Below are 72,089 nucleotides of genomic sequence, written 5' to 3'. Positions count from 1 at the left end.
CCTGGCAACGCCCAAATGTCCTCCTGCCGTGCAAATACTGGCAGCAGCAGCAGCAGCAGCAGCAGCAGTAAGTGCATGCCCACAGCCACCCCTTGTTCCTTCACAACTTGTATCAGCTTTAATCCAGTCCAGTGCTGCCTGCTGAGCAGCACTGACCAACACTGCCTGGGCCCAGGCTTTTATCTCTGAGGCCCCATTATGATGTCATAAAGCTGGCTCTGGCTCCTCAGGGCTGTACTATGACACGTGCAAAGTTCCGTCTGAACTTTATATAAGACGGTGCTGCTCAGTCAGTCAGTCAGTGTTGCCTGAGAGGGCAACACTGCAACAGGCGGCCCCCAGGCTGTCTTTTTTTTGCACATTTATTTGCCTCCAGGAGGCCACAAGAGGGAGACAAGGGACTGCAAAATGGAAAATAGGCATCCACCAACTTTACAGACAACTTCTCCTTGCTCCTACAACCTCCATCCTTGCACAGTTAGTTATTCTTCCAGGTAACATAGTAACAAATCCAAATTGCTGCTCTCTTTGTAGGCAAGCAAGGGTTTGTTGCAACTGCAATTCTTACTTCTTTGAAATGTAGGGACGACAGTACATTCCATCACATCCATCTAGTGTACACATGTAGGTACATTGTGGCGGGCGGGCGGGCGGCTGGCTGCTTTAATGGCTGTTTGCTGTTCCCCTACTCCACTCCACTCCACTCCACTATTTGACTGTGGTGCTGCATCAATCAGTGGCTGGCTTGATGGCTGGCTCAGGTGCAGCTCTTTAACTTACCTAGGAGGGAGGGCGGAGAGAAGACAAGGAAGGTGAATGAGCTGTTCCAATGTGAAATGCCGGAAACACAGAAACACAGACGACACAAAACAAGAGGTGGCAATCTATAAATTAATTGCATTTAATAAATTAGCTCATTATCACACATGACTGTAAAAATGCATTGTCCAACAGGTGTTGAAATAATGGGATTAAAGGAGATGTGCAATGTGCAAGACAAAAACAATGGCAAACACAAAAAACACTTTTGGAATCTGATTTTAGTAAACACATAAGGAAAGGGTGCACCGGTCCTGGAAATACTGCAATACCAGGTCAATGTGTGGAGTGGACAGAGCAAGCTCTATTTCCATCTCCCTGTTCTAAAAATCCATTTAATATATGGTCCCCAGATAGGGGACATATCAGATATTAAACTGATAAGAACAGATTTTTTTTTTTTTTCAGTTGGCTACCCCCTCGCGGGGGTGTCAATGATTTATTTATAAAAATTTCAATTTTACAATAAAACACATTTTAGTTACATAGATAAATACAAAGAATTTTTACATTGTAACAATAGTAAAATCAAATTTTCATAAAATGTATGTAGAGGGACATGGGGCAAATCTTTATTTATTTGGAGTTCCAGTCAGTCACAAACCATTTATTTAGAAGGGTGGCATTCCTTTTTTTGTCTAGTAAAAAATAAATATACATCTCACTAAAACAAAGACCTAAAACATCATCAACCGATAAAACGTCGTGCTTAAAAAGGAGGATGTTCCTGGCCTTCCATAGAGCTTCTTTGGCGCAATTCATCGTCTTCCATGCAATTATCTTCTGACTCGCGGTTGGGCATCCAAAAAGTCCATATAAAATATCTTCATAGTTTAAGTCCTTTAGGTCCGCCATCTTCACCAAAAGAGGGAATATTTTTTTCCAAAATTGTTTTGCAAAGTCACATGTCCAAAAAATATGTCTTATAGTTTCCTCGGCCTGGCAGCCTTCCCTCGGGCAGACGGCAGACCTCGCGAATCCTCTTCTGTACTGGAATGCCCGGCATGGAAGACATTGATGAACGCAGCTCCAGGCCAGGTCCATCTGTGCATTAAAAAGATAAAACACATTAATCATTTTGAAAATAAAAGCACATCGTTGCGTATTAAAATTCTCTACATTGCTGACCGTCTCGCTCTCTCTCAGGTCTTTAATTATTTTTTTGCCGTTTTTAAGCTCGTTCACGGTCTTCCCTTTTAAATTGAAGAGAGCCACTATTTTTTCTAAAATTACGTAATTCGCTGGTAATTTAAAAGCGTATGGTGAGGATAAAATTATGTTGAACCAACCAAACCTCCGCATAAAAAACCCAGTATTAAAACGTAAAAAGTAAGACCAATAGTGCTCTTTAAAAAGGGAATTAAAACAGAAACTAAAGAACTTAATTAAAAGAAACCTATTAAAATCAGGGAAATCTTTGCCACCCTTTGGTTTGGACTTTATTACCGTTTCTCGTTTCAATTTCTCCATCCTGGAACTCCAAAAGAAGGTAAAACATGCTTTTGTTATTTTTCGTAATAAAACTGTTGGGGGAGGGAACACCATTCTCGTGTATAAAAGAAGGGGTAAAATGACCATTTTTATGATTAAAATTTTTCCCTCCATAGTGAGTTTCCTCATATTCCACATACAAATTTTATTGTTTACCTTCTGCGCCACCATGTCCCAACTTATAAAACCATTGTCGTGCTCACTGAAGGAGATACCTAAAACTTTAATAGTATCTGACACAGGAACGGGTACGTCTCTAAAAACCATGCTTCCTATGCTTAAAATATTACTTTTGCTGAAGTTTATTCTAAAACCGGAAGCACAGCAATAAAACTCAATTTGTTTTAGGGCTTTCTGAAGCGAGAGGGTGTCCCTACAAAGTATCGCCACATCATCCATGTACCCCACTGCTTTAGCCTCTATGCCGCCACCCCCCGGCAGGGGGACTCCACGTATCTGTTTGTCCCGGCGTATTGCGCATAGCAGAGGCTCTAGTGCACATATGAAAAGCAGTGGGGACAAGGGACACCCCTGCTTCACCCCAGAGTTTAAAAGAACGTCCTGTGTCTTAAAACCATTTACTAAAATTTTGCTTGTGCAATCTTTATAAAAGGCTTTAATAGATAATAAAAAACCTTCAGGTATACCCATCCGCTCTAAAACCTTAAAAAGATAAAAGTGCGATACTCGGTCGAAAGCTTTTTGAAAATCTATGGATAAAATGGCTAATTTACCTTTTCTAGATTTTGTGTCTTCAATCGCATCTTTTATTAAATTAATATTATCCCAGATGCTGCGGCCTGGCACCCCACACACCTGGTTAGAGTGTATGATATGGGGTACTATGGCTTTTAAACGGTTTGCGCATAGTTTTGCCATTATTTTGTAGTCACTATTCAGAAGGGTTATTGGTCTCCAATTCTCTAAAACTGCGATGTCACCTTTCTTGTATAGCAAGGAGACCTCACCCTTCCGCCAGGACTTAGGCAGCATCTTGGAATGAAAGACTTCGGTAAAAAGGTTTAAGAGATCATCTTTTAAAATGTCATAAAATTTGACATAAAACTCGCTGGGTATACCGTCCGGGCCAGGAACTTTACCTGCTTTAAAACTCTTCACTGTTTCTAAAATCTCCTGCTCCGACAGTTCCTGCAATAAAAAATTCTGGGAGACAGGGTCTAAAACAGTGGTAATCTCCTTCAGCGAGTCACGCATAAAATCACGATCCACAGTTTTCACATTAAAAAGGTCAGTATAAAACTCATGAACTTTACTTAAAAGACCCTGTACATCCGACACCCCATCAATATTTTTAAGAATAGCTTTTTTATTGTTCATTTTCTTAAAAAAGTACCTGGAGCAGGTCTCGTTCTCTTCCACGTGCTGTACTTTAGAACGAAATATAATTTCTTTACCTTTCTGCTCCAGGCACTGAGCTATCTCTTTTTTTAAGTTGGCGATGTCGTCTTGTACCTCTATCTCGTGTTCTCTCATCTTGTACAGGGTCTGTAGGCGGGTGTTGAGAATTTTAAAAAAAGCTTGCTTCTCTCTGGCTTTCGCCACGCTTTTTTTAATAAAAAATTCTTTTATTTTCCTTTTCATTTTCTCCCACCATGCGGTGATGGGAGCCCGTGTGTCTCTCACCCGCCTACTCTCTTTGTAAAATTCAATAAAATCTGTAAAAACCTGTGGATCATCTAAAAGGGAAACATTTAACTTCCAGGACTTTTTACTAATAATGTTATTAAAATCACGCTTTACATAAAATGATAAAAGCTTGTGATCGGAAAAAACATTGGTTAAAACTTCACATTTAAAAGGCAGTAGATTCTCATTACAAAATATAAAATCTATCCTGGAGCTACAGGTGGCGTTGCTCCAGGTAACGCCGGCTTCCTCTGGACTGCTCCTGTTACATTCTTTATAAACGTCTTTTAATTTAAAATCACCCACCATATCTTTGAGCAGTCCAGAGGTCTTGTCAAAGTTTCTGCTTGTAGCGCTGGTAAGCCGGCGTTCCCCCCTCAGGATACAATTAAAATCACCTGCGAGGATAAAAGGCTCAGTCGTGTTAATAAAAAGAGGTAAAATCGCTAACATTTCTGCTCTTTCATTTTTATCTGGTGAGCCGTAAAAATTTAAAAACTGCCATTTCACACCGTCAATAAAAGCCTTAACCAATAAAATACGTCCTGGAAGAATCTCTTGGATAAAATCGATTAAAACGTTTCCCTTAAAAAGAATGGCGACCCCTGCTGATCTGGACTCGTTAGATCCAGACCAGACTGATGGACCATACTTCCAATCCTCTTGGTATTTATGGTACTTCATCGTATGGGGAATGCCGCACTCCTGCAGGAAAAAAACAGAGGCTGCCAGGCCAGCTAAAAAGCTGAAGAGAGCAACCCTTCTAACTTTGGACTTGGCGCCCCTCACGTTGAGGGAGATTCCCTTTACTTCTGACATTGTGGAGATTAAAATAGCGTCTTGATTTTAAAATAATAAATATTCGTGGAACTTAAAATCAGACATTTCCTCCACCAGCATTACCAGAACTCTCGTTTGCGCTCATATCCCCACCCTCGTCCGAATCGCCTGCAAAGAGGGACGAAAAGGGAGAGGAACTACCTTCACTGAGAGCCGTGCCAGCAACTCTTATCTCGTACAAGGGGAGCCCACTCTCGCTTAGCGTCACCTGGGTCTCCACTGGGTGACCACGTAGGTCCATTTCGGGTGGGTCCCCCAAGGGCCCCGCCTCTCCCCCCAGGCTCTGTTGACGCCGTCTTAGAGGGGGAAGTTGCGCACACGGCGGGGTGTCCGGTATCTGGGAGGGAACAGTGCCCACCCTCCTCACCAGGTCAGGCGAGGAGGTGGTCCTAGGAGGAGCCTCACTTTTCTTCACGTATGTGTCCATCTGCTCCTCCCCTGATTCCCTCCTACCAGCACGCTCCTGTTTTCCCTTTTTTCGGGGACCCACCGCTACCCAGTTCTCCTGCTCGGAGTCAGACTCCTGAGACCCAGGTACAGGAGCAGGCCCGGCACCCACTGGACAACCAGCCCTCTGGGATGACACAGTATCATTGGTGGCCTGCTCCTTTTCCGCCTTTCGCTTAGCTTGCCTTTTGTCATTGGCGCTGGGCTCCTTCCTTTCCTCAGAGGTGCTGGCTGCGAGGCACCTGCTTTGGCTCCATTACTCCGCACCACTGAAGCCCAGGTGCCTCGCTGCTCCTTCGCGGCCCCGGCATGCTCCTCTCCCCGGGGGTGGGACTGGTCTGCTGGTGGAGCACGTGGGGGCGCCTCGGGTTGCTCATTTTCTTCGCCTCGGTACCTATGGGGACAAGAATAGTACAAATGACCAGTTTTTTGGCAAAAATTACATTTTTTCTCTTGTGAGCACTCTCTCATATTGTGCTCTTTGCTTCCACAGTTTCTACAGGTGACATCGCAGTTAAAACTGGTATGTCCATAAGTACCGCAGGCCCTGCAGAAGTTTGGCATCCCTGAAAAATAGAGGTCGCCATTCACATTTCCAATTTTAAAACGAGCCGGTGGTAATCTCGTTTCCTGGGTGGAGGGGTCCTTTATCAATGTTACTAAGAACTTCCACTTGACGGTCCACACTCCACACTCGTTCATAACTCTCCCCAACAGTTTGACATTCTTGAAGTAGGCAGCTAAGAATGCTGCTACTTCCATATCCTTCACATATGGGGAGTACATTTTAATCACCACGAGTTTCGTAATTTCGAAGGCATGTTCTACTACCTGGACTCCCGCTACCACGAGTTCACCTTTTCTCCTCTCAGCTCGGTCCATGGCATCACGGAGGATTCCTTCTCCCATAAAGGTGACATCGAAAATTCCTCGTTTCGGGTAGTCCTGGATTGCCAAAATCTCGTTCTTGTGGACCGCCAGTAGTTCTTCCAAGATCTTGTGGACCAAGAATTTTACGCCACGTGGACCGCCTCCACCCTCTGCCACGATAAATCGGGCAGAGTTCCTTAGCCGGGCATACACCGGCACCGCATCTGGCTCGCCTGCCATTTCCGTGGCCAGGCCGAACCGCACAGCAAAAAGCTGCGCCCTATGGGGTCCTGAGACGTACCAAAGGGCTGGGGGGGGATCGCAACTCGTTGCTCAGGACTAAGCCTCTCTCCCAAATAGCAGCACGGGGGTGAAGTCCAGGCGAACCTGGACGATCCCCCGAGGCCGAGAGAGAGGGTACCTGAGCACCTTCTGACTAAAAACCTCCTGTATAAATACACTTGGTCTTAGCCAAAAGGCCGAGAAGCGATAACCCCAATGTGCCGCGCGTTGCCTGAGCCTGCCCAATACTGCTGTTCACCCCTTGCAACGATTCAGCCTACTCCTAGGCAATTCCATGGGGCCCTGCCGGCTCACACACTCACACAAGCACAGCTAGGCGGGAGGTGAATAAAGGCCGGAGAGGAAGCTACACAGGATTTGCTTTTTGCTTCTTTTGCTTGCACCACAATGCAGTGCTGAAAGAGGAGGAATCTACATAAAAACGCCTTCCTGGCAACGCCCAAATGTCCTCCTGCCGTGCAAATACTGGCAGCAGCAGCAGCAGCAGTAAGTGCATGCCCACAGCCACCCCTTGTTCCTTCACAACTTGTATCAGCTTTAATCCAGTCCAGTGCTGCCTGCTGAGCAGCAATGACCAACACTGCCTGGGCCCAGGCTTTTATCTCTGAGGCCCCATTATGATGTCATAAAGCTGGCTCTGGCTCCTCAGGGCTGTACTATGACACGTGCAAAGTTCCGTCTGAACTTTATATAAGACGGTGCTGCTCAGTCAGTCAGTCAGTGTTGCCTGAGAGGGCAACACTGCAACAGGCGGCCCCCAGGCTGTCTTTTTTTTGCACATTTATTTTCCTTCAGGAGGCCACAAGAGGGAGACAAGGGACTGCAAAATGGAAAATAGGCATCCACCAACTTTACAGACAACTTCTCCTTGCTCCTACAACCTCCATCCTTGCACAGTTTGTTATTCTTCCAGGTAACATAGTAACAAATCCAAATTGCTGCTCTCTTTGTAGGCAAGCAAGGGTTTGTTGCAACTGCAATTCTTACTTCTTTGAAATGTAGGGACGACAGTACATTCCATCACATCCATCTAGTGTACACAGGTAGGTACATTGTGGCGGGCGGCTGGCTGCTTTAATGGCTGTTTGCTGTTCCCCTACTCCACTCCACTCCACTATTTGACTGTGGTGCTGCATCAATCAGTGGCTGGCTTGATGGCTGGCTCAGGTGCAGCTCTTTAACTTACCTAGGAGGGAGGGCGGAGAGAAGACAAGGAAGGTGAATGAGCTGTTCCAATGTGAAATGGCGGAAACACAGAAACACAGATGACACTGTTATGGTATAAATATACATATATAATGTATTTGGGACCATAAGGAGTGAAATGTTATAAAGGAGAACATGTGTTACAATATAATGGGTATTTTAGAAAGGTTAAGAGGAGAAATAGTTTGCAGATGCTCTGCCGTCCCTTGAAAATTGCAAACAGATGGTGGTCAATCACTTGACCACCCCCCTAAGCATAAAGGAAACATAAGGGAATACCTGGTGCTCCACCAATGAGCTATATGGGAAAGGAAGATGTAAGGCTTGAACATACCGATGACTCATATGTTATGGAATGTTCTTTGTTCGTCTGATGCTATAAGTATGAACGTTTGTAGTTCAATAAATTAGAAGTATTTTACCTTGAGAAACGTCTCAGTGTATCTGTTACTTCTCCGAGCAGCTCGTCCTACCTATCGATTTGAACCTGCATGGAGATCAAGGCGTAAAGTGACCCCATTGCGATCACAGAAATTGGCGCCCGGAACAGGGACTTGACCAGAAGGACGGCACCCCACCCAGGGTATCTCCCGGGACTAGAGTGGTGACCTCCCGGACGAAGGAACGTGCAGACCACTGCTGCAGCAAGGTAAGAAGACTTAATTCTTACAAATTCTGCTCTGCACCTTCCTGTCTGGTAGGTCACCTTCCCGGTAGTACTCCTGAGGAATAGAGGGGCCACATGAGGGTATTTTTAGTCTAAAAATCTGGTCAAGTCTAAAATAAATCCTACCCTCAGGATAAAGTGCCTGATCTCTATGGCAGTATTTGTATGAATGTTGTAGAAACCCAGTTTTGTGTCACAAATGCATTTTAGAATAAGGAAATTGTTTTTGGAAAAAAATTCCGATAATCCGTCAAATTACCAGAAACATGTGTACATGCTTCAGGTGACTACGGGGATTATGATAGGCTAAATTTTAGCCCGGAAATCGAAAATTTTGTGCAGTCCGATAATCCGGCAAAATACCGAGAACGTGTGTACACGATTGGAGTACTTGCGGGGATTATCATGCGCTGATTTTCAGCTCAAAATTCCAGAATTTTCTGGAGTCCGATAAACCGGCATGTCAAATGAACAGCTTGATTTTACGTTTGCCTTGTTATTTGGATTAGGAATATTTGTCATATTACTCTTATGGTGCGGAGGGCACGTACTCGAGTGGTGTCTCAGACGAAGAAAGTAAGCTCGTTATAAAAGGACTGTAAAAGGAAGATTCTCTGGCCAGAGTAGAAAGTAAGTACCGAAACTAGAAACTGTCTAAAATAGATGAGAATAGAATTCATCTGTCAGTAGCTAAAATCTGTAACAAAATACGGGTGTGCCTAAGGCCACCACTTACAGTCACAAGATGGGAAACTTGGTTACCCTCTTTAAAGAGTAGAAGAAGGTTAAAAAGAAGTTTCGAGGGGATAAGTAACTGTCTCAAATAGGTGAGAAAGGAATTCACCTATCAGGAAAATTACCCCCTACATAACTTAGGGTCTGCCCATAGGCGACCACTTATAACTAGGCAACAATGGGGAACTTGGTGTCCCTATTACGAGATGAGCACCCACAAGGACTGACAGCCAAACAGGTAGTGGCGGAAAGAGAGGGAAAGGATGTGACAAAAGGAACGAATCAGTTAATGAAGGCATGTGGAATGGGAAAAGCGGGAAGATTAGATCCGGAAAAATGGAATGAATGTTGTGACACAAAACGTGGATGGTTGAAAGATAAAAAGTTACAGGGGAAAGCAGAAGCATGGAGAAAAGTGTCAGAAGAAGTAGTACGAGGAGGTTTCAGGGAAACAGAATGTAAAGATAAGTTTTACTACACTTGTTATAATGAAGGTGGTAAACAAGGAAAGGAAAAAGCAAGTAGCCCACCGGGGTATGGGGTAGTCAAGACGCAGGGACCAGGGGGATGAAAGAGTAGAAACTAGAGCGTATAGAGAGAAAAGGGAAAAAGAGGAGGCAGAAGAGAAAGAGGAAAGGGAAAGACATCAGCGTAATATGGATCAGGCAGAAGCAGCAAGGAAGCTTCCCGAGTCAAAAGATACGACGCAAGCATTAGAAAACATGGGAAAAAGGTTACAAGTGTTGACAGACCTGTTTGCGACTGAAGCTGACAAGAATTTTAATAAAGATAAGGAACATAAATATAAGCCATGGAACCCTAGGGATGCGTTGACTTTAGTTCAGAAAGCCCCCGACCCGGAGACAGAGCCTGTCCCTTTTTGGAGATATATAGAACAAATTCAGAAAATGTATTCAGCAACATGGGAAGACTTAGTGCAGCTCATACATACCAAAATGGGAATCTATAGCTCTACAGTCATGGATGATTTGGATCCCCCGGTAGGAGGGAATTGGGCTCAGACAGAGCCATCGGGGCAGAACATAGTGGATCAATTGAAAGAATGGGCAGTGAAAAAGCAGGCAGAGCTAGGACTTAACCTGACAGACCTTACACAAGATGGAAATGAAACAGTGGAGAAATTTTACGCTAGACTCCAGACAAGCTGGAAAAATATGGGATACAGAAGAGACAACCAACTAGATACTAGACTACTGACAAACTGGTTTGTAGACGGGCTAAAACGACACATAAAAGACGCATTGTTAGTAGCTAGACCCGAGTACCGAAGTTTGGCCCCAGGAGACCTGTTAAAAATAGCACAAGGTATAGAGCAGGGTCAAAAAGCACAAGGACAAAGAAAGAAACAAGTTGTTGGTGCTGGAGTATACCAGCCTCAGTAACAGGAACAGGCACAAAGGCCATTACAGAAAGATATAACTTGCTATAATTGTCAGAAGCAAGGACACATAGCCAGGAACTGTAGAGGTCCAAAACGCCCACGACAGTTCCCGCAAGTGGAAGGCGCGCAGCCTACGGCACCTCCGCAGACACAACAAATGCAAACATATCAGGCATAGGACAATGGCAATCCCGAGGAAGGGGTAGTAACACAGATACAAGTAGTTTCCTTAGGTCCCGCTCCTACGGTCCCGTTAAAGATAAACGGAGGTCCCTCCATACCCTTCCTTATAGATACGGGAGCAGCCATGACTGTCATCAAAACCCAATTACTTCCTTCCGAGATGTTGTCCCCAGATTATCAAGAATGTGTGGGTGTGGGAGGAGTTGTGGTGAAAAATCAAATAAGTAAACCTGTCACACTCCAATTTGGACCACACAGCTCGCTCATTACTAGGTTGGTCACTTGTGATACTACTCCCGCTTGCTTGCTTGGTGCTGACCTGTTACAAAAATTACAGGCCACCATCGAGTATTTGCCGGATGGGACGGTAAAACTATGTGGCCAGCTGAATGAGGAGGAGTTGTGTTTGGTAGCGGCTTGTGACACCAATGCATGGAGTACCTCTACGCAAGCATACGTCCAAGCATATACTCCCACAGAGCAAGAACAATGTTTGAAATATGTACCACACAAGTTGTGGTCAAAAAGTCCTACAGATGTAGGCATACTGCCAGTACCCCCGGTAGAGGTCAAACTGAAACCCAATCATCCACTACCTCAAAAGAAACAATACCCCCTCAGCCAAGCCCAATCAGATGCTATAACCAGTAGCATCAGGGACTTCCTACAAGCAGGAGTACTAAGGGAAATAGTGTCCCCATGTAACACTCCCTTATACCCTGTTAAAAAGAAATCAGAAAAAGGCCAACCTGCAAAATATAGGATGGTCCAAGACCTGAGGGCAGTAAATGCGGCAACAGTTTTTAACACACCGATAGTGCCAAATCCCCATGTATTATTGGCTCAGATCCCAGCAGCATCTTCGCATTTCACGGTGGTGGATCTGGCAAATGCCTTCTTCTCAGTCCCATTGCACCCAGATAGTCAGTATCTTTTTGCTTTCACACATGAGGGAAAACAGTATGCATGGACTGTTTTGCCCCAGGGAGCACATAACTCTCCAAGTACCTATACGGCCGCAATGCAGTCGGTATTTGCAGAATGGGTGCCTCCCGAGGAAATAGTATTATTACAGTATGTTGATGATCTACTCCTTTGCTGTCCCTCCCAACAAGAGTGCGCAGAGGCTTCTGTGTCACTCCTCACGTTCCTAACTAACCATGGCTGTAAAGCATCAAAAGACAAGTTGCAGTTTTGTTGCACACAAGTGGTATTTTTGGGACATTGTGTGGCTCAAGGCACACGTCACTTACTCCTGATAGGGTTCAAGCCATTACTCTATTGCCATTGCCCACGTCATTAAACACCCTCAGGACATTCCTGGGTCTTGTATCCTATTGCAGGCCCTGGATCAGATCAGCATCGATCCTCATGCAGCCCCTGTCTGATTGCCTAAAAAGTCAGCCATTCGGACTCACCCCAGAAGCTGAAGAGAATTTTCATATCCTTAAATTAGTAGTACAAACAGCTCCAGCCCTTGGTACTCCAGACTATGACAAACCCTTCAGGTTGTACTGTACTGAACAAAATGGACATGCCACTGCAGTTCTCACACAAAGTCATGGACCACAGCAGCGCCCGGTAGCATATTATTCAGCTAGACTAGACCCTGTGGCCCGAGGTTCCCCATCATGTGTGAGAGCTATCATTGCTGTAAATTCAATGTTAAACAAGGCCTCAGATTTGGTTCTGGCATTTCCAGTCCAAGTTTTTGCACCACATGATATTACTGCTATTCTTACTCAAGTACAGCCGAAGCACTTGTCAACAGCAAGACATTTGAGATTAACCTGTGCACTTCTTCTTCCTGAGCAGGTTACTTTACACCGCTGTACTACATTGAACCCAGCTACCTTACTGCCTTTGGAGCAAGGGGGAGAAGACGTAGGTAAAGTATGGTCACAATTTTTGCCTGAAACTGATGAACATGATTGTATGGCCCTTATGGCCCAGGAAACAGTGGGGTTTGCACATGTAAAAGATACCCCACTCCAAAACCCAGACCTAATACTCTTTGTGGATGGTTCAAAGTATTTTGTAGAAGGATCTTTTCTTACAGGATATGCAGTAACCACCGAAGATGTAGTCCTCGAAGCAGCCTCCTTACCAGCGTCCCGCTCAGCACAAGAAGCGGAGCTTAAGGCCCTGGCAGCAGCATGCCAACATGCAGAAGGAAAGACAGCAAATATATACACTGACTCTCGATATGCTTTTGGCATTGCACATGACTATGGCCCTATATGGAAGGCTAGACAGTTTTTGACCTCTGCAGGTACACCTGTAAAGAATGCAGACTTTGTAAAATACTTGATGGAGACCCTGATGTTACCCACAGAAGTAGCAGTAGTAAAAATTAAAGCTCACACTAAGGTGAGTTCACCAGAGACAAAAGGAAATGCTTTGGCAGACCAAGCCGCAAAAGCAGCAGCCTTAAAGCCAGTAGGTCCAGTAACAGTTATGATGTACCAACATCCTGAAGACTCTGTGGTCAACATCAGCCCCACAATACTACAAAATCTGCAAAACCAAATATCCAAAGAAGAAATAACTAGATGGCAGAATCAGGGAGCTACCCTGAGAGCGGATGGACTATGGCAACAACAAAATAAGCTGTGTCTGCCACAAACAATGTTCCCTATGATGGCACAGGTAACGCATGGACAGACACACCAGTCAAAAACAGCAATGATGGACTTGGTTAACAAAACCTGGTATGCTCCAGGGTTTAGCACTGTAGCGAGTAAGTTTGTACAAGGGTGTATGGTATGTGCCACCAATAACGTGGGGAGAACAGTGAAAGTGCCACAAAAACACACCCCAAAGCCAATTTACCCATTCCAGAGACTACAGATAGACTATATTCAATTACCAAAAGTCGGTACCTATGAGTATGTACTTGTTTGTATTGATCTCTTTTCAGGATGGCCAGAAGCATTTCCAGTAACCAAAGCTACAGCCGTAGCCACAGCAAAGAAACTGATCAACGAGGTGGTGTGCAGATATGGAGTTCCAGAGGTGATCGAGAGCGACAGAGGAACTCATTTTACGGGTGAAATCATGAACCATGTGTTGTCAGCTCTAGGCATAAGTCAAGCCCTACATACACCATACCATCCACAGAGCAGTGGGAAGGTTGAGAGACTAAATGGGACTCTCAAATTGAAAATCCAAAAAGCAATGGTAGAAACCGGGAAACTATGGACCGAGTGTCTACCATTAGCCTTGTTCTCAGTAAGATACACTCCAACAAAAAGAACAGGTCTCAGCCCATATGAGATCTTATTTGGATCGGCTCCCAGATTAGGATGTTATTTTCCACAGGTGCTCCAAATGCAGTATGGTAGACTAACAGATTATGTATCAACGCTGAACAAACAATTGACCAAGGTGCATGCACAAGTCTTTGCTTCCATTCCAGATCCTGATTCAGTTGAAGGGACGCATAAGTTAGAACCGGGAGATTGGGTGGTCGTTAAGAGACACGTGAGGAAAAGTCTAGACCCAAGATTTGACGGACCGTTTCAAGTCCTACTCACAACAAGCACCTCAGTGAAGCTCGAAGGAAAGGCAAGCTGGATTCACGCCAGTCATTGTAAAAAGGTTCTTCAGCCAGAAGAATGAAGATCTTTGCGGTTGTTGCGGCGGTTGTTGCGTGTGCTCTTATACAAAAAGGCAGAACTGCTGCTCCTGTACACGTAATCAGTACAGAATCACTGGAACAGTTCAGGACAGGGTGGGCGAATGCCACAGTGGATAGAAAGCAGGGTAACTACACATGTAAGGCCAATGCCCCGTGTTATACTACAAATGTGACTACAACCGAAGGGACTTGGAAAAAAGGACCACATGGAGGGACTGTGTACCTTCACATAGACAAAATAGCCAACATTAGCATACAAGAAGAGACGCCGGGGCTGTTGCTTTGTTGTTATGAACCAGATTTACAGTATCTACAGAAATATACAACCAGTAAAAATAGAAACAAAATGATAAATAAGACTTATGAAAGATGCAACAAGGAGAGGCTCAACTCTACGATTGCAATAAAAGAAACTGATGGGATGATATTATGTATGAATAATAGCGAAATAAGAAATAGAATATATTTTGTATTCTTGATAACAATTTTAAGAGATAGTTTTAAGCCACATATAACAGTACAAAGTCTGGAAAGAATCCCACACACTTGTAAGAGCGCTGTAACCCAACAGCAGAAAAAGAATGTACACTTCAATATTTCCTTCCCTTAATCCCCCAGCTGTCATAGACAAAAAAGAGACTGGTATGACACGCTATTAGGAGGGGTAGGAACGGGATTAGGAGTATTGAATGGTATACAGTTAGAAACAGTTATGAACAAATTAAACTCAGTGGGAGATGACACATCTACTGCATTAAGGATAGGTGCGTCATGGTTACCTACTACCTTTGACTTACAGCAAAAAGGGTTAGCTATAGATGAACTGTTTCTAAATGTTTTTAATGAAAGTATGCTAACCGAATATAGAACATTACAGAATGGATCAACTTTTGTAAATTGGACAGTATGTACGCTTAAAACGATGTGGCAACAAGAACAGATGAATAATTTTAAGAATAAATTGTTTAGTAGTCATGTTAGGCAATGGACAGACATTCTGCCCATATTAAAGAGAAATGATACGTGGTTATTGTTACAGCCTGAGTATACTGAGTGTACACCTAAATGGTGTGCAGGAAGACTAATAGCATTTAATGTGAAAAATCCTACTCTATTATGCAAATTTATTGTTATGCCAATGGTAATGATTGATCCGGTGACATTATTAGGACAATATTGGATGCCGGAAATGAAAGGAACACACATAGATTCTCAAAATAAGACAAGGAATATAGATTTGTGCCAATTAACAGAGCAAGGATATGTATGTAATCAACAGTCAGGGATATATGAACCCTGTCTAATGCAGCACCAGGATAATGTATGCGCACTCACTATAATCCCAGAAGCTAACCTACAGGTTTATATTGAATACTAAATACACGAGAAGAAGGAGTCGGAACTATTCAAGTATAAAGCACAAAATATCACAAAATACAAATTTTATTGAGACATACAAAAATACATAATTAAAAACAGACTACAAACCCAATAACTGTATATCTCCAAAATAGGAGACAGTATGGAGCCACAAAAAACTACTTAAATTAGTACAATTTGTATATGTCACATTTAGTCACATTTAGTCGGGAAGGTATCCCATAAGAAGTTACCAAAAAAAGATAGATATAATATAATTACAAAGCAAATCCCTAGAACCATATAATAGCAGAACACTTATGTCCAAACATAATTACAGCAAATTCCCAGTATACTATGTCTCTATGGACAATAATCGGGAGTACAGAGATAGTGATTTGATTATAGTGGCAAGTAATTTAGACACACTCAGTGTCAGTATCGTAACTAATTCAGAACAGGGACCAACAGTAAAGATGACCTATTTCAGGTAAATGTCAAAAGTATACAGATAATCTGGTAACAACGTGACAAAAAATATTAGTCCTAGTGAAACAAGACCAGCAAGTACTAACCCATGTGGCTCCTCAGATTGTAACAGCTCCCAAGTGTGAAGAGAAACCCCGACGCGCGTTTCGCGTAGATTGCTTTTTCAAGGGGTGTTCTGAGTTGTACAAATTAAGCCTCTTACATACGATAGGTCGAGAAGTCAGCTGATTTTTCAGGCCAATGGGAACCTGAGCTCTAGCTCCCATCGCGCGTGCCGAGATGAGTCACCACACAATCACAACTCCGAGCCGCCGGGACCCGAACACGCATGCGCGGCTCCGGAAACCGCGCACGCGCAGACAGGCACAGCCGGTCACAAGAGCAAGGACTGCGGGCGACACACTCGACACGCACAGATGAGGACCAGAGCAGGTAGTAGGGAAAAATGGGCAATCTCCAAGGTTATATAGAGAGAGATGTTGTAAAGATCTATTAGCTTTCCCCCTTTCTTCCGAATATAGGCTGATTTCAAAGAGAAAAAACAAAACAAAGGTGTCATCCACCATATATATACAAGAGCTCTTATAGTGAAAGAATTCTCCTCCTGAATATAGAAAAGAACCCCGCACATATAAATGTAGAGTAATTTAACAACAAACAAGACAAATACAAAAATATACCAGATTGTGAATCATAATAAACAGACTATATATCTGATGATAAAAAGTGACACAAAATAATAATAAGATGCTGAATAATACAACAATGAATAAGATGCAGAAAAACAATAAAGTGAACAAAAATGCTAATAATGTTAGATGTTCAGGGAGAATGCCAACAAGGAAAAAACCCTTTTTCCAAGTGTGCACTCCACCCGGACATCCAAAAACAACAATGTGATTTACCATAATGAATATAAAATAATTATGAACAATTAATGTGGACTTCAACAAATACAAGAATAATAAATAGACTATCACAAAAGTAAATTTCAGAATCCATAATATAATTTAAGCATAGACTCTTAAGTGTTAATACAATAGTGAAAAAAAGAAGCAGCATGTGAATGTGTTCCAATGAAATCCCATCATATTCCAACATATCAGGAAGTGAAAGAATTCTCTCCAAACGGATCCAGCCCATAATGTTCCATCCCATCGGCCACGAATAACTCAGAAAGAGCTCAGGTATGGAGGAATAAAGTAGCTAACTAAACAGAACAAAAACATAAATTAATAGATATACAGAATAAAAAGTTTAAAAATCAATGGCAGACAACAAATTTTCTAAAGGAAAGAGGCAAAGCTTAGTGTTTCGTTCAATCCAACAGGGGCCATAGTACCAAGGGTGATAATCCACTTACATTCCCTCTGAGCCAGCAATTTTTTAGAATCCCCACCTCTAATACCACAGAACACTCTATCAATGCCCCATGCCTTAAAAGATTTTGGGTCACAGGCATGGTGCATCTTGAAGTGTCTGGGAATGGTCTTCAGGAGTGTGATATCCTCAATATCCTTGGCAGCCATTATGTCACGCACATGTTCTCTTATCCTGATCCTCAGTTGTCTTGAGGTCAGGCCAACATATACTTTCTGGCAGCCACAGGTTGCGTAATAAATTACGTTCACTGTGCTGCAAGAGATGTAGTGTCGTATATCAAAAACCCTATTTTCTATCATTGACGAAAAATGTGTTGTCCGAGACATATTCGCACATGATAGGCAGTTACCACAAGGGTAACAGCCCAATCTGGGACTGCTTGATGAAAACGGATTTTGCTGTGTTGGTATATAATGGCTCTTAACTAACATGTCCTTAATATTCATGCTCCTTCGAGCTGTCATCTGAGGTCTTAAAGATAAATTCCCCGCGAAAGCGGGTTCCAAATGCAGGATTGGCCAATGTTTGTCCAGAATAGATCTTACCATATGCCATTGGTTGTTATATGTGGTAATGTACCGAGTATTATTTTGATCACTTTTTTTTGGATTTGGCCCCACAGGATGCAGGATTGAATTCCGACTCGTCAGTTGTGCCCGTCTATATCCCCTTTTGATGCTTCTCTGGCTGTACCCCCTATCCAGAAATCTCTCACGTAAGTCGCTAGACTGCCTCTCAAAATTCACATTTGATGAACAAATGCGTTTCATTCTTAGAAACTGACCAGTAGGGACGGCGTCAATCGTCGACTGGCTGTGGGCAGAAGTCGCATGAAGCAAGGCGTTCACAGAAGTCTTCTTCCTGAAGACATCAGTCTGTAGATGACCAGTCTCATCCGCCTCTATCAAAATATCCAAAAACTCCACTCTGCGCTTATCAAACACATAGGTGAGCTTAATATTTAAATCGTTCTTGTTAAGATCCTGCATAAATTGTATCAGCTCTACTTCTGTCCCCTGCCAGATAAACAAGACGTCATCAATGTATCTCATCCAGCACTGCACATGGTCGACGGCGAGAGCGCCGCCACCACAGAAAACCTGCCTCTCCCAGAGACCGAGAAACAGGTTAGCGTATGACGGCGCACACGCCGCCCCCATGGCAGTGCCTTGCTTTTGCAGGTAGAACACATCCTTAAAAACAAAAAAGTTATGTGTAAGGATGTATTCCAAAAGTTCCACAACCAGTCGACACATGAGGCCGTCCCAACTGCTCATCCCCAAGAAGAAACGCACAGCTTGCAGACCATCAACATGTCGTATGCTGGTGTACAGTGACTCGATGTCAGCTGTCACCAGAATCATGTCAGCATCAAGACTGACACCATCAATCCTTTTAAGGACATCCGTAGTGTCCTTAACGTAGGACGGTAGACATTCTACCGATGATTTTAAATAGTGATCGATGAACCTGCAGATGGGATCGCAGAGTCCACCTATCCCAGACACTATCGGACGTCCCGGGGGGTCTGTCATATTTTTGTGAACCTTGGGGAGAAAGTATAATGTTGGTATTCTTGGATACTGGGTCATTAGACCAGACAAAACATTTTTTGGGATTATGCCTTTGTCATGGGCCAAAGTTAGAATTTTGAATAATTCAGCTGAAAAACTGATAACAGGGTTATGAGTTAATTTTTGATAGGTCTTTTTGTCTCTTAACTGCCTAAAGGCTTCCTTTTCGTACTTCTCGGTAGGCCAGATCACGATGTTCCCACCCTTGTCCGCCGCTTTATATACTACATCTTCGTAACTTTTCAATTCATTTAATGCATCACGTTGTTTTTTAGTTAAATTATCATTTTTCCTATTTGACGAAATGGTTTTAAAATCATTTATTACCATCTTGGTGAAAATTTCCACCTGCGGACAAATGGACAAGGGTGGGAACCTCTGTGATCTGGGTATGACCGATTTTGGAAACCTACCTTGGTCTGTGCAAATTTGTTCCTGTAAAAGGTCCTCAAGGGCTTTTAAAGCTTCTCTTTCCAACACGCTATTTAGTCCCATATCTACTCCAGATCTACTATGTAATTTTTTCAAAATTAATTTTCTTGAGAACAGGTATAGGTCCTTCATAGCTGTAAAAAAGTTGAAAGGATTACTGGGGGAGAAAGTTAGTCCCTTCCCAAGCACCTCATATTGTACCTCTGAGAGGGAATGTTCAGATAAATTAATCACCTCTAATACATTCTTGGGTTTCTTCCCCTGTTGAAATGACGGAACATCCTTTCGTCTCGCCACCTGTCTCTCTCTGTTTCTCCGCGGGTAGGTTATCTCTTGATGATTAATCAATTCATCATTTCGCTTAGGTCTGGTAGGATTATCACTAGAACTTACAGACGAAAAAGATGCAGATCTAGATCTTGCAATAGATCTGGACCTCAAGTTTCGCCACCTATACATTCTGCCCTCTTTTGAGTCATTTTTGTCTCTTTGGAATTTTGAAGATTTTACAGAGAGAATCTCCTGTTCCCATTTAGAGAAATCTCTATCTAATTCGTCATTCAATTTTTCCAACTCACCACCAGAGAGATCACCTTTCAGAATAATCTGCACCTCCTCGATTTCTTTTTCCAACTCACCCAGCGTTACTTGGTTGGCTTGGGACAGAAGGTTCATAAAACCCCTAGAGCAGTCGGTTGCATAACCCTCCCATTTGGTTTTAAAGGATTCATCCCCAATCGGAAAGGAGGGAAAAACTTGTACCCTCAGGCCCCTTGGTATTAGACCCATGGAAAGGTACCTTTCCAGAAAAGCCCTATTCCACCAGGTCTTAGTTCTTTTTTTGTGTAAATCCTTGAGCCTATTTATAGATTCCCTTACATCTCTGCCATTCGTATTTAAAATTAGGTTTGAGTCCTCCTTAAAAACCTCATTTAACTGTGAGATCCAGGACTGGTCTCGTGTCCTGAAGTCCATTTTTGGCCCAGAGCCTGCCGCTGTGAAAGATACACAGAAATATAATATTATACACAAATGTCTCATGGGACTATAATGTCATATGGGTTGAGCTACCAGCAAGTGCAGCAATTCCCAGCTCCCCAATAGTAAAAATAGAAACTCCAAACATCATATACTAAATACACGAGAAGAAGGAGTCGGAACTATTCAAGTATAAAGCACAAAATATCACAAAATACAAATTTTATTGAGACATACAAAAATACATAATTAAAAACAGACTACAAACCCAATAACTGTATATCTCCAAAATAGGAGACAGTATGGAGCCACAAAAAACTACTTAAATTAGTACAATTTGTATATGTCACATTTAGTCACATTTAGTCGGGAAGGTATCCCATAAGAAGTTACCAAAAAAAGATAGATATAATATAATTACAAAGCAAATCCCTAGAACCATATAATAGCAGAACACTTATGTCCAAACATAATTACAGCAAATTCCCAGTATACTATGTCTCTATGGACAATAATCGGGAGTACAGAGATAGTGATTTGATTATAGTGGCAAGTAATTTAGACACACTCAGTGTCAGTATCGTAACTAATTCAGAACAGGGACCAACAGTAAAGATGACCTATTTCAGGTAAATGTCAAAAGTATACAGATAATCTGGTAACAACGTGACAAAAAATATTAGTCCTAGTGAAACAAGACCAGCAAGTACTAACCCATGTGGCTCCTCAGATTGTAACAGCTCCCAAGTGTGAAGAGAAACCCCGACGCGCGTTTCGCGTAGATTGCTTTTTCAAGGGGTGTTCTGAGTTGTACAAATTAAGCCTCTTACATACGATAGGTCGAGAAGTCAGCTGATTTTTCAGGCCAATGGGAACCTGAGCTCTAGCTCCCATCGCGCGTGCCGAGATGAGTCACCACACAATCACAACTCCGAGCCGCCGGGACCCGAACACGCATGCGCGGCTCCGGAAACCGCGCACGCGCAGACAGGCACAGCCGGTCACAAGAGCAAGGACTGCGGGCGACACACTCGACACGCACAGATGAGGACCAGAGCAGGTAGTAGGGAAAAATGGGCAATCTCCAAGGTTATATAGAGAGAGATGTTGTAAAGATCTATTAGCTTTCCCCCTTTCTTCCGAATATAGGCTGATTTCAAAGAGAAAAAACAAAACAAAGGTGTCATCCACCATATATATACAAGAGCTCTTATAGTGAAAGAATTCTCCTCCTGAATATAGAAAAGAACCCCGCACATATAAATGTAGAGTAATTTAACAACAAACAAGACAAATACAAAAATATACCAGATTGTGAATCATAATAAACAGACTATATATCTGATGATAAAAAGTGACACAAAATAATAATAAGATGCTGAATAATACAACAATGAATAAGATGCAGAAAAACAATAAAGTGAACAAAAATGCTAATAATGTTAGATGTTCAGGGAGAATGCCAACAAGGAAAAAACCCTTTTTCCAAGTGTGCACTCCACCCGGACATCCAAAAACAACAATGTGATTTACCATAATGAATATAAAATAATTATGAACAATTAATGTGGACTTCAACAAATACAAGAATAATAAATAGACTATCACAAAAGTAAATTTCAGAATCCATAATATAATTTAAGCATAGACTCTTAAGTGTTAATACAATAGTGAAAAAAAGAAGCAGCATGTGAATGTGTTCCAATGAAATCCCATCATATTCCAACATATCAGGAAGTGAAAGAATTCTCTCCAAACGGATCCAGCCCATAATGTTCCATCCCATCGGCCACGAATAACTCAGAAAGAGCTCAGGTATGGAGGAATAAAGTAGCTAACTAAACAGAACAAAAACATAAATTAATAGATATACAGAATAAAAAGTTTAAAAATCAATGGCAGACAACAAATTTTCTAAAGGAAAGAGGCAAAGCTTAGTGTTTCGTTCAATCCAACAGGGGCCATAGTACCAAGGGTGATAATCCACTTACATTCCCTCTGAGCCAGCAATTTTTTAGAATCCCCACCTCTAATACCACAGAACACTCTATCAATGCCCCATGCCTTAAAAGATTTTGGGTCACAGGCATGGTGCATCTTGAAGTGTCTGGGAATGGTCTTCAGGAGTGTGATATCCTCAATATCCTTGGCAGCCATTATGTCACGCACATGTTCTCTTATCCTGATCCTCAGTTGTCTTGAGGTCAGGCCAACATATACTTTCTGGCAGCCACAGGTTGCGTAATAAATTACGTTCACTGTGCTGCAAGAGATGTAGTGTCGTATATCAAAAACCCTATTTTCTATCATTGACGAAAAATGTGTTGTCCGAGACATATTCGCACATGATAGGCAGTTACCACAAGGGTAACAGCCCAATCTGGGACTGCTTGATGAAAACGGATTTTGCTGTGTTGGTATATAATGGCTCTTAACTAACATGTCCTTAATATTCATGCTCCTTCGAGCTGTCATCTGAGGTCTTAAAGATAAATTCCCCGCGAAAGCGGGTTCCAAATGCAGGATTGGCCAATGTTTGTCCAGAATAGATCTTACCATATGCCATTGGTTGTTATATGTGGTAATGTACCGAGTATTATTTTGATCACTTTTTTTTGGATTTGGCCCCACAGGATGCAGGATTGAATTCCGACTCGTCAGTTGTGCCCGTCTATATCCCCTTTTGATGCTTCTCTGGCTGTACCCCCTATCCAGAAATCTCTCACGTAAGTCGCTAGACTGCCTCTCAAAATTCACATTTGATGAACAAATGCGTTTCATTCTTAGAAACTGACCAGTAGGGACGGCGTCAATCGTCGACTGGCTGTGGGCAGAAGTCGCATGAAGCAAGGCGTTCACAGAAGTCTTCTTCCTGAAGACATCAGTCTGTAGATGACCAGTCTCATCCGCCTCTATCAAAATATCCAAAAACTCCACTCTGCGCTTATCAAACACATAGGTGAGCTTAATATTTAAATCGTTCTTGTTAAGATCCTGCATAAATTGTATCAGCTCTACTTCTGTCCCCTGCCAGATAAACAAGACGTCATCAATGTATCTCATCCAGCACTGCACATGGTCGACGGCGAGAGCGCCGCCACCACAGAAAACCTGCCTCTCCCAGAGACCGAGAAACAGGTTAGCGTATGACGGCGCACACGCCGCCCCCATGGCAGTGCCTTGCTTTTGCAGGTAGAACACATCCTTAAAAACAAAAAAGTTATGTGTAAGGATGTATTCCAAAAGTTCCACAACCAGTCGACACATGAGGCCGTCCCAACTGCTCATCCCCAAGAAGAAACGCACAGCTTGCAGACCATCAACATGTCGTATGCTGGTGTACAGTGACTCGATGTCAGCTGTCACCAGAATCATGTCAGCATCAAGACTGACACCATCAATCCTTTTAAGGACATCCGTAGTGTCCTTAACGTAGGACGGTAGACATTCTACCGATGATTTTAAATAGTGATCGATGAACCTGCAGATGGGATCGCAGAGTCCACCTATCCCAGACACTATCGGACGTCCCGGGGGGTCTGTCATATTTTTGTGAACCTTGGGGAGAAAGTATAATGTTGGTATTCTTGGATACTGGGTCATTAGACCAGACAAAACATTTTTTGGGATTATGCCTTTGTCATGGGCCAAAGTTAGAATTTTGAATAATTCAGCTGAAAAACTGATAACAGGGTTATGAGTTAATTTTTGATAGGTCTTTTTGTCTCTTAACTGCCTAAAGGCTTCCTTTTCGTACTTCTCGGTAGGCCAGATCACGATGTTCCCACCCTTGTCCGCCGCTTTATATACTACATCTTCGTAACTTTTCAATTCATTTAATGCATCACGTTGTTTTTTAGTTAAATTATCATTTTTCCTATTTGACGAAATGGTTTTAAAATCATTTATTACCATCTTGGTGAAAATTTCCACCTGCGGACAAATGGACAAGGGTGGGAACCTCTGTGATCTGGGTATGACCGATTTTGGAAACCTACCTTGGTCTGTGCAAATTTGTTCCTGTAAAAGGTCCTCAAGGGCTTTTAAAGCTTCTCTTTCCAACACGCTATTTAGTCCCATATCTACTCCAGATCTACTATGTAATTTTTTCAAAATTAATTTTCTTGAGAACAGGTATAGGTCCTTCATAGCTGTAAAAAAGTTGAAAGGATTACTGGGGGAGAAAGTTAGTCCCTTCCCAAGCACCTCATATTGTACCTCTGAGAGGGAATGTTCAGATAAATTAATCACCTCTAATACATTCTTGGGTTTCTTCCCCTGTTGAAATGACGGAACATCCTTTCGTCTCGCCACCTGTCTCTCTCTGTTTCTCCGCGGGTAGGTTATCTCTTGATGATTAATCAATTCATCATTTCGCTTAGGTCTGGTAGGATTATCACTAGAACTTACAGACGAAAAAGATGCAGATCTAGATCTTGCAATAGATCTGGACCTCAAGTTTCGCCACCTATACATTCTGCCCTCTTTTGAGTCATTTTTGTCTCTTTGGAATTTTGAAGATTTTACAGAGAGAATCTCCTGTTCCCATTTAGAGAAATCTCTATCTAATTCGTCATTCAATTTTTCCAACTCACCACCAGAGAGATCACCTTTCAGAATAATCTGCACCTCCTCGATTTCTTTTTCCAACTCACCCAGCGTTACTTGGTTGGCTTGGGACAGAAGGTTCATAAAACCCCTAGAGCAGTCGGTTGCATAACCCTCCCATTTGGTTTTAAAGGATTCATCCCCAATCGGAAAGGAGGGAAAAACTTGTACCCTCAGGCCCCTTGGTATTAGACCCATGGAAAGGTACCTTTCCAGAAAAGCCCTATTCCACCAGGTCTTAGTTCTTTTTTTGTGTAAATCCTTGAGCCTATTTATAGATTCCCTTACATCTCTGCCATTCGTATTTAAAATTAGGTTTGAGTCCTCCTTAAAAACCTCATTTAACTGTGAGATCCAGGACTGGTCTCGTGTCCTGAAGTCCATTTTTGGCCCAGAGCCTGCCGCTGTGAAAGATACACAGAAATATAATATTATACACAAATGTCTCATGGGACTATAATGTCATATGGGTTGAGCTACCAGCAAGTGCAGCAATTCCCAGCTCCCCAATAGTAAAAATAGAAACTCCAAACATCATATACTAAATACACGAGAAGAAGGAGTCGGAACTATTCAAGTATAAAGCACAAAATATCACAAAATACAAATTTTATTGAGACATACAAAAATACATAATTAAAAACAGACTACAAACCCAATAACTGTATATCTCCAAAATAGGAGACAGTATGGAGCCACAAAAAACTACTTAAATTAGTACAATTTGTATATGTCACATTTAGTCACATTTAGTCGGGAAGGTATCCCATAAGAAGTTACCAAAAAAAGATAGATATAATATAATTACAAAGCAAATCCCTAGAACCATGTAATAGCAGAACACTTATGTCCAAACATAATTACAGCAAATTCCCAGTATACTATGTCTCTATGGACAATAATCGGGAGTACAGAGATAGTGATTTGATTATAGTGGCAAGTAATTTAGACACACTCAGTGTCAGTATCGTAACTAATTCAGAACAGGGACCAACAGTAAAGATGACCTATTTCAGGTAAATGTCAAAAGTATACAGATAATCTGGTAACAACGTGACAAAAAATATTAGTCCTAGTGAAACAAGACCAGCAAGTACTAACCCATGTGGCTCCTCAGATTGTAACAGCTCCCAAGTGTGAAGAGAAACCCCGACGCGCGTTTCGCGTAGATTGCTTTTTCAAGGGGTGTTCTGAGTTGTACAAATTAAGCCTCTTACATACGATAGGTCGAGAAGTCAGCTGATTTTTCAGGCCAATGGGAACCTGAGCTCTAGCTCCCATCGCGCGTGCCGAGATGAGTCACCACACAATCACAACTCCGAGCCGCCGGGACCCGAACACGCATGCGCGGCTCCGGAAACCGCGCACGCGCAGACAGGCACAGCCGGTCACAAGAGCAAGGACTGCGGGCGACACACTCGACACGCACAGATGAGGACCAGAGCAGGTAGTAGGGAAAAATGGGCAATCTCCAAGGTTATATAGAGAGAGATGTTGTAAAGATCTATTAGCTTTCCCCCTTTCTTCCGAATATAGGCTGATTTCAAAGAGAAAAAACAAAACAAAGGTGTCATCCACCATATATATACAAGAGCTCTTATAGTGAAAGAATTCTCCTCCTGAATATAGAAAAGAACCCCGCACATATAAATGTAGAGTAATTTAACAACAAACAAGACAAATACAAAAATATACCAGATTGTGAATCATAATAAACAGACTATATATCTGATGATAAAAAGTGACACAAAATAATAATAAGATGCTGAATAATACAACAATGAATAAGATGCAGAAAAACAATAAAGTGAACAAAAATGCTAATAATGTTAGATGTTCAGGGAGAATGCCAACAAGGAAAAAACCCTTTTTCCAAGTGTGCACTCCACCCGGACATCCAAAAACAACAATGTGATTTACCATAATGAATATAAAATAATTATGAACAATTAATGTGGACTTCAACAAATACAAGAATAATAAATAGACTATCACAAAAGTAAATTTCAGAATCCATAATATAATTTAAGCATAGACTCTTAAGTGTTAATACAATAGTGAAAAAAAGAAGCAGCATGTGAATGTGTTCCAATGAAATCCCATCATATTCCAACATATCAGGAAGTGAAAGAATTCTCTCCAAACGGATCCAGCCCATAATGTTCCATCCCATCGGCCACGAATAACTCAGAAAGAGCTCAGGTATGGAGGAATAAAGTAGCTAACTAAACAGAACAAAAACATAAATTAATAGATATACAGAATAAAAAGTTTAAAAATCAATGGCAGACAACAAATTTTCTAAAGGAAAGAGGCAAAGCTTAGTGTTTCGTTCAATCCAACAGGGGCCATAGTACCAAGGGTGATAATCCACTTACATTCCCTCTGAGCCAGCAATTTTTTAGAATCCCCACCTCTAATACCACAGAACACTCTATCAATGCCCCATGCCTTAAAAGATTTTGGGTCACAGGCATGGTGCATCTTGAAGTGTCTGGGAATGGTCTTCAGGAGTGTGATATCCTCAATATCCTTGGCAGCCATTATGTCACGCACATGTTCTCTTATCCTGATCCTCAGTTGTCTTGAGGTCAGGCCAACATATACTTTCTGGCAGCCACAGGTTGCGTAATAAATTACGTTCACTGTGCTGCAAGAGATGTAGTGTCGTATATCAAAAACCCTATTTTCTATCATTGACGAAAAATGTGTTGTCCGAGACATATTCGCACATGATAGGCAGTTACCACAAGGGTAACAGCCCAATCTGGGACTGCTTGATGAAAACGGATTTTGCTGTGTTGGTATATAATGGCTCTTAACTAACATGTCCTTAATATTCATGCTCCTTCGAGCTGTCATCTGAGGTCTTAAAGATAAATTCCCCGCGAAAGCGGGTTCCAAATGCAGGATTGGCCAATGTTTGTCCAGAATAGATCTTACCATATGCCATTGGTTGTTATATGTGGTAATGTACCGAGTATTATTTTGATCACTTTTTTTTGGATTTGGCCCCACAGGATGCAGGATTGAATTCCGACTCGTCAGTTGTGCCCGTCTATATCCCCTTTTGATGCTTCTCTGGCTGTACCCCCTATCCAGAAATCTCTCACGTAAGTCGCTAGACTGCCTCTCAAAATTCACATTTGATGAACAAATGCGTTTCATTCTTAGAAACTGACCAGTAGGGACGGCGTCAATCGTCGACTGGCTGTGGGCAGAAGTCGCATGAAGCAAGGCGTTCACAGAAGTCTTCTTCCTGAAGACATCAGTCTGTAGATGACCAGTCTCATCCGCCTCTATCAAAATATCCAAAAACTCCACTCTGCGCTTATCAAACACATAGGTGAGCTTAATATTTAAATCGTTCTTGTTAAGATCCTGCATAAATTGTATCAGCTCTACTTCTGTCCCCTGCCAGATAAACAAGACGTCATCAATGTATCTCATCCAGCACTGCACATGGTCGACGGCTGTGCGTTTCTTCTTGGGGATGAGCAGTTGGGACGGCCTCATGTGTCGACTGGTTGTGGAACTTTTGGAATACATCCTTACACATAACTTTTTTGTTTTTAAGGATGTGTTCTACCTGCAAAAGCAAGGCACTGCCATGGGGGCGGCGTGTGCGCCGTCATACGCTAACCTGTTTCTCGGTCTCTGGGAGAGGCAGGTTTTCTGTGGTGGCGGCGCTCTCGCCGTCGACCATGTGCAGTGCTGGATGAGATACATTGATGACGTCTTGTTTATCTGGCAGGGGACAGAAGTAGAGCTGATACAATTTATGCAGGATCTTAACAAGAACGATTTAAATATTAAGCTCACCTATGTGTTTGATAAGCGCAGAGTGGAGTTTTTGGATATTTTGATAGAGGCGGATGAGACTGGTCATCTACAGACTGATGTCTTCAGGAAGAAGACTTCTGTGAACGCCTTGCTTCATGCGACTTCTGCCCACAGCCAGTCGACGATTGACGCCGTCCCTACTGGTCAGTTTCTAAGAATGAAACGCATTTGTTCATCAAATGTGAATTTTGAGAGGCAGTCTAGCGACTTACGTGAGAGATTTCTGGATAGGGGGTACAGCCAGAGAAGCATCAAAAGGGGATATAGACGGGCACAACTGACGAGTCGGAATTCAATCCTGCATCCTGTGGGGCCAAATCCAAAAAAAAGTGATCAAAATAATACTCGGTACATTACCACATATAACAACCAATGGCATATGGTAAGATCTATTCTGGACAAACATTGGCCAATCCTGCATTTGGAACCCGCTTTCGCGGGGAATTTATCTTTAAGACCTCAGATGACAGCTCGAAGGAGCATGAATATTAAGGACATGTTAGTTAAGAGCCATTATATACCAACACAGCAAAATCCGTTTTCATCAAGCAGTCCCAGATTGGGCTGTTACCCTTGTGGTAACTGCCTATCATGTGCGAATATGTCTCGGACAACACATTTTTCGTCAATGATAGAAAATAGGGTTTTTGATATACGACACTACATCTCTTGCAGCACAGTGAACGTAATTTATTACGCAACCTGTGGCTGCCAGAAAGTATATGTTGGCCTGACCTCAAGACAACTGAGGATCAGGATAAGAGAACATGTGCGTGACATAATGGCTGCCAAGGATATTGAGGATATCACACTCCTGAAGACCATTCCCAGACACTTCAAGATGCACCATGCCTGTGACCCAAAATCTTTTAAGGCATGGGGCATTGATAGAGTGTTCTGTGGTATTAGAGGTGGGGATTCTAAAAAATTGCTGGCTCAGAGGGAATGTAAGTGGATTATCACCCTTGGTACTATGGCCCCTGTTGGATTGAACGAAACACTAAGCTTTGCCTCTTTCCTTTAGAAAATTTGTTGTCTGCCATTGATTTTTAAACTTTTTATTCTGTATATCTATTAATTTATGTTTTTGTTCTGTTTAGTTAGCTACTTTATTCCTCCATACCTGAGCTCTTTCTGAGTTATTCGTGGCCGATGGGATGGAACATTATGGGCTGGATCCGTTTGGAGAGAATTCTTTCACTTCCTGATATGTTGGAATATGATGGGATTTCATTGGAACACATTCACATGCTGCTTCTTTTTTTCACTATTGTATTAACACTTAAGAGTCTATGCTTAAATTATATTATGGATTCTGAAATTTACTTTTGTGATAGTCTATTTATTATTCTTGTATTTGTTGAAGTCCACATTAATTGTTCATAATTATTTTATATTCATTATGGTAAATCACATTGTTGTTTTTGGATGTCCGGGTGGAGTGCACACTTGGAAAAAGGGTTTTTTCCTTGTTGGCATTCTCCCTGAACATCTAACATTATTAGCATTTTTGTTCACTTTATTGTTTTTCTGCATCTTATTCATTGTTGTATTATTCAGCATCTTATTATTATTTTGTGTCACTTTTTATCATCAGATATATAGTCTGTTTATTATGATTCACAATCTGGTATATTTTTGTATTTGTCTTGTTTGTTGTTAAATTACTCTACATTTATATGTGCGGGGTTCTTTTCTATATTCAGGAGGAGAATTCTTTCACTATAAGAGCTCTTGTATATATATGGTGGATGACACCTTTGTTTTGTTTTTTCTCTTTGAAATCAGCCTATATTCGGAAGAAAGGGGGAAAGCTAATAGATCTTTACAACATCTCTCTCTATATAACCTTGGAGATTGCCCATTTTTCCCTACTACCTGCTCTGGTCCTCATCTGTGCGTGTCGAGTGTGTCGCCCGCAGTCCTTGCTCTTGTGACCGGCTGTGCCTGTCTGCGCGTGCGCGGTTTCCGGAGCCGCGCATGCGTGTTCGGGTCCCGGCGGCTCGGAGTTGTGATTGTGTGGTGACTCATCTCGGCACGCGCGATGGGAGCTAGAGCTCAGGTTCCCATTGGCCTGAAAAATCAGCTGACTTCTCGACCTATCGTATGTAAGAGGCTTAATTTGTACAACTCAGAACACCCCTTGAAAAAGCAATCTACGCGAAACGCGCGTCGGGGTTTCTCTTCACACTTGGGAGCTGTTACAATCTGAGGAGCCACATGGGTTAGTACTTGCTGGTCTTGTTTCACTAGGACTAATATTTTTTGTCACGTTGTTACCAGATTATCTGTATACTTTTGACATTTACCTGAAATAGGTCATCTTTACTGTTGGTCCCTGTTCTGAATTAGTTACGATACTGACACTGAGTGTGTCTAAATTACTTGCCACTATAATCAAATCACTATCTCTGTACTCCCGATTATTGTCCATAGAGACATAGTATACTGGGAATTTGCTGTAATTATGTTTGGACATAAGTGTTCTGCTATTATATGGTTCTAGGGATTTGCTTTGTAATTATATTATATCTATCTTTTTTTGGTAACTTCTTATGGGATACCTTCCCGACTAAATGTGACTAAATGTGACATATACAAATTGTACTAATTTAAGTAGTTTTTTGTGGCTCCATACTGTCTCCTATTTTGGAGATATACAGTTATTGGGTTTGTAGTCTGTTTTTAATTATGTATTTTTGTATGTCTCAATAAAATTTGTATTTTGTGATATTTTGTGCTTTATACTTGAATAGTTCCGACTCCTTCTTCTCGTGTATTTAGTATATGATGTTTGGAGTTTCTATTTTTACTATTGGGGAGCTGGGAATTGCTGCACTTGCTGGTAGCTCAACCCATATGACATTATAGTCCCATGAGACATTTGTGTATAATATTATATTTCTGTGTATCTTTCACAGCGGCAGGCTCTGGGCCAAAAATGGACTTCAGGACACGAGACCAGTCCTGGATCTCACAGTTAAATGAGGTTTTTAAGGAGGACTCAAACCTAATTTTAAATACGAATGGCAGAGATGTAAGGGAATCTATAAATAGGCTCAAGGATTTACACAAAAAAAGAACTAAGACCTGGTGGAATAGGGCTTTTCTGGAAAGGTACCTTTCCATGGGTCTAATACCAAGGGGCCTGAGGGTACAAGTTTTTCCCTCCTTTCCGATTGGGGATGAATCCTTTAAAACCAAATGGGAGGGTTATGCAACCGACTGCTCTAGGGGTTTTATGAACCTTCTGTCCCAAGCCAACCAAGTAACGCTGGGTGAGTTGGAAAAAGAAATCGAGGAGGTGCAGATTATTCTGAAAGGTGATCTCTCTGGTGGTGAGTTGGAAAAATTGAATGACGAATTAGATAGAGATTTCTCTAAATGGGAACAGGAGATTCTCTCTGTAAAATCTTCAAAATTCCAAAGAGACAAAAATGACTCAAAAGAGGGCAGAATGTATAGGTGGCGAAACTTGAGGTCCAGATCTATTGCAAGATCTAGATCTGCATCTTTTTCGTCTGTAAGTTCTAGTGATAATCCTACCAGACCTAAGCGAAATGATGAATTGATTAATCATCAAGAGATAACCTACCCGCGGAGAAACAGAGAGAGACAGGTGGCGAGACGAAAGGATGTTCCGTCATTTCAACAGGGGAAGAAACCCAAGAATGTATTAGAGGTGATTAATTTATCTGAACATTCCCTCTCAGAGGTACAATATGAGGTGCTTGGGAAGGGACTAACTTTCTCCCCCAGTAATCCTTTCAACTTTTTTACAGCTATGAAGGACCTATACCTGTTCTCAAGAAAATTAATTTTGAAAAAATTACATAGTAGATCTGGAGTAGATATGGGACTAAATAGCGTGTTGGAAAGAGAAGCTTTAAAAGCCCTTGAGGACCTTTTACAGGAACAAATTTGCACAGACCAAGGTAGGTTTCCAAAATCGGTCATACCCAGATCACAGAGGTTCCCACCCTTGTCCATTTGTCCGCAGGTGGAAATTTTCACCAAGATGGTAATAAATGATTTTAAAACCATTTCGTCAAATAGGAAAAATGATAATTTAACTAAAAAACAACGTGATGCATTAAATGAATTGAAAAGTTACGAAGATGTAGTATATAAAGCGGCGGACAAGGGTGGGAACATCGTGATCTGGCCTACCGAGAAGTACGAAAAGGAAGCCTTTAGGCAGTTAAGAGACAAAAAGACCTATCAAAAATTAACTCATAACCCTGTTATCAGTTTTTCAGCTGAATTATTCAAAATTCTAACTTTGGCCCATGACAAAGGCATAATCCCAAAAAATGTTTTGTCTGGTCTAATGACCCAGTATCCAAGAATACCAACATTATACTTTCTCCCCAAGGTTCACAAAAATATGACAGACCCCCCGGGACGTCCGATAGTGTCTGGGATAGGTGGACTCTGCGATCCCATCTGCAGGTTCATCGATCACTATTTAAAATCATCGGTAGAATGTCTACCGTCCTACGTTAAGGACACTACGGATGTCCTTAAAAGGATTGATGGTGTCAGTCTTGATGCTGACATGATTCTGGTGACAGCTGACATCGAGTCACTGTACACCAGCATACGACATGTTGATGGTCTGCAAGCTGTGCGTTTCTTCTTGGGGATGAGCAGTTGGGACGGCCTCATGTGTCGACTGGTTGTGGAACTTTTGGAATACATCCTTACACATAACTTTTTTGTTTTTAAGGATGTGTTCTACCTGCAAAAGCAAGGCACTGCCATGGGGGCGGCGTGTGCGCCGTCATACGCTAACCTGTTTCTCGGTCTCTGGGAGAGGCAGGTTTTCTGTGGTGGCGGCGCTCTCGCCGTCGACCATGTGCAGTGCTGGATGAGATACATTGATGACGTCTTGTTTATCTGGCAGGGGACAGAAGTAGAGCTGATACAATTTATGCAGGATCTTAACAAGAACGATTTAAATATTAAGCTCACCTATGTGTTTGATAAGCGCAGAGTGGAGTTTTTGGATATTTTGATAGAGGCGGATGAGACTGGTCATCTACAGACTGATGTCTTCAGGAAGAAGACTTCTGTGAACGCCTTGCTTCATGCGACTTCTGCCCACAGCCAGTCGACGATTGACGCCGTCCCTACTGGTCAGTTTCTAAGAATGAAACGCATTTGTTCATCAAATGTGAATTTTGAGAGGCAGTCTAGCGACTTACGTGAGAGATTTCTGGATAGGGGGTACAGCCAGAGAAGCATCAAAAGGGGATATAGACGGGCACAACTGACGAGTCGGAATTCAATCCTGCATCCTGTGGGGCCAAATCCAAAAAAAAGTGATCAAAATAATACTCGGTACATTACCACATATAACAACCAATGGCATATGGTAAGATCTATTCTGGACAAACATTGGCCAATCCTGCATTTGGAACCCGCTTTCGCGGGGAATTTATCTTTAAGACCTCAGATGACAGCTCGAAGGAGCATGAATATTAAGGACATGTTAGTTAAGAGCCATTATATACCAACACAGCAAAATCCGTTTTCATCAAGCAGTCCCAGATTGGGCTGTTACCCTTGTGGTAACTGCCTATCATGTGCGAATATGTCTCGGACAACACATTTTTCGTCAATGATAGAAAATAGGGTTTTTGATATACGACACTACATCTCTTGCAGCACAGTGAACGTAATTTATTACGCAACCTGTGGCTGCCAGAAAGTATATGTTGGCCTGACCTCAAGACAACTGAGGATCAGGATAAGAGAACATGTGCGTGACATAATGGCTGCCAAGGATATTGAGGATATCACACTCCTGAAGACCATTCCCAGACACTTCAAGATGCACCATGCCTGTGACCCAAAATCTTTTAAGGCATGGGGCATTGATAGAGTGTTCTGTGGTATTAGAGGTGGGGATTCTAAAAAATTGCTGGCTCAGAGGGAATGTAAGTGGATTATCACCCTTGGTACTATGGCCCCTGTTGGATTGAACGAAACACTAAGCTTTGCCTCTTTCCTTTAGAAAATTTGTTGTCTGCCATTGATTTTTAAACTTTTTATTCTGTATATCTATTAATTTATGTTTTTGTTCTGTTTAGTTAGCTACTTTATTCCTCCATACCTGAGCTCTTTCTGAGTTATTCGTGGCCGATGGGATGGAACATTATGGGCTGGATCCGTTTGGAGAGAATTCTTTCACTTCCTGATATGTTGGAATATGATGGGATTTCATTGGAACACATTCACATGCTGCTTCTTTTTTTCACTATTGTATTAACACTTAAGAGTCTATGCTTAAATTATATTATGGATTCTGAAATTTACTTTTGTGATAGTCTATTTATTATTCTTGTATTTGTTGAAGTCCACATTAATTGTTCATAATTATTTTATATTCATTATGGTAAATCACATTGTTGTTTTTGGATGTCCGGGTGGAGTGCACACTTGGAAAAAGGGTTTTTTCCTTGTTGGCATTCTCCCTGAACATCTAACATTATTAGCATTTTTGTTCACTTTATTGTTTTTCTGCATCTTATTCATTGTTGTATTATTCAGCATCTTATTATTATTTTGTGTCACTTTTTATCATCAGATATATAGTCTGTTTATTATGATTCACAATCTGGTATATTTTTGTATTTGTCTTGTTTGTTGTTAAATTACTCTACATTTATATGTGCGGGGTTCTTTTCTATATTCAGGAGGAGAATTCTTTCACTATAAGAGCTCTTGTATATATATGGTGGATGACACCTTTGTTTTGTTTTTTCTCTTTGAAATCAGCCTATATTCGGAAGAAAGGGGGAAAGCTAATAGATCTTTACAACATCTCTCTCTATATAACCTTGGAGATTGCCCATTTTTCCCTACTACCTGCTCTGGTCCTCATCTGTGCGTGTCGAGTGTGTCGCCCGCAGTCCTTGCTCTTGTGACCGGCTGTGCCTGTCTGCGCGTGCGCGGTTTCCGGAGCCGCGCATGCGTGTTCGGGTCCCGGCGGCTCGGAGTTGTGATTGTGTGGTGACTCATCTCGGCACGCGCGATGGGAGCTAGAGCTCAGGTTCCCATTGGCCTGAAAAATCAGCTGACTTCTCGACCTATCGTATGTAAGAGGCTTAATTTGTACAACTCAGAACACCCCTTGAAAAAGCAATCTACGCGAAACGCGCGTCGGGGTTTCTCTTCACACTTGGGAGCTGTTACAATCTGAGGAGCCACATGGGTTAGTACTTGCTGGTCTTGTTTCACTAGGACTAATATTTTTTGTCACGTTGTTACCAGATTATCTGTATACTTTTGACATTTACCTGAAATAGGTCATCTTTACTGTTGGTCCCTGTTCTGAATTAGTTACGATACTGACACTGAGTGTGTCTAAATTACTTGCCACTATAATCAAATCACTATCTCTGTACTCCCGATTATTGTCCATAGAGACATAGTATACTGGGAATTTGCTGTAATTATGTTTGGACATAAGTGTTCTGCTATTATATGGTTCTAGGGATTTGCTTTGTAATTATATTATATCTATCTTTTTTTGGTAACTTCTTATGGGATACCTTCCCGACTAAATGTGACTAAATGTGACATATACAAATTGTACTAATTTAAGTAGTTTTTTGTGGCTCCATACTGTCTCCTATTTTGGAGATATACAGTTATTGGGTTTGTAGTCTGTTTTTAATTATGTATTTTTGTATGTCTCAATAAAATTTGTATTTTGTGATATTTTGTGCTTTATACTTGAATAGTTCCGACTCCTTCTTCTCGTGTATTTAGTATATGATGTTTGGAGTTTCTATTTTTACTATTGGGGAGCTGGGAATTGCTGCACTTGCTGGTAGCTCAACCCATATGACATTATAGTCCCATGAGACATTTGTGTATAATAGGTTTATATTGAAGTAGGTCCACAGCATGTATGTTTAATAACTAACAACAAGCAGACCCTTAGCCAGTTTAAACTCACAGGACCATTTTCAGGATGTCTATACAATGTGACGCATTTGACTTGGGGGAACCAAACTATAGTGTTCCTGCCTACTTTAGAAGAAATAATGTCCACTATATGGGTACCTGAACCTTTGCCCTATGGAAATTTTAGTTTATCTTTAGACGAATTGAAAAAGGTGTTACAACGATCAGGAGAAGTTGAAAAACTAATCCAAGCCCATAATGTAACTCTAAGTAGGGTGAAAATATTGGCTACAATAGCAGCTAGGGAAGTGATACATTTGTCATCAGCAATTAAAGATGCTAGTGCCCATCACTGGTATGACGTTTTTACAGGATTCTCACCTACAGCTACTAAAATATTACATGTGCTTTTCCAACCATTGATTTGTTTAATGATATTATTTGTATTGCTTACATGTTTTAATTGTTATGCATTTTGTAAAATAAGGGAAGCATTCAATCAGAGGCCTATACATTATGATGAAAGAATGTTGTGAGATTACCCCACCTACATACCTGTGTGAATCAAGTGAAGAAATGGATCGAAGCCTTGCTATCCGGAGATAGAAGTAGCATTGGAATTTAGGTGTTGGTAAAATCACAAAAGGAGGGATTGTTATGGTATAAATATACATATATAATGTATTTGGGACCATAAGGAGTGAAATGTTATAAAGGAGAACATGTGTTACAATATAATGGGTATTTTAGAAAGGTTAAGAGAAGAAATAGTTTGCAGATGCTCTGCCGTCCCTTGAAAAGGGCAAACAGATGGTGGTCAATCACTTGACCACCCCCCTAAGCATAAAGGAAACATAAGGGAATACCTGGTGCTCCACCAATGAGCTATATGGGAAAGGAAGATGTAAGGCTTGAACATACAGATGACTCATATGTTATGGAATGTTCTTTGTTCGTCTGATGCTATAAGTATGAACGTTTGTAGTTCAATAAATTAGAAGTATTTTACCTTGAGAAACGTCTCAGTGTATCTGTTACTTCTCCGAGCAGCTCGTCCTACCTATCGATTTGAACCTGCATGGAGATCAAGGCGTAAAGTGACCCCATTGCGATCACAACACAAAACAAGAGGTGGCAATCTATAAATTAATTGCATTTAATAAATTAGCCCATTATCACACATGACTGTAAAAATGCATTGTCCAACAGGTGTTGAAATAATGGGATTAAAGGAGATGTGCAATGTGCAAGACAAAAACAATGGCAAACACAAAAAGCACTTTTGGAATCTGATTTTAGTAAACACATAAGGAAAGGGTGCACCGGTCCTGGAAATACTGCAATACCAGGTCAATGCGTGGAGTGGACAGAGCAAGCTCTATTTCCATCTCCCTGTTCTAAAAATCCATTTAATATATGGTCCCCAGATAGGGGACGTATCAGATATTAAACTGATAAGAACAGATTTTTTTTTATTTTTTATTAAACCATTCAGGTTATTTTATTAAAACCGAGAAATATAGCTATCCATTACAGATAACTACTTCTCTATTTTCCAATAACTCATCACCATGGTTCGTTATTTATTTTTCAAAATTTGCATATCAATACATCCTACCAAACTGTCACACCAAGTACCTCCATTTCAACATTCGCCATATCCCTTCCGCATCCATACCTCTTTCTAAATCCCACTTATAATAAAAGAACAATTTAGCCAACACCATTCTAACCACTTCATCCACCTCAAATTCTTCTCTTCTGTACACATTCAAATTCCTCGTATCCCACAATACCTCTTTCACACAAGTCAAAAAAATCCACAACACTCTGTCTTTCTCGCAACCCAAACTACACAAACCAAACAAAACAATTTCATACGTAAGCTTCTTTAAACCAGTTATCTCTTCACACAACCCACTCAATTTTTTCCAAACATCTTTTGCATACTTACATGACCAAAACACGTGACTCACGTCCTCATCATCACCACAACCTTCTCTCGGACACCTTTCAGATAACACCAACCCTCTTCTTTTTTGAACACTCCTTACAGGCAACACTCCATGCACCGACATCCATAACAAATCTTTCTGTTTATTCGACACATCATACTTAATAATTTTCTTCCACACTGTCTTAAATTCTGCAACGTTCAAACCATTTATAGAGCACATCATATTATTCATACACATTCTTTTAACAACATTCTTTCCACTCAAATATGTCTCCATTCTTACCCCTTCTAACTGAAATTTGTTAATAAAATTTCCTATGTATAAGTAATACCCTGTGCAGTCAAACGCTATGGGTCTACCTAAGTTTTTATTTCCCCACTTTAATCGCCTAATAACTGTCCCAGCTAGATATCCCAACATTCCCAACGCTTTTGATTCTTTTAAAAAAAGACCCACAAAAAAACGCACGCAATTTATCCCAATGAACACCTCCAAATTGGGGAAATCCAACCCACCATTTATTCTACTCTTCATCAGAGTTTCTCTTTTTGCCCCTTCCATCCTACTACCCCACAAAAAAAGGAACAAAAGTCTGTTCAACTTTTTTAAGGTGGCAGCAGCAGGAGGAAAAATCAAGGCAATATACAAAATCATAGGCAAAATAATACTTTTAACAATTAGCACTTTGCCAGAAAAATAAAGCTCTCTCATTCTCCACATTTCCAATTTCCTTACTACTCTTCCACCCAATTCATCCCAACTTTCTCTCCCTTTCAGCTCCTCATCAAACACTATCCCAAGAACTTTCACACCATTCACATGTTCCATATCCGCATCACACACCCGTTCATGACTGAAAAAAACTTTAAACTTACTTTTACCCCAGTTAATCTTAAACGCAGATGCAATACAAAATAAGTTAACTATCAACTTCACTCTAGCCATATCATATCCTGACTCACACAAAACGCAAATATCATCCATATAGCCTAACACTTTAACACGCTTTCCATCACATCCAGGCACCAAAAAACCTTTTACAACTTTATATTTTCTAATCATTTGCAACAAAGGCTCAATCACACAAATAAACAGAATCGGGGACAAAGGGCAACCCTGTCTCACACCAGACTTAATTTTAAATGGCTCTGTAAGGAATCCATTCACCTGCACACAACTCTCTGCACTCACATATAAACTCATAAGACATCTCACAAACCGCTCTGGAAACCCCATTCTCTCTAGTACTTTAAACAAAAACTCATGCGCTACCCGATCAAACGCTTTCTCAAAGTCCAATGCACACACAATCACTCCCTTTTTCCGACACTTACAGTCCTCAAGCACATCACGCACCAAACCTACATTCTCATGCAACTTTCTCCCAGGGACCGCACATACCTGATCTTCGCCAATCACATACCCAACAACCTCTCTCATCCGATTAGCTAGCAACTTAGCAAAAATTTTGTAGTCCGTATTTAACAATGTAATCGGTCGCCAATTTTCAAGACGCCGCTTGTCTCCTTTTTTATACAATAAGACCACCTTCCCTTGCTTCATTATCACAGGCATTCTCATGCCAGCAAAAACAGCTCTCATCATCTCCACAACATCTTCACCAATCACATCCCAATATTTAACATAAAATTCACCCGGAATACCATCCATCCCTGGAGATTTGTTTTTTGCTATACTTTTTATAACCTTTTCCACTTCTGCACTCACAATCTCTCCAAGTAACACTGAGCATTCACTCTCAGGAACCAAGTTTTCTATCACATCCAAAAACTCATCATCCTCACCCAAATCACATCTTTTCTTATCATACAAGTTTTTGTAAAAATCTAACACAACATCAAGCACATCCTTACCACATACCTCCCTATCTTCCTTGTTCCGCAACACATTCATCCCACTCTTCCCACCACACATTTTTTTAAAGAAAAAACTCGTACATTTTTCATGTTTGTCTCTCACCTCCACTCTTGATCTAAAGATAATTTATTTTCCTTTATCATAGAACCAATCACTCACCTCTTTTTTTGTTTTTTCCAAGTCATGCTTCACATCCATCCCCAAGAATTTGCATTTATGCAAAAAAGACAATCTTGAATTAAAACGTGAGTATTGCATTCTTTTCATCCTTGCTCTCTTGTATCCTAATCTTCTGAAAAAGCCCCCAATTTTCTTTTTTACCCATACCCACCACTCACACACATTAGAAAATAGATTCTTCTTCCTCCTCCAAAAAATATACTTTTTAACAAACACACTCTTGACCCTCTCTTCAGACAAAAAACTCACATTCATCTTCCATCCCCCTCTACCATAGAAGAAATTATTGACTTCAAAATCCCCCAATAAGCACTCATGATCAGAAAAACAGACTTTTTCCTGCTCATATAATGTGCACTTCAATGCCCGTGCAGAAAAGAAAAAATAGTCCAAACGCGAACTGGTCTTCCCATCATCTGCATGGTAGGTATAAGGACCTGGTTTAGACTCCACCGCATCCTTTAAAGAAAAAACATTTAAATGTTTCTTCCACAAATTCCCAGTTACATCCACGTTGGATTCAAAGGATCCAGCTCTCTCCCGTTTGTCCAGAATGCAATTCAGATCACCCACTATGATCACAGGTAATTTCCCATGTAAGAAAAATTTTAATTTCTCAAAGAGAGCAAGTCACTCATTCTTGCAAGCATGCCCATATATGCAAAAAAATTTAAATTTCTATCCAAAAAAATTGAGATTTAAGCACATGCATCTTCCTTCTTCTATGACCAATACCTGATCCACTGTGATATTTTTATTTTGCAGCAAAATGCCAAACCCATCATTTCTATTGGCTGAAGAAAAGGACCAAAAGGCTTCTCCATACTTCCACTCACTCTTTTTTGGTTTCCTTGACAGCCCACACTCCTGCACACAAACGATATCACCGCCCTTTAAAGCGAGAAAGTCCAGCACAGCAGCCCTCTTGAAAGCAGAGGTAAACATCCTAACATTCAGTGAAACTATTTTTAATTTCAAAGACATGTAGGTGTGAAAATGTTAAAACAACACGGCTGTCTTCTCAAGTGTCATTAGGAAACTGCAAGACCTTTTCCAGATCAGCCACTTGTTCGTCACACAAGTAGCTCACTGAGGGAGAACCAGATGTCCCAGGAAAAATTTGAGCGAGCTCAGGACTTCCACTTTGATCCGAGTCTAGAATGGCATACGGATTTGCTGATACCACTGAATCCAGACAACCTCTTTTCAGCCTCTTAACTGCTTTGTTACTATTTTTAATCCTCTTTGAAACAACTTTATGGAAAATAGAAGCATTCTCTGCAGATGGCATCCTGGCCTGCTCCTTCTCATCTTCGGACAGCGACCACTCCAATATTTGAGATCCCTCTCCCTGAGCCATTTCAGGACTGCTCATCTCCTCAATTTGCATACTGAGATTTGGCTCCTCCTCCTCAATCTCAAGCACACTCAGAGTTTTATTCTCAGGACAGGCTTCACTCCCAGCAGACTGACCAGGGACCACACCCTCCACATGGGAACCAGCATTTGATACGGGCGTTGCCTCAGTAGCAAGCCCAGCAGTAGGAACAACATTTTCCTCCATAGTTTGCACCACTTGGAAACCAATACTGGCTGCGACATCAGCATAAGTAACCCCTCTTGCTTTCCTCTGAGCCACTGGTTCCTTTGCTACTCCCAGCACAGACCTCTGGTTGATACCAGGACATTTCCTGCAAGTATGGTCAGCAGACCCACAAATATCACACATGCAGGGGAGGGGGCATGAACCTGCCTCATGTCCAGCTTGCTTACAGTTCCTACAAGTTGTACCCTGAGTGCAAACATCCTTCGTATGCCCATAGTGATAACATTTCCTGCAAAAGGATGGCATATCAAAGTAGTGAAGGTAACCTTTATTCCCTCCAATTGAAAAATTGGCGGGAGGGTGCTTTACACCTCCAATACCATCTGGGTCCACTCTGAAACGGAGCCAGAACTTTATGTTCCCATTGAACACACCCCATAAATTCTTCTGGTCGATTCCTCCTCTAATATGGGAACAGTACTGTGCCAGGATTGCTTTGACCAAATATTTGTCCACAAATGGATTGTACATATGTACTGTAACACATTTCTCAACAGTGGAAAAAAGAGGCAAGATAGTGATGTGCTTTAAATAATTGTGCGTACCTTTCTCCTTCAGGAACTGAAAAAAGTCCAGACAGTCTGCTTCAATAAAGAAAGAGATATCGTACGTACCTATATTGAAAAATTCCTGGATACAAAATACCTTATCCAGGCTTACTCCAGCCAATTCCAGAAGGATTTTCTCCATAATATGTCCCATGCCAATGCTTGATTTCTTTTCTGTAGCCACCACGAACCGTACTGTGTTCCGAATTGCTGCCATCCTTCTTCCAATGCCCGAAGCACGTGATCGCTGTCCCGAACCGCCGGAGTCTCCTCCACGAAACCAGCCCCCTGGCCCAGACCAAGGCAATAAACCCTGATCTGAGCCAAAAGGCCGAGAAGCGATAACCCCAATGTGCCGCGCGTTGCCCGAGCCTGCCCAATACTGCTGTTCACCCCTTGCAACGATTCAGCCTACTCCTAGGCAATTCCATGGGGCCCTGCCGGCTCACACACTCACACAAGCACAGCTAGGCGGGAGGTGAATAAAGGCCGGAGAGGAAGCTACACAGGATTTGCTTCTTTTGCTTGCACCACAATGCAGTGCTGAAAGAGGAGGAATCTACATAAAAACGCCTTCCTGGCAACGCCCAAATGTCCTCCTGCCGTGCAAATACTGGCAGCAGCAGCAGCAGCAGCAGCAGCAGCAGCAGTAAGTGCATGCCCACAGCCACCCCTTGTTCCTTCACAACTTGTATCAGCTTTAATCCAGTCCAGTGCTGCCTGCTGAGCAGCACTGACCAACACTGCCTGGGCCCAGGCTTTTATCTCTGAGGCCCCATTATGATGTCATAAAGCTGGCTCTGGCTCCTCAGGGCTGTACTATGACACGTGCAAAGTTCCGTCTGAACTTTATATAAGACGGTGCTGCTCAGTCAGTCAGTCAGTGTTGCCTGAGAGGGCAACACTGCAACAATCGGCCCCCAGGCTGTCTTTTTTTTGCACATTTATTTGCCTCCAGGAGGCCACAAGAGGGAGACAAGGGACTGCAAAATGGAAAATAGGCATCCACCAACTTTACAGACAACTTCTCCTTGCTCCTACAACCTCCATCCTTGCACAGTTTGTTATTCTTCCAGGTAACATAGTAACAAATCCAAATTGCTGCTCTCTTTGTAGGCAAGCAAGGGTTTGTTGCAACTGCAATTCTTACTTCTCTGAAATGTAGGGACGACAGTACATTCCATCACACCCATCTAGTGTACACAGGTAGGTACATTGTGGCGGGCAGGCGGGCAGGCGGGCGGCTGGCTGCTTTAATGGCTGTTTGCTGTTCCCCTACTCCACTCCACTCCACTATTTGACTGTGGTGCTGCATCAATCAGTGGCTGGCTTGATGGCTGGCTCAGGTGCAGCTCTTTAACTTACCTAGGAGGGAGGGCGGAGAGAAGACAAGGAAGGTGAATGAGCTGTTCCAATGTGAAATGCCGGAAACACAGAAACACAGACGACACAAAACGAGGTTGTAATCTATAAATTAATTGCATTTAATAAATTAGCTCATTATCACACATGACTGTAAAAATGCATTTTCCAACAGGTGTTGAAATAATGGGATTAAAGGAGATGTGCAATGTGCAAGACAAAAACAATGGCAAACACAAAAAACACTTTTGGAATCTGATTTTAGTAAACACATAAGGAAAGGGTGCACCGGTCCTGGAAATACTGCAATACCAGGTCAATGCGTGGAGTGGACAGAGCAAGCTCTATTTCCATCTCCCTGTTCTAAAAATCCATTTAATATATGGTCCCCAGATAGGGGACGTATCAGATATTAAACTGATAAGAACAGATTTTTTGATTGAAAATTGCTTTATTGACAATCAATCGTCATCATACAAACATTACTGCGACGCAGCGCAAGCCATGAAGCAGCAAATAATAAATAATAACAGTCGTCAAACATAACATGACAGTATAATACACAGTACAGGCTAGCCTATGCTATACATTACACCTCATGCTACACTAACATTCTTGCATTCACTAAAGCCAAACAACAAAGCATTACAGACAAGTGATGGGAAAGGGGAGTGGGTATGAGGGGATAGGGAAGGGGGAAATCACAGGTCCGAAGCTTTATTGAAAGACAACACACAAGAAGGGAGAGTGGGGGGGAAGGGGAGTATCAGTCCTCTTCCTCATCGACGTCCGGGCTGTCCCAGGTGGAATAGTCTCTGAGCAGGCTGTGGATCAGCCTGCGGCAGTCCTGGACGGACACACTCTCTCTCCGCAAAATCAGACGATTCCTGGCAAACCATATAGCGTCCTTAAAGCAGTTCATAAGGCGCCAGGCCTCCTGGATTGCTCCATCCGTGTTACTCCCAGGAAATAGTCCATAAAGTACCGAGCGGTACGACAGTCTGTTCCTGGGAACTGAGTCCTTGAGTTCTTGTTCCAAGGCTTTCAACAGACCCTGTGCAAAGGGGCTCTGCCAGAAAATGTGCAAAGATGTTTCCTCCGTGAAGGGGCACCTGGGGCAGTACCGGGTCTTGCACAGGTTGCGGGCATGCATGAATGACCTAAGAGGCAGTCCTCCCTGGATGGCCATCCATGAAATGTCCTTGTGCCCGTTGGTCAACCTGCCAGATGACACGTTAGTCCAAACAGTCTCCAACGTGTCGGCATGAAGCCCTGGAACAGACTCCAGTGAGTCCTTTGCTCTGATGTGCTTGTGGATCGTCTTAGGTTTCCACAAGTCGGGCTTAAGACCCTCCAGTTGATGCTCCCTCACAAACCGGACGACATCTCCGTAGAACCAGGGAGCGTGCCAGTTGTAAGGGAAGGAGCTGTCCCACTTGTCCCAGCCAAAACCTCGCCAGAGGGGAAGGAGGAAGTAGCGGGACATGGCCTTGCCCGCAGAGCCGTTTGCTGTCCTCAGAGTCCTACGAACACAGTCACATACAAAAGCGATCCGCAGCAGAGTGGGAATGTCGGGTATACCCTTCCCACCTTTGCGGGGCTCCTTGTACATAACAGTCCGCTTTACTCTGTCCATTTTCGAGCCCCAGATGAAGCGAAACACAGTCCTGGTAATGGCCCTCGAGACGGTGGCAAGAGGGGGCCATGCCTGTGCAGTGTATTGTAGCACAGGCAAGACTTCGTTACGCAGGACCATTGCTTTGCCCTCAATAGTGAGTTGTCTGAGGCTCCACAGTCCGATCCTTTGGTTGACTTTGGCCAAGCGTTCTTCCCACGACTTTAGGGCTGCACCTTCCTTACTGAACCAGACTCCCAGAATTTTGATGAAGTCCGGCTTGATAGTAAACGGGAAGGAGGCAGGAGAAGGCAGGTACCATCTTCCGAAGAGCATGGCTTCCGACTTCCCGCAGTTGACTTTTTCCCCTGAAGAGGGTCCGAACTCCTCGCAGGTCTGGACGAGTGCAGTCACCGAACTCTGGTCGGCGCAGAAGACGGTCACGTCGTCCATGTACAGCGAGCATTTGACCTCGAAGTGTCCTGGACCTGGTGCGGTGATCCCTCTGATCTCTCCATTCTGCCGGATAGCCTCTGCGAAGAGCTCTATGACACAAACAAAAACGAGAGGTGAAAGAGGACAGCCTTGTCTAACCCCCGACGATACAGGAAAGGGGTCAGTCTTCCAGCCGTTCACCAGCACCGAGCTGTAAATGTCGCAATACATCAGGTTAACATACAAACAGAACAACCTGCCAAGCCGCAGCCTATGCAGAGCCTTACCCATGAATTCGTGAGAGACCCGGTCAAAAGCCTTCTCCTGATCCAGACTGACCAGGGCCGCGTGTGTACGGCGGCTTTGCATGTAATGCACCGTGTCCCTCACCAGGGCAAGACTGTCGGCCACCCTACGGCCAGGAATGCCGCAGGTTTGGTCCGATCCGATGATCTGTCCGATGACAACCTTCAGTCTGTTGGCCAATACTTTGGCGAGGATCTTGTAGTCCACGTTCAGGAGAGAGATGGGACGCCAGTTTTTCAGGTCACATCTCTCCCCCTTCCGCTTATACAAGATCGTGATCATGCCTTCTCTCAAGGACGGTGGCATTCTACCCTCCACCACCATCTCCTCATAGAGCTCCAGCAGGTCCGGACAGATCAAGTCCCCCAGCGCTACATAGAGCTCTGCTGGGAGACCATCACTGCCCGGGGTCCTGCCGGGTCTGAAGGATTTAGCGGCAGAGAGCAGTTCCTCCACCATCAGGGGTACATCCATAGCCTCCGTACCTGCAGGATCAAGATGATTAGTGATACCTGACAGGAATTTATCGGCGGCTTCGGGGTCAGTGGTTTTCCGGGAGTAGAGGCTTCGGTAGTAGTCTGTGACGACTCCCATCACCTCCTTCTTCCCAGAATGCATGTTTCCGGTTTAATCTCGGAGTTCCTTCAGGGGCGTGTGGCCGGCATGGAGTTTCCTGAAAAAGAACGAGTTACATTTCTCACCCTTCTCCAGGTTCTCCTCCTTGGAACGAAAGACAATTCGCTTGGATTCCTCCTCAAAGTGCCTTTTCAGGCCCTTTTTGGCTTCCTCCAGCTCCTTCCTGACGTCCCAGCCGCATTGAAGGAGGTCTTGCAGGGATCGCAGCTGACGCTGCATCTCTCTGAAGTCTCTCTTCCTCTCACACGCCTGTTGGCGACTTTTTGCCTGAAAGAAACAACGAAATTCAACTTTAACATATTCCCACCAGTCACAGGTTTTGTCAAAGAAAACTTTATCATTCCTCCAAACAATATAGGCGTCTCTAAGTTCCGCCAGTACCTCCTCTCTTTCCAGCAGGGCACAATTCAGCTTCCAGGAGCCAGGGCCGGGAGGAAAACCGTGGCCGATGGCACCCTGGAAGAGAATGCCCCTGTGGTCAGAGAAGAAGCAGGGGACCATGGAGTGCCCATGCTGCTTGACTGCCCGGGAGGTGAACACAAAGTCAATCCAAGAACGAAGTGAGCCATCGGGTCGGCTCCATGAATAGTTCACAGAGCCGATTCCCATGGAGCCCACAACGTCCTGCAAGGATGCTTCGGTTACCATCTCGATAAGCAGTTTGGAACTGACATCCAGCTTGATTGAAGTGCCGGAACTTCGTCCATCCTCTTCGATGGGGCAGTTGAAGTCCCCGGCCATCACCACTGCCCTAGTGGTGGCGAGCTGGGTCCGCAGGGTCTGGAATAGTTCCAGGGGCTCAGCCTTCATAGGGGGGGCGTACACGTTGATGAGCCTAATCGGCTCTCCTGCCCAGGAACCGTCTACGACCAACAAGCGGCTGCAGACGAGCTCCTGGACAGAGTCAACAGTAAATACGCCTCCCCTAATCAGGATGGCAACCCCTGCAGACTTACAGTCGCCCCCACCAGACCAGTAGGACGGGCCATGGGTCCACTGCCTGGCCAGGTGATGATATGACCTGGAAGAGGGGAGAGTACATTCCTGCAGCATAAATATATCACTCGACTGCTTGGAAAGAAAAGTTAGCACCATCTGACATCTAGTCCTATCTCTAACACTCCTCACATTGAGGCTAAAGATGTTAAGTTTAGCAGCCATGGGGGAGAATAAAGAAGGTTAGTGCAAACGATACACCTTAGTTACCAGTCCGGTCGGGCGGATCCTCCTCTCTGGAGCCTGGCGGGTCCGGAAGATCCAGCAGGCCCTCTGACAAAAATTGTTCCAGGATTGTAGCCACCTGGATGTCTGTTGTGAAGTCGATGACCTCAGGTTCAGACACGAGTTCCTCCACCATCTGCTCCATTTCCTCCTGCTGAGCAAGGGAATCTTCGCAGATTTCCACGACTTGTCGCTTTGAGGACTCAGCAGCTGGGCTGTCCCTCACCTTTCTCTTCCTCTGGATGGCACCTGAGGAGACAAGAGGGGGAAAATCCTCCAGGGAGAGGACTCCAGCAGCTGGAGGGGAAGATGTTAGTGCTGCTGGAGCTGGGGAGAAGGGAGGCTGGGTTGGGAGAGGTGCAGGTGACAGGACCACTGAGATGGGTGGGTAGGAGAAGGTGAGAGCCTCAGTGGGGGTGACAGGGGTTGGGGACGGGGGGGTGGGGAGGGCCGGGCGAGGGAGGGTGGGAAGGGTAGGGCGAGGGAGGGCCGGGAGACGGGGGGGAGGGACTGTCGTCTTCTTACCATCCTTCTTATTCCCGGTCTTCTGCGCCGCTGGAGCTCTGGCTGGGGCGGGGTTCCCTCTGGCCGGAGCTTTCGCCGCTACAGTTGCCCAGGATCGATCCCTCTTCGGGCAGTCCTTGTAGGAGTGGGCTGCTTGTCCGCAGAGGTTGCACATTGTCCGTTTCGGGCAGTCTTTGGTCTCGTGTCCTGTTACCCGGCAGTTCTTGCAGGCGTCCTCCTTGCAGTCCTTCACCGAATGACCCTTCTTGCTGCATCTCCTGCAGATCTGCGGCATGTCCGGGTAGTAGATGAGGCCGTATGAGTTGCCCAGCGAGAATGACTGGGGCAGGTGCTGGAGGCCGTCTTCCGCGCTCGAATCCTTGTTCAGTCGGACGATTACCGACCACTTGCCAGTCCAGAAGCCGAGTCCGTTCAGGATGTGGGTGGGTTCCCTCACCACTGTGCAGAACCGCTTCAGGAGCGTGGTGATGTCTTTGCCGGGGGTGTGTGGGTTCCGCATTGAGACCGTCACCCGCCTTTCCTCTCTTTGGACAGGGCAGTTGCCCACAAAGCGAGAGAAAGGGGATTCAGGCCTCGCCGCTTTCACCATCTCCCAGTACCTTCTGCAGATGTTGATCGAAGCGAAGGTCACGAAGAACATCCCGGTCATGAAGGCCTGGATGCTGATGGTCTCCGGCTTAGCGAAGCCCTGGTCCAGGAGCATCTTCTGGCAGAACACTTCTTCCGTCATGTCCGGCACTCTCCCGTCCACCTCCTTCAGCTTCAGCTTCAGCTTCAGGGCCACCGTCTGCTTCATCCAGGGCTCCAGGGTTGGAGCAGCCTGGTTCGGCTTCCTGGTGGCCTGTTGGCTTGAGGAGGCTTCAGGAGGAGATGTCCTGGCCTGGGCCGGCTCACCTGGTCCATCAGCCTTCTCCTTCTGGGTGGCAGGGTTGCTGGTTGAGGCCATGGCTTCTTCCAGCTGTTCCTGTCGCTTGGGGAGGATCTTCGATAGCTCTTTCCCGAAGGGGGCGGAGCTATGCAAATCTTCTCCTTGCTGGCCGAGGTTCTTCCACGAAATTTCTTCCGCAGCGGTTCCTCGTCGAGCTTCTTCTGCGGCCGAGCTTCTTCAAAGATCCCCTTCAGCAGCGGCTCTTCTCCGAAAGGTCTCTGTCGCAGTTCTCCTTCTTCCCGGCAGCGATCTCCCGGAGCTTCTTCCCCGATGGCGGCTTCTCCCTTCTGGATCGTCGTCTTCGGTGGTTCTTCTCCGCAGTTCGTCGCCAGCTTCGTCTGGAACGCTCTTGGATCGCTAAGCTAGTGTTTATAGCCCCCAGTGGTTCTCCGAGCTATCTATCCTTACAAGGACTGATAAGAACAGATTTTTTTTTGTTTTGGCTGTACCACAAGGATACAAAACCGTTTATTCAAATTTCAAAAAGATTTTACATACAGGTGCAAGACATTTACATTACAATATAGAATTCCAATCATTAAAATGCCATTTTACATATGCAGAAGCGTCCTTTTGTTTATCAAGTAAAAGATATAAAAACATTTCACTTAAAATCATCCCAATTACATTATCCACCGATAAAATATCCTTTTTAAAAAGTAAAATGTTCCGTGCCTTCCAAAGAGCTGCTTTCACACAGTTAATGATCCTCCATGCCGTCCATCTGTCCGGAAAGGAAACACAGTCTATTTGTCCATATAATATGACGTAGTAGTTAAAAGTCTTTATTGCCGTGATTGTTTTTAATAGCGGTAAAATCTTCTTCCAAACGTCCTTCGCAAACTCGCAAGTCCATAATAAATGAAAAATGGTTTCCTCGTTGTGGCATCCCTCTCTTGGGCAATTGGCTGTAGATGACAAACGCCTTCTGTGTTGGAAGGAACGGCATGGCAGGCAACTGTGGACGCAGCTCCAGGCTAGGTCTTTCTGGGAATTAAAACGATAAAAAGAATTCAGCATTTTCCATATATTCTTACATTGTATCTCATTAAAATTCCCAATAAAACAAACCTCAGTGGATTTTGAAATATATTTTGTTAAAACTTTGCCATTCATTAAGACATCTGTTTTTACCTTAGTGAGATTAAAAAGGATAACAATTTTCTCTAAAATCTCGTAAATATCTGGCATGTTAAAACTGTAGGGATGTTTAAGATCAGTTTGAAACCACCCAAAACGCCTCATGAAATTTCCCAAATTGTATCTCAAGAAGAATGACCAATAGTTTTCTTTAAAAAAATTCCTAAAACATAATGAAAAGAACTTAGTGTATAAGAAAACTCTAAAATCAGTAAAATCTTTTTCTCCTTTATCTTTGGGTTTAAAAACGATTTCTCTTTTTAATTTTTCCATTTTTGAATTCCAAAAGAAAGTGAAACATGCTTTTTGCAATTTGCATAAAATACGGGTGGGAGGGGGGAAGACTAACCTCAAGTATAAAATCAAAGGCAGGATCACCATTTTAATAATAAGCACTTTGCCCTCCATAGTCAGATCTCTCATTCTCCATATACATAACTTCTGGTTTACTTTTTGCATGATCCCCTCCCAGTTCTCCGTTACATTATTGTATTCATTAAAATAAATACCTAAAATCTTCACTTTCTCTACAATTGGAATCTCAATGTCTTGCATATCTATTGCACCAATCTTTAAAATCTCACATTTATTAAAATTTACTTTAAAACCTGATGCACAGCAGAAATAATGGATTTGCTTTAAGGTCTTTTTTAATGATATATTATCCTTACAGGTTATTGCAACATCATCCATGTAACTTACAACCTTGGCTTCAGTACCCTTGCTACCCGGGAGAGCTACCCCACAAATGTCATTGTCTCTCCTAATCATGCATAAAAGGGGTTCAAGGGCACAGATAAAAAGTAGAGGTGATAGGGGACAACCTTGTTTCACACCGGACCTGAGGGGAACAGCCTGGGACTTAAAACCATTAATTAAAATTCTACTTTGACAGTCCCTATAAAATGTTTTTAAAGAATTTATAAAATTTTCTGGTACGCCCATCTTTCCTAAAACATTGAATAAAAACTGGTGTGAGACCCTATCAAATGCTTTTTCAAAATCTACCATTAAAATTGCCAAGTTGCTTTTCCTGCTGTTTGCATCATCTATCAGATCCTTTATGAGGTTAAGATTTTCCCATATACTTCTTCCTGGAATTCCACAAACTTGATTGGGGTGAATAAGTTTCTCGATCACAGTTTTGAGTCTGTTTGCACAGATCTTGGCCATTACCTTGTAGTCGCAATTTAATAAAGTTATCGGCCTCCAGTTCTTGATCTCTTCTTTATTACCTTTTTTGTGCAGTAATGATACATTTTCCAGGATTCTGGTAAAATCTTTGAGCTAAAAACTTCTAAAAGGAGAGATAAAAAATCATCCTTTAAAACCTCATAAAAAGTTCTGTAAGATTCGATTGGTACCCCATCAGCTCCTGGAACCTTGCCCAACTTAAAACTATTTATAGTATCCAGCATCTCTTTCTCGGTGATGGGCTGTAATAAAGCAGATTGGGCATTAAAATCTAAAACACATGAAACTTCTTTTAAAACGTTCTCCATAAAATTAGTATCCACATTTTTTTCGCTAAAAAGATCTTTATAATAAATATGAGTTTTTTTTAAAATGTTATCAATATCGGTTTCTCCTTCCATTTTATCTATATGAATCTTCTTTTGTATACTTTTTTTTAAAAAATATCTGGAGCATTTCTCGTTTTCTTCCATGTGTTGTATTTTTGCTTTAAAAATTATCTCTTTTCCTTTATCTTCCAGTAAAAAATTGTGTAGTACCGTGTTAGCCAGAGACAATATGAAATGTTAAATACTTTTGTGTCAAAAAAGACAAAAGTATAATAGGTATGATACCTTTATTGGCTAACCATAAAAGTTCTATATGCAAGCTTTCAGAGCACAGAGGCCCCTTCTTCAGGCAGTTTACAAATGAATGACTTCCAGAAACATTTGGGCTTCTTTTTTTACCTGTATTATCTCCTCAGTCACTTCTACCCCCACAGACCTTATTTTGTAAAGAGTTTGCAATTGAATATTTAATTTTTCATAGACCGCTCTTTTTTCTTTTGCTCTTTGAATTCCATACCTTATGAAAATTTTTTTTATCTTCTTCTTCATCTTATCCCACCATAACATCATGGATTCTGTAGGGTCTCTCTTTCGCTTACACCTATTATAAAACCTGATAAAATCTGCGATTATTTTTCCATCCTTTAAAAGTGCTACATTCATCTTCCATGAACTGGAGCCTCTTCTAAAACCAGAGTCAAAATTTAGAACAAATAAAAGGCCTTTATGGTCAGAGAACATGTTTGTTAAAAGCTCACAGTGGACAGGTAAAATTTGCTGAGAAGAAAAAATAAAATCAATTCTTGAGCTACATCGTATGTTACTCCAAGTAGTGCTATCTAGATCTGACATTTTTTTATTAAAATTTTTGAAGACATCTGTAAGTTTAAAATCACTCACAATGTTACTTAAAAGACCAGAAGTTCTATCGTAGTTTCTACTGGAGGACTGCGTAATTCTTTTTTCACCTCTTAAAACACAATTAAAATCCCCAGCTAAAACCAAGGGACAGGAATCGGTTATAAAAAGAGGTAAAATTCCCAGCATTTCTTCTCTTTCTTTTTTATCTGGTGATCCATAAAAATTTAAAAACTGCCACTTAATACCATTTATAAAAGCCTTTACTAATAAAATCCTGCCTGGTAAAATTTCTTGTTTAAAAGCAATATTAATATTACCCTTAAAAAGGATTGCCACTCCTGCAGATTTTGATAGGTTAGAACCAGACCATACCGAAGTTCCATATTTCCAATCTGTTTTGTACTTTTTATATTCTGCCCGATGAGGGATGCCACACTCCTGCAAAAAGAACACTGAAGCAGAAAGCAGGGATAAATAATTAAAAAGGACTGTTCTGCGTATTTTTGACTTGAGTCCCCTTACATTTAGGGAGAGTCCTTTTAAAACTGCCATTGATGAGATATAAAAGGTGGGATAAAACACAATTTTCAACCCCTTAAAATCTTTATTTCTTCTTCCAGCCTAGCCAACCCCTGAGAGCTGTCAGAGTTTTCCAGGTCCCCTCTAGAAGTCACGCCGTGAAAAAAGCTTGTAGAACTGGAATCGCTGTCTGTTGCCTCCTCCGAAAAATCCTCACACAGAGGACTAAGGAGAGTATTTGGAATGATCGTTAAACCCGTCTTTCCCCTCTCTGGTATTTTTGACCCGTAGTCCGTCTCTTCCATAGGGCCTCCTGAATGGGAAGCGCCAGGCTGTCCAACAGACATCTGGGCCATCTCTTCTGGGGTTTCCGGGACAGTGCTGGTTGCTCCAGGTTCACCTACAGGTTGTATTGCTAAGTACCGGTTTGTCATCCTTAGTACGTCCTGATTTTGAGGCTCACCTGTCTTCCGTTTTTTCGCACCTAGATCTTCTTGTTTTTCCTGAGAAACAGCTTCCTCCGGGTTTCTACCTTCCTTTCGAGAAAAAGGCATCCCCGTCCCCTGCTTCTCTATTCGCTTCCTCTCCTTTTGTCGGTCCTTCATCCTAATTTGAGACTGAAATCCTTCGTTATCAAGAGAGGCAACAGACTTACCAGTATTAATGTCCGAAGTGTGACTTGCTTCTTGGGTCTCCATTCTTGCTTCCTCTTCGGGGGCCGGCTGGTTTTCCAGTTGTTTCTCTCGTTGGGGTCGGTATGTAGAATTTTGTGGTCTCTTCTGCGGTTTCTGTCTGTGGGGACAAGCTACGTAAAAGTGACTGGTGTCTTGACACAGACTACACTTTTTTGGTTTGTTACAATTTTTAACAGTATGGTTTTGGCTGCCACAATTTGTGCAAGTACTCTCGCAATCATTTTTTGTATGCCCATATTTTTTGCAAATTCGACAAAATTCCTCCATGCCATTAAAAAAAATATCACCGTTAATATTGCCCAATTTAAAACGAGCTGGGGGTACCAATTTTTCCTCAGGTGCTTTTGGGTCGTCTTTAAGTTCAACAAAAAATTTCCATTTAGAGGTCCATACATCAAACTCATTCATAACCTTCCCCTTAGGAATAACCAAAGTACAAAATTTTTTTAAAAAAAATATTATCTCATCTTCAGTTATATAAGGAGAATACATTTTAATCACCATGAGTTTCCGATCTGAAGAAAAATGCTCCACAATCTGGACCCCTTTAAGCCTGGGATCTCTGCCTACCTTTTTCAAGCGATTTGCAAAATCCAAGTATATACCGTCATATCGCAAGGTCACATCATAGATCCCACGCCTAGGATAGTCCTGGATTGCCAAAATCTCCAATGGCCGGATCGCAAATACTCCCAAAAGCACCTCTTCGATCAGGTGTTTCAATCCACGATTGGCTGGAGCCTCCTCCGTATACGTAAAACGTACCGAGTTTTTTAGCCGAGTGAAGTTCGGCTCGAACGTGAGATTATCATCTGCCGCCATGATAACTCACTGAAAGGGTATCGCACCACAGAGACACACGGGTCAATGTGGCCAGGGGGATCGCCGCTCGTTGCTCCGGACTAAGCCTCTCTCCCAAATAGCAGCACGGGGGTGAAGTCCAGGCGAACCTGGACAATCCCCCGAGGCCGAGAGAGAGGGTACCAGAGCACCTCCCAACCAAGACCAAGGCAGTACTGATACGAATAAACAGCACTACACTTGATCTCAGCCAGAAGGCCTTGAAGCGATAACCCCAATGTGCCGCGCGTTGCCCGAGCCTGCCCAATACTGCTGTTCACCCCTTGCAACGATTCAGCCTACTCCTAGGCAATTCCATGGGGCCCTGCCGGCTCACACACTCACACAAGCACAGCTAGGCGGGAGGTGAATAAAGGCCGGAGAGGAAGCTACACAGGATTTGCTTCTTTTGCTGGCACCACAATGCAGTGCTGAAAGAGGAGGAATCTACATAAAAACGCCTTCCTGGCAATGCCCAAATGTCCTCCTGCCGTGCAAATACTGGCAGCAGCAGCAGCAGCAGCAGCAGTAAGTGCATGCCCACAGCCACCCCTTGTTCCTTCACAACTTGTATCAGCTTTAATCCAGTCCAGTGCTGCCTGCTGAGCAGCACTGACCAACACTGCCTGGGCCCAGGCTTTTATCTCTGAGGCCCCATTATGATGTCATAAAGCTGGCTCTGGCTCCTCAGGGCTGTACTATGACACGTGCAAAGTTCCGTCTGAACTTTATATAAGACGGTGCTGCTCAGTCAGTCAGTCAGTGTTGCCTGAGAGGGCAACACTGCAACAGGCGGCCCCCAGGCTGTCTTTTTTTTGCACATTTATTTGCCTCCAGGAGGCCACAAGAGGGAGACAAGGGACTGCAAAATGGAAAATAGGCATCCACCAACTTGACCTGCCTAAGTAGAGTCGTGTGTTAATGAACCTTCCCTTACCCATCCTATCCCTCCACCCCCACCTTTAGGAAAGACACGTGACACCGAGGTTGGATGTGAAATGGCCACAGCAGCCGTTTATTAATTTCACAGTTTTATAAAAACAATTTAAATCCGAAACATTCGGATAACTAGTTAGGAATCCACCAGAGAATTCCTCCTAATAATTCACATGACCCAACATGGGTCAGAATCGTAAATAACAATTTTAACGTTAACATTAACCCGAGCAGAGGAAGTCCTTGAAGCCCTTTCAGATATTCCTTTTTTAAGAACACACGGAGTTAGCCATCTGCAACCACCAATTACCTCCAGCCGTAAACCAGCTCGGAAGCACCGTTCACCTCTGCAGATGGCTCCAACCACTAGAAGTCCACTTCAAAGGTATAACACCCGATGAAGCCTTCAAGTGATATACCTTCCACCAGAAGACCACTTCAAAGGGATAACACCCGATGAAGTCTTCAACCATGTACCTTTTTTGGGGGACGCATACCCCCGATGCGACCCCCCCACCATTTTGTACTGACTGGCCTCAAGGACTCCCCCCGCCAGCTGCCATGACAACAGAACCTACTCCGGAAAAAAGAAAAAACATGTTAAATAAGCACACAAATAAAACACAACACTCATAGACGGACGTACATAAAGACCCACAGGGGTAACAAACCAAGGGCGGGAGGGTGGGAGCTTGTCTTTCCCTGTGTTACTCCTCCCGCTGCTTCCGGCTCAATGCCGAAAACAGCGGGAAGCTCAGCAACGGCCCCCTGACTCCTCCTTGTCCCTCCTCCAACTCCCTCCAACTCTCCCTCACCTATTAACCCTTTCCCTACCAGGGTGGTCATGGAGGCTTCCCCTTAAGCCCTGCAGGCTGCGTCCAGCCTCTTCTTGACCTGCCTAAGTAGAGTCGTGTGTTAATGAACCTTCCCTTACCCATCCTATCCCTCCACCCCCACCTTTAGAAAAGACACGTGACACCGAGGTTGGATGTGAAATGGCCACAGCAGCCGTTTATTAATTTCACAGTTTTATAAAAACAATTTAAATCCGAAACATTCGGATAACTAGTTAGGAATCCACCAGAGAATTCCTCCTAATAATTCACATGACCCAACATGGGTCAGAATCGTAAATAACAATTTTAACGTTAACATTAACCCGAGCAGAGGAAGTCCTTGAAGCCCTTTCAGATATTCCTTTTTTAAGAACACACCGAGTTAGCCATCTGCAACCACCAATTACCTCCAGCCGTAAACCAGCTCGGAAGCACCGTTCACCTCTTCAGATGGCTCTAACCACTAGAAGTCCACTTCAAAGGGATAACACCCGATGAAGCCCTCAAGTTATATACCGACCACTAGAAGTCCACTTCAAAGGGATAACACCCGATGAAGCCTTCAAGTGATATACCTTCCACCAGAAGACCACTTCAAAGGGATAACACCCGATGAAGTCTTCAACCATGTACCTTTTTTGGGGGACGCATACCCCCGATGCGACCCCCCCACCATTTTGTACTGACTGGCCTCAAGGACTCCCCCCGCCACAGCGAAACAGGCCTTGACCACCTTAAGCCTGTGAGTTCCGCCACACCACCACCGCCCTTTCTATTCCTTCTGCTATCGCCAAGCTCCAAAGATCAATGCCAACCTCGGTCAGATGAACCCCATCACTCCTCCAGAAGTTCCCCACTCCTGACTCCAAATCCCTGTGCCGCACGCAAATGCCCCCGTTTTTTGCTACAAAACGGGACACCGCCCGATTAACTTTAATGCGAGCCTTATTGACTCTCTCCACTGACCTAGCCAACCGCCAATGTTTCCTTGGGACTATGTCCGACCGCACTATCACCAACTTGGGATAAGAACCCACAAACACAACATATCGTGTTTGATATCCCGCACCAACTCACGAAAGGGGCGGACTCCTAAGTCATTCCCACCCACGTGCAACACTAAGACCTCCGGAACCCTATCAAGCCGGGCATATGTCTGGAATTCTGCCAACACCCTGCTCCATGACATACCTCTAAATCCCAGCCAATGCACAACCGCATCCTGTCGCGGAATGCGCAACTGGCGACCGTCCGGGCGGACGTCCGCCCTCAAAGCCCCCCAGTGCACGTAAGAATGACCCAGCAACCACACCAAACACGGAGGCGAATCTGAAACGGAAAAAACAATTAGACACCACCATATAAAACATTTCTTAAGCGTTAACAACAAGCCTCATAACAAATGGGGGCGGACATAGGACTTAAATCTGTTGGACTCCCAACGACCGATGCGCCGCACCCCTTCATCATCCAACCCCCAGCGCCCCGCTTCTGTTGCTGCGCCAATCCTGAAGGAATGAGATGAATATGAGCCCGCCGCGACACCAACCGCCGTCAGACATTTTTTAAATACAGCTCCAAACTGAAACCTGGACAAAAACGACCCGTCCACATGACGTAACAAAGGCAAATCTGGAGACCCCGCTTGTGGCTTAAAACCCTGCATGCACTCTACTGGGCACATAACCGACCCCGGGAGGGCAAACAAAACTATCAGCTTACCCTTCCCTAATTGGTCAGTTTTTGACCGACGCAACCATACCTCCAGCCGATCTGCGAATAGGCTCACCTCCCCAGATCTCTGCCCCCCTGCCTGCTTGGTACTTGGCGACACCAACTCACCTATTCTAAATGCCCCAAAGAACGCTAACGAAAAAGCTAACCGAAACAAATCCATTTCGTCTGAAGAACGACAGACCGATGCTAATGAACCGCCCAACGAGCTAAGCAAAGCAAACGACACAGGCCTTCTACTATCCGCCTCCACTCTACCTCGGCGCAACCCCTTCAAAGCCTGTAACACCAGAAATTCCTTAGATACATCCTGAAAGCCTCGCAACTTAAAACCAAACGCCACCGCAGACATGAACCGGTTCACCTTTGCCAATGAAAACCCCGCCTCCCAGGCGTCCCCTAACCAGTACAAAAGTGCCACCAACCTGTCTCTATCCGTATTGACGTCACCCAACTCTCTTACCCACTCCTCCCACTGCCTCCAACAAGCAGAATAAGCACTCCACGTCGTGCGTGCCAAAGACCTTTGTACCAGTTGTTCTACGGGACGGAGACCAGATCCCAAAGATGTTCCGGACAAGCCAAACCGAGACGTTCCGCTCCCGGTGCCAATTGCCGAAACCGGTCCCACTGCGAGCGAGAAAGAGCATCAGCGATACAATTCCGTACTCCCGGCACATGCACCGCCACCACCCACGCGTTCAACGACAAACACACCAACACTAAATGTCGCAACAATTGAACTACCGGAGGAGAGGACGCCGTGATGTTATTAATGGCCAGCACCACCCCCATGTTGTCGCAGTAAAAACGAACCTTCTTATCCCTGAGCCTGTCCCCCCAAATGGTCGCCGCCACCACGATGGGGAACAGCTCGAGCACCCAACTAGCCGGCCATTGACCTGCGCACCACGAACCTCCCCCGTAAGCTCCAAAACCGCCCGCCCCAGCCGCATCCGTAAAAATATTCAAATCACTCGTATCCTGCGCTGGGGCCATCCATAGCGAGCGACCATTGTACTGGCCCAAGAAGTCATCCCAAACCTGAAGATCAGCTCGATGCTCCTCCTTGAGCCGCACAAAATGATGCGGCGCATGCACTCCCGCCGTTGCCGCCGCCAACCGTCTACCAAACACCCTCCCCATTGGCATAATCCGGCAGGCGAAATTCAACTTCCCCAGCAGCGACTGAAGCTCCCGCAGCGTCATTTTCCTCAGTCCACAAGCCCGCCGTACTTCCAGCCTCAAAGCACCCAGCTTATCCGCAGGGAGACGACACTCCATTGCCACCGAATCTATTTCAATTCCCAAAAAACAAATCGTCGCTACCGGGCCCTCCGTTTTTTCTGGCGCCAAAGGGATCCCAAAATCCCTCGCCACCTTCTGTAGTGCATAAAGCAAATTACCGCAAACCGGCGAACCCCCCGGGCCAACGCACAAGAAATCATCTAAGTAATGGATCAACGAGTCGACCCCGGCTACTCCCCTCGTTACCCACTCCACGAAGCTACTAAACGCCTCGAAGTATGCACAAGAAAGGGAACACCCCATCGGAAGGCACCGATCCACGTAAAAAGCCCCATTCCAAAAACAACCCAACAGCCGTTGGCTTTCTGGATGAACTGGCAACAACCTGAACGCCGCCTCGATGTCGGTTTTTGCTAGCAGCACGCCTGGACCCGCAGCCCGCACTAAACCCACCGCCTTATCGAATGAGGTATAGACTACGGAGCACAACTCGTGATCAATCCCGTCATTTACCGACGATCCCTTGGGGTACGATAAGTGTTGAATCAAACGAAATTTTCCGGGCTCGCGCTTAGGAACAATACCCAACGGGGACACAACTAAATCTTTTACTGGCGAATCAACAAAAGGCCCCGACATGCGACCCAACGAAACTTCTTTTAACAATTTTTCCGACACGACCTTGGTATGCAAGTAAGCCGATTTTAAATTCCTCCGCGTAACCGGAACCTCATAAGGAGGCGGAGGAATAACAAAACCAACACAAAACCCCTCGTAAAGCAACTTAGCCGCCGCCCTATCCGGATACTCATTTAGATAAGGGGCCATCTTTTTCACCCTCACCGGTGACACCCCCTTGACCAGCCGCGGAGGACTGGTTCCCTGACCTCTTTTTTCGCAGACATTTTGCCGCCCCGTGTGATGCACCATTACACTCGGAACACACGTGCTTGAACTTGCACGTGGCCCCGAACTTACACTGGCCTTCATTAAATTGCCAGCAAAAACCCGCCTTTCCCCCGCCGCCTTGTCCAACCTGACTAGACTGGCCTCCTTGGCCGGCGCTCCCGGGAAAGGACTGCCTAACCGGAGCCGTAACCCGTAACCAGAGAGCAATATCCTTCTGGTCCCACCGAATCGCCGGCCGAACCGCTTTCCGCTGACGGAATTGCTCATCGTATCGCAGCCACGCCTGACCCCCATACGCCCTATGAGCCTCCCCAATGGCATCAAAATAACAAAACAACGCCGAACAATTTACCGGCGCCTTTTCCCCTATCACACTGGCTAATATGGTGAACGCCTGCGACCAATTAACGAACGTCTGCGGGATAAGCCTATACCGCCGCCGTTCCTCCTCGTCCTTTTTACTCTCGTCCCGCTTGCTCTTATCCAAATTAAATTTAGCGAGCGGCAAGAGAGAAAAAATCTCAACATATTCGTCCTTCCAGATCCGCTCACGCACCTCCTGCTTTAAATGCGCCCCCAACGGACCTTCGAAACAAACATACACCTCCCCACGAGCACGATCATCAATACGCACCCGATCGCCATCTTTTTGTGCCTCGGTCTGTACCGACACCGCGACCGCCTCTCTAACCGCCGTCACGGGCCGCGCCTGTAACAATCCCACGTCCCTGGGGCCTTCCCAAACTACCGCCGGGGACACTTCCGTGACTACCGGCGCCGCCGCCCTATCTAGGCGCCCGACCAGCTCTCTCAAGCAACCCACTAAGTCTGCCAGACCCGCGCCATCGCGCCCACCCGCGCCACTACCGGCCACCGATGCGACGCTAGCAGCCCCCCCGCCGACACCCGACATAAAAATCGCTGGATATGACAATGATGGAGTTATACACTCACCGGGCTGCACAGGCGCTGTGTTCCCGTCAGCCGGACCATCCTGACCTCGACGATCCGCGTCCAGTTCAACTTCCTCCAGCTCTTCTCTCGCAGATGACTGGCCATCCCACCGACATCTTCGGAACGGAGATGATGAAGCGCTGACCGATGGGCCGGCAACCTGCCGCCCGACCACTGGAACCCAGACTTCCGACCGGACCTGTTGCCTCGACGTCGCTGCAGATCTAGGCGTCCGTCTTGATGATCCTGAAGAAGCCTGCCCCCTGGCCGGAACATCACCAGGCGGGGCGGCCGTACCTTGTCCTCCAAATCTTCCATCCGATGGGGGAGGGGTGACAGGGAGCCCGGGTTGCGACTCCCTGCTTACCGCCGGACCCCGTCGCGGCTTGGGATTCCTGCCAGGACGCCGTGCCCGCGGGACTGCCTCAGGACTGAGGCGCTCTGGAGGTAGGGACCGCCGGGAGGGACGGGTCGACCCGGCCTGAGTCGCCGTCACCCCCGGCATCGCTCTCTGCCTGCTCCGAGCAGGAGCGGTTGTTGCCGACTCCCCCCCCGCCGCCATAGTAATGCTAGGAAGGGGGCCGGGGGAGGGGAGCCTGTCCCCTGCAACAGACCCCGAACGCCGGGCCTGACGTGGCGAAACGGCGTCCGGGATCCTCGTTATTGCAGCCACGGTCTCTTCCAGCCATCCGGGACCGTGGTGCACAGCAGCGGCACGCAGCCGCTCTAATAATACTGCCTCCGACATGGTGAGTAGCGCGGGCAACGGGGAGCTTGTCTTTCCCTGTGTTACTCCTCCCACTGCTTCCGGCTCAATGCCGAAAACAGCGGGAAGCTCAGCAACGGCCCCCTGACTCCTCTTTGTCCCTCCTCCAACTCCCTCCAACTCTCCCTCACCTATTAACCCTTTCCCTACCAGGGCGGTCATGGAGGCTTCCCCTTAAGCCCTGCAGGCTGCGTCCAGCCTCTTCTTTACAGACAACTTCTCCTTGCTCCTACAACCTCCATCCTTGCACAGTTTGTTATTTTCCAGGTAACATAGTAACAAATCCAAATTGCTGCTCTCTTTGTAGGCAAGCAAGGGTTTGTTGCAACTGCAATTCTTACTTCTCTGAAATGTAGGGACGACAGTACATTCCATCACATCCATCTAGTGTACACAGGTAGGTACATTGTGGCGGGCGGGCGGCTGGCTGCTTTAATGGCTGTTTGCTGTTCCCCTACTCCACTCCACTCCACTCCACTCCACTATTTGACTGTGGTGCTGCATCAATCAGTGGCTGGCTTGATGGCTGGCTCAGGTGCAGCTCTTTAACTTACCTAGGAGGGAGGGCGGAGAGAAGACAAGGAAGGTGAATGAGCTGTTCCAATGTGAAATGCCGGAAACACAGAAACACAGACGACACAAAACAAGAGGTTGCAATCTATAAATTAATTGAATTTAATAAATTAGCTCATTATCACACATGACTGTAAAAATGCATTGTCCAACAGGTGTTGAAATAATGGGATTAAAGGAGATGTGCAATGTGCAAGACAAAAACAATGGCAAACACAAAAAACACTTTTGGAATCTGATTTTAGTAAACACATAAGGAAAGGGTGCACCGGTCCAGGAAATACTGCAATACCAGGTCAATGCGTGGAGTGGACAGAGCAAGCTCTATTTCCATCTCCCTGTTCTAAAAATCCATTTAATATATGGTCCCCAGATAGGGGACGTATCAGATATTAAACTGATAAGAACAGATTTTTGAGTCGTGCTTTCTATCACCCAAGTGCAAAAAAAAAGTGCAGGGGTGCCACACAAAAAGTGCACAAGGATGCGGTCTATCGCAGCCCTTCTCTTAAAAGAGAGAGGCCCCGCATAACCATTCCCCGACCCTCCAAGCCTTAGGCCAAGAGGATCGAGGATCGATGATCCCCCTTGCCGAAGCTTAGGGAGACCCAACAACACTCCAAGGCTTCTACCTGGGCTGCCACCCCAGTGTCCACCTTGGAGCCTGCTTCTACTTGCACCTCCCTTCCGAAGAAGGGAGGCCGGGTTGCAGGGGAAAAAGGAACCAGAAGGCCACACATTTTCCCCCTAGACCTTGGACGGGTCCCAAAAGGGCACCGCATCCGAAATCCTGTGACAAACGTGACAAACACACAGTGAAAAACAAAATTAAATAAGTGGATGTGCGCTGTGATACAGCCTGGACATCCGCCAGGTATAAAAAAATTCCTCATCTCCCAGCCAGAAGGCCGGGAGAATAAAGGTGTGTGCTCATATAGCGTGAAAGAGAGTGTGTGCAAGTGTGCCTTCACTCAGTGGGATCCCACCCCCAGTGAGTTAGGACAACCCAGGGTCACCAGCCCTGGGGCACATAGCAACTCGGGCTTCCAAACTACCCGACCTAATGACCTCGATCCGGCGGTCGCCTGGTCACCTACAAATGGTACCTTTAAACCAAATGCGTACACCAGAGCGATGACCGTTGTGGTTCCCTGCCCTCACCTCGGCGTTCTGTCATCCCCCTACGATGGCCCACGAACCACCGGCAGGGATGATTACTAACCTCAGCTTGAGCAGGTACTACACTTGATCTTAGCCAAAAGGCCGAGAAGCGATAACCCCAATGTGCCGCGCGTTGCCCGAGCCTGCCCAATACTGCTGTTCACCCCTTGCAACGATTCAGCCTAATCCTAGGCAATTCCATGGGGCCCTGCCGGCTCACACACTCACACAAGCACAGCTAGGCGGGAGGTGAATAAAGGCCGGAGAGGAAGCTACACAGGATTTGCTTATTTTGCTTGCACCACAATGCAGTGCTGAAAGAGGAGGAATCTACATAAAAACGCCTTCCTGGCAACGCACAAATGTCCTCCTGCCGTGCAAATACTGGCAGCAGCAGCAGCAGCAGCAGTAAGTGCATGCCCACAGCCACCCCTTGTTCCTTCACAACTTGTATCAGCTTTAATCCAGTCCAGTGCTGCCTGCTGAGCAGCACTGACCAACACTGCCTGGGCCCAGGCTTTTATCTCTGAGGCCCCATTATGATGTCATAAAGCTGGCTCTGGCTCCTCAGGGCTGTACTATGACACGTGCAAAGTTCCGTCTGAACTTTATATAAGACGGTGCTGCTCAGTCAGTCAGTCAGTGTTGCCTGAGAGGGCAACACTGCAACAGGCGGCCCCCAGGCTGTCTTTTTTTTGCACATTTATTTGCCTCCAGGAGGCCACAAGAGGGAGACAAGGGACTGCAAAATGGAAAATAGGCATCCACCAACTTTACAGACAACTTCTCCTTGCTCCTACAACCTCCATCCTTGCACAGTTTGTTATTCTTCCAGGTAACATAGTAACAAATCCAAATTGCTGCTCTCTTTGTAGGCAAGCAAGGGTTTGTTGCAACTGCAATTCTTACTTCTCTGAAATATAGGGACAACAGTACATTCCATCACATCCATCTAGTGTACACAGGTAGGTATATTGTGGCGGGCAGGCGGGCGGGCGGGCGGCTGGCTGCTTTAATGGCTGTTTGCTGTTCCCCTACTCCACTCCACTCCACTCCACTATTTGACTGTGGTGCTGCATCAATCAGTGGCTGGCTTGATGGCTGGCTCAGGTGCAGCTCTTTAACTTACCTAGGAGTGAGGGCGGAGAGAAGACAAGGAAGGTGAATGAGCTGTTCCAATGTGAAATGCCGGAAACACAGAAACACAGACGACACAAAACAAGAGGTTGCAATCTATAAATTAATTGCATTTAATAAATTAGCTCATTATCACACATGACTGTAAAAATGCATTGTCCAACAGGTGTTGAAATAATGGGATTAAAGGAGATGTGCAATGTGCAAGACAAAAACAATGGCAAACACAAAAAACACTTTTGGAATCTGATTTTAGTAAACACATAAGGAAAGGGTGCACCGGTCCTGGAAATACTGCAATACCAGGTCAATGCGTGGAGTGGACAGAGCAAGCTCTATTTCCATCTCCCTGTTCTAAAAATCCATTTAATATATGGTCCCCAGATAGGGGACGTATCAGATATTAAACTGATAAGAACAGATACTACACTTGACTTGATCTTAGCCAAAAGGCCGAGAAGCGATAACCCCAATGTGCCGCGCGTTGCCCGAGCCTGCCCAATACTGCTGTTCACCCCTTGCAACGATTCAGCCTACTCCTAGGCAATTCCATGGGGCCCTGCCGGCTCACACACTCACACAAGCACAGCTAGGCGGGAGGTGAATAAAGGCCGGAGAGGAAGCTACACAGGATTTGCTTCTTTTGCTTGATTCACTGTATTTCAAAGATGTATTCAATTGTGCTCCCACAACATAACAATTTTAAAGGATTCACTGGTGTAATATATGAGTAAAATATAACATTTATTTATAACTCTCTAAAAACAGGGGTACAATCACCACTGTGAAAAAGCCCCACCGTGTGTATAAAAACGTATTAAATAATAAACACTGAGTTCTAATTCAATTGTAAACCTCCTATAGCTCAGTGTTCAACAAGAATATCAATACGGAATCAGCATTTGAAAAATGGGCATAACAATAGTCTTGACCCTAATTCACACTAGAGTCCATGATAACCGCACCGGAAGCTCCTAGTGTTGAGGTATACAAACAATGCTAGTGTTCCCAATGCTAAAAAATTCCTATTCACAACCGACCCTACGCGTTTCAATACTCATCATCAGGGGTCTGTAGCTTGGTCACTCTGGCCGGGATGCCAGCGATATTTAGTTCAGCAGCAGGTATTCTGCTGTACTCCACGGAAGCATGCTCGCATAGATGTCAGCGGCATGCTTCATTCTGGGACTCTGAGTTATTTAAAGCATCTGACTCCTCCCCCTGTCCTCGGCACCGCCAATCGAAACAGCCAATCACTCACCAATCGAATTCGTGACACCTGTCCATGTGACTCCCGGCCATCAGCTGACAGCCAGGAACCAACATCGACCGCATCAAAAGCCGAACGCGCAGGCGCAGTAGAGGCCACAATCGAGTCGCCCATGCTGCCAGGAACTCACCACTACAAAGAAGGAGTATATCGATATTTAAAGTTTGGGTAAGTGTTGCGGATCAGCTCAAAACCCGCAGCTGGACTGCCATTGATAAAACAACTGCACTGATAATACATATTGTGTAGATAAATGAATGTCTACCCCAATATAAAGTGTCATTATAACACCTACTGAATAAGGAACCATAGCCAGACTGCCCACATGATGATCATTGATAATTAAGAGACCACCTGTCATGACGACCATGTAGGTCTCTTGCTATCCTGAAGGGAAAACTGGCCATGGAAATGAATGTTTAAATAAAACATGCATAGTTTGTCTGCTCATTTAAACCCCCTGGTTGTGTACACGCCAATCTATAGATCCACTGGGCTTCCTTTCGTAGTATGAGGTTATCCCAGTCACCTCCCCGTTTGGGAGGCCTAATGAGTTCAATTGCTTGAAATTTAAGACATTCTGCACGACCCTGATGTGTAGCGTGTACATGTTTGGATATAGGAGTATCTCTAGAATTCGCAATGTCGCCAACATGTTCTCTGATCCGGCGCCGAAACTGCCGCACCGTTTTTCCCACATAATTCAGTGGACATGGACATGTTATCAGATAAATGGCCACAGCAGCCGTTTATTAATTTCACAGTTTTATAAAAAGAATTTAAATCTGAAACATTCGGATAACTAGTTAGGAATCCACCAGAGAATTCCTCCTAATAATTCACATGACCCAACATGGGTCAGAATCGTAAATAACAATTTTAACGTTAACATTAACCCGAGCAGAGGAAGTCCTTGAAGCCCTTTCAGATATTCCTTTTTTAAGAACACACCGAGTTAGCCATCTGCAACCACCAATTATCTCCAGCCGTAAACCAGCTCGGAAGCACCGTTCACCTCTGCAGATGGCTCCAACCACTAGAAGTCCACTTCAAAGGGATAACACCCGATGAAGCCCTCAAGTGATATACCGACCACTAGAAGTCCACTTCAAAGGGATAACACCCGATGAAGCCTTCAAGTGATATACCTTCCACCAGAAGACCACTTCAAAGGGATAACACCCGATGAAGTCTTCAACCATGTACCTTTTTTGGGGGACGCATACCCCCGATGCGACCCCCCCACCATTTTGTACTGACTGGCCTCAAGGACTCCCCCCGCCACAGCGAAACAGGCCTTGACCACCTTAAGCCTGTGAGTTCCGCCACACCACCACCGCCCTTTCTATTCCTTCTGCTATCGCCAAGCTCCAAAGATCAATGCCAATGTCGGTCAGATGAACCCCATCACTCCTCCAGAAGTTCCCCACTCCTGACTCCAAATCCCTGTGCCGCACGCAAATGCCCCCGTTTTTTGCTACAAAACGGGACACCGCCCGATTAACTTTAATGCGAGCCTTATTGACTCTCTCCACTGACCTAGCCAACCGCCAATGTTTCCTTGGGACTATGTCCGACCGCACTATCACCAACTTGGGATAAGAAACCCACAAACACAACATATCGTGTTTGATATCCCGCACCAACTCACGAAAGGGGCGGACTCCTAAGTCATTCCCACCCACGTGCAACACTAAGACCTCCGGAACCCTATCAAGCCGGGCATATGTCTGGAATTCTGCCAACACCCTGCTCCATGACATACCTCTAAATCCCAGCCAATGCACAACCGCATCCTGTCGCGGAATGCGCAACTGGCGACCGTCCGGGCGGACGTCCGCCCTCAAAGCCCCCCAGTGCACGTAAGAATGACCCAGCAACCACACCAAACACGGAGGCGAATCTGAAACGGAAAAAACAATTAGACACCACCATATAAAACATTTCTTAAGCGTTAACAACAAGCCTCATAACAAATGGGGGCGGACATAGGACTTAAATCTGTTGGACTCCCAACGACCGATGCGCCGCACCCCTTCATCATCCAACCCCCAGCGCCCCGCTTCTGTTGCTGCGCCAATCCTGAAGGAATGAGATGAATATGAGCCCGCCGCGACACCAACCGCCGTCAGACATTTTTTAAATACAGCTCCAAACTGAAACCTGGACAAAAACGACCCGTCCACATGACGTAACAAAGGCAAATCTGGAGACCCCGCTTGTGGCTTAAAACCCTGCATGCACTCTACTGGGCACATAACCGACCCCGGGAGGGCGAACAAAACTATCAGCTTACCCTTCCCTAATTGGTCAGTTTTTGACCGACGCAACCATACCTCCAGCCGATCTGCGAATAGGCTCACCTCCCCAGATCTCAGCCCCCCTGCCTGCTTGGTACTTGGCGACACCAACTCACCTATTCTAAATGCCCCAAAGAACGCTAACGAAAAAGCTAACCGAAACAAATCCATTTCGTCTGAAGAACGACAGACCGATGCTAATGAACCGCCCAACGAGCTAAGCAAAGCAAACGACACAGGCCTTCTACTATCCGCCTCCACTCTACCTCGGCGCAACCCCTTCAAAGCCTGTAACACCAGAAATTCCTTAGATACATCCTGAAAGCCTCGCAACTTAAAACCAAACGCCACCGCAGACATGAACCGGTTCACCTTTGCCAATGAAAACCCCGCCTCCCAGGCGTCCCCTAACCAGTACAAAAGTGCCACCAACCTGTCTCTATCCGTATTGACGTCACCCAACTCCCTTACCCACTCCTCCCACTGCCTCCAACAAGCAGAATAAGCACTCCACGTCGTGCGTGCCAAAGACCTTTGTACCAGTTGTTCTACGGGACCGAGACCAGAATCCAAAGATGTTCCGGACAAGCCAAACCGAGACGTTCCGCTCCCGGTGCCAATTGCCGAAACCGGTCCCACTGCGAGCGAGAAAGAGCATCAGCGATACAATTCCGTACTCCCGGCACATGCACCACCGCCACCCACGCGTTCAACGACAAACACACCAACACTAAATGTTGCAACAATTGAACTACCGGAGGAGAGGACGCCGTGATGTTATTAATGGCCAGCACCACCCCCATGTTGTCGCAGTAAAAACGAACCTTCTTATCCCTGAGCCTGTCCCCCCCAAATGGTCGCCGCCACCACGATGGGGAACAGCTCGAGCAGGGCCAGATTCTGCGTGAGTCCACTGGACGCCCAACTAGCCGGCCATTGACCTGCGCACCACGGACCTCCCCCGTAAGCTCCAAAACCGCCCGCCCCAGCCGCATCCGTAAAAATATTCAAATCACTCGTATCCTGCGCTGGGGCCATCCATAGCGAGCGACCATTGTACTGGCCCAAGAAGTCATCCCAAACCTGAAGATCAGCTCGATGCTCCTCCTTGAGCCGCACAAAATGATGCGGCGCATGCACTCCCGCCGTTGCCGCCGCCAACCGTCTACCAAACACCCTCCCCATTGGCATAATCCGGCAGGCGAAATTCAACTTCCCCAGCAGCGACTGAAGCTCCCGCAGCGTCATTTTCCTCAGTCCACAAGCCCGCCGTACTTCCAGCCTCAAAGCACCCAGCTTATCCGCAGGGAGACGACACTCCATTGCCACCGAATCTATTTCAATTCCCAAAAAACAAATCGTCGCTACCGGGCCCTCCGTTTTTTCTGGCGCCAAAGGGATCCCAAAATCCCTCGCCACCTTCTGTAGTGCATAAAGCAAATTACCGCAAACCGGCGAACCCCCCGGGCCAACGCACAAGAAATCATCTAAGTAATGGATCAACGAGTCGACCCCGGCTACTCCCCTCGTTACCCACTCCACGAAGCTACTAAACGCCTCGAAGTATGCACAAGAAAGGGAACACCCCATCGGAAGGCACCGATCCACGTAAAAAGCCCCATTCCAAAAACAACACAACAGCCGTTGGCTTTCTGGATGAACTGGCAATAACCTGAACGCCGCCTCGATGTCGGTTTTTGCTAGCAGCGCGCCTGGACCCGCAGCCCGCACTAAACCCACCGCCTTATCGAATGAGGTATAGACTACGGAGCACAACTCGTGATCAATCCCGTCATTTACCGACGAACCCTTGGGGTACGATAAGTGTTGAATCAAACGAAATTTTCCGGGCTCGCGCTTAGGAACAATACCCAACGGGGACACAACTAAATCTTTTACTGGCGAATCAACAAAAGGCCCCGACATGCGACCCAACAAAACTTCTTTTAACAATTTTTCCGACACGACCTTGGTATGCAAGTAAGCCGATTTTAAATTCCTCCGCGTAACCGGAACCTCATAAGGAGGCGGAGGAATAACAAAACCAACACAAAACCCCTCGTAAAGCAACTTAGCCGCCGCCCTATCCGGATACTCATTTAGATAAGGGGCCATCTTTTCCACCCTCACCGTTGACACCCCCTTGACCAGCCGCGGAGGACTGGTTCCCTGACCTCTTTTTTCGCAGACATTTTGCCGCCCAGTGTGATGCACCATTACACTCGGAACACACGTGCTTGAACTTGCACGTGGCCCCGAACTTAGACTGGCCTTCATTAAATTGCCAGCAAAAACCCGCCTTTCCCCCGCCGCCTTGTCCAACCTGACTAGACTGGCCTCCTTGGCCGGCGCTCCCGGGAAAGGACTGCCTAACCGGAGCCGTAACCCGTAACCAGAGAGCAATATCCTTCTGGTCCCACCGAATCGCCGGCCGAACCGCTTTCCGCTGACGGAATTGCTCATCGTATCGCAGCCACGCCTGACCCCCATACGCCCTATGAGCCTCCCCAATGGCATCAAAATAACAAAACAACGCCGAACAATTTTCCGGCGCCTTTTCCCCTATCACACTGGCTAATATGGCGAACGCCTGCGACCAATTAACGAACGTCTGCGGGATAAGCCTATACCGCTGCCGTTCCTCCTCGTCCTTTTT

At 44.6% G+C, this 72,089-nt stretch overlaps 3 non-coding genes and 3 pseudogenes across 3 annotated transcripts; all 6 read right to left on the bottom strand.

Moving 5' to 3' along the window:
- Window positions 1-1,057: 1,057 nt before the first annotated feature.
- LOC142654336 (U2 spliceosomal RNA) lies at window positions 1,058-1,260 on the bottom strand (annotated as a pseudogene).
- Window positions 1,261-38,145: 36,885 nt separating this feature from the next.
- On the bottom strand, window positions 38,146-38,324 carry LOC142654019 (U2 spliceosomal RNA; annotated as a pseudogene).
- Window positions 38,325-44,643: 6,319 nt separating this feature from the next.
- On the bottom strand, window positions 44,644-44,831 carry LOC142653804 (U2 spliceosomal RNA). Its single transcript, XR_012848669.1, has one exon. It is a non-coding gene; the product is annotated as a U2 spliceosomal RNA (small nuclear RNA).
- An 18,992-nt stretch (window positions 44,832-63,823) lies between these two features.
- LOC142654040 (U2 spliceosomal RNA) lies at window positions 63,824-64,019 on the bottom strand. The gene has a single exon (XR_012848840.1). It is a non-coding gene; the product is annotated as a U2 spliceosomal RNA (small nuclear RNA).
- A 751-nt stretch (window positions 64,020-64,770) lies between these two features.
- Window positions 64,771-64,840, bottom strand: LOC142654740 (U2 spliceosomal RNA; annotated as a pseudogene).
- A 1,292-nt stretch (window positions 64,841-66,132) lies between these two features.
- On the bottom strand, window positions 66,133-66,328 carry LOC142653701 (U2 spliceosomal RNA). The gene has a single exon (XR_012848621.1). It is a non-coding gene; the product is annotated as a U2 spliceosomal RNA (small nuclear RNA).
- Window positions 66,329-72,089: the final 5,761 nt, after the last annotated feature.

Source organism: Rhinoderma darwinii, chromosome 5, assembly GCF_050947455.1.
Source record: "Rhinoderma darwinii isolate aRhiDar2 chromosome 5, aRhiDar2.hap1, whole genome shotgun sequence".
NCBI classification, from domain to species: domain Eukaryota; kingdom Metazoa; phylum Chordata; class Amphibia; order Anura; family Rhinodermatidae; genus Rhinoderma; species Rhinoderma darwinii.
Note: the sequence above shows the minus strand (reverse complement) of the source record. Positions and strands in the feature narration are given on the sequence as shown.